The following is a 55,937-nucleotide window of genomic DNA, read 5'->3' as shown; positions in this document are numbered from 1 at the left end:
TGGCAGTGCAGATTAAGGGGCGGTAATATTATAAAAAGATCCTTTTTTGACATCACAAGGGGAGACAAATATCACCCTGACCTATTTTTTCACATGCTTGCAGAGAATGGTTTATTAACTAAGTTACTGGGTTGTTCTTTTTCACATTTTCTAGGTTGATAGAAGCACTGGGGACCCAAATTAAAGCAAAAATCTAAAGTTTTGATATTCTTCATCTTTGGACAAACTAAAGTGAACAGGTTAAACTGTAATATTAAAATATATTAAATATATTATTGTTACTGTATTAGTATTATATATATTTATTTAAATGTATACCTATACCACTTAGTAATGCACTGTAAGTCACTCTTTATCATGATTGTGTAAAATCATTCCTCACGAGTCCTGCAGTATCTGCTGTAAAACGCTAGATGTCGCTATCAGCGTCTGTACAGTGCGGCGGGTCGAGTAGTGCTCGTCCCCGCGCGCCTCTAATGTGTCAGCGCCAAACTGCAGGAAAAATCTTCAAAGATGGCGGAGGGTGCAACGTCTCTGAAAGAGTTGCGGGCGCAAATGGGTAAGAATCTACTCATTCCCAGGCTCTTTAGCCAGTTCTTGTCGGTTAAGTCTGTTATATGATGTCTGCTGATTAAAACCGCCCCGTTTAGAGTTTGTTTAGACGGTTGAGCGCGTGAATCGCTTACTTTCATTGAGGCGATGTGAGGGGGAGAGTTAGCGGGCTCTGATGGGCAGATAACGGCCAGCTAACTGCTAAACTTACTTCGGCCACTGTCAACAAGTTTGTTTGTTTTTTCTTTAATCATGTGAAGACCTGTGTTTACATGATGCACGGGGGACTGCGTTTATGGCTTAAAAGTTATGAAAGTTTTTGTTATGTTTTTTGGGACTTTGAGAAGAGGTCCGTGATGATGTCGGCTTTGACAGGGACACATCATCTCTTTGAATGGCGCCCTGTCTGAGCAGAGCACATATAACTGTTACATTACAAATGTAAAGTCTTCGTTAAGTTTTATGTTGAACAGTGCTTTATTATGGATGTTTTGGGTATATATTTGCTCTGTTATCTTAGGTCATCCTTTATATGCATATGTGTTTAGGAAAGAAAGTCAGAATTATGACCGCGTTTGTGTATAAACTGTTTAATCACATAGGCCGAAGTGCATGTTTACACGGTAACACAAAGAGGTGAATGGATATTTTGACCTCATTAAAGTTCATAATTTATCTATTTACTCAATGAAGAGTTTCCTGTCAAGTTCAACTATCATTAAAGTTTGCTTTTATTGTAGCATGTGGACGCAGAGAGCACAAAATTAACGTTTTATGTAATGAATGCATTGCAGGAGCTTCAGTCTGACTGATTCTGTTGGCCATCTTGGCCAGCAAAACAGGATATTTACACGTATGCCTCTCATTACACTTGGAAACTAACCCTTAGCTCATCTGTAGCTGGTCAATGTAGCAATCCCGGTGTTGAAAAGTGACTTTGTTGACTAGTTCCTCCTCTTATGACAACAAGCTTTGTTTGCTTGTTTTGCATGCTTTTCTCGCTTGCTAATGAAGAATGATCTGCAGCTTTGATACATTGCATGTATGCTGGTGGCATTTGTCTGTATCATAGCCTGTGGGTATTCCCATGAAATATTACGAAGTCCGTATGGCCTTGTGTACGGAAGACAACAACAATACTGTAAAACTTCTGCTTTCTGTGTACCCCTTTAGCTTTTTTATACTTAAAGGCACATGGGTGTTGAATTCAATTGGTTCAATTGCTGTAGTGGGTCACAGTGTGGTTAGAAGTATGTAGGTTTCCTGCCAGTGGTTAACCTGGCCGAACTGCAGACGTAATACTGGGCGGAGACAAGTTTTCTTAAAGTGCACATATTTGGTTATGACTTCAATATTTGAGGTCTCATCAGATCTGAAACGAATTCTTTTCCTGCTTCTTTTAAAGGCATTATTGATGAGGGAGAACAATAACAGGCCATTAAGTGTCATGTGATATAATAATAATAGTGAGTTGTTTTGTTAGCAATCCATCTGGCTGGATATAAGCAAATATCAAACAGGTAGCACCTTTATTTATCAGAAGTACTTATCGTTCTTGACTGACAGGCTTAGAGTTATACTTCTTATACAGTCAACAACTATTTTTCTGAATGGTCTCAGGAGTATAAGTCATTAGCATTTAGAGACATCAGCAGATGAGGCAAATTTGGGAGGCAAATTACTTGTGTTTTGGTTTCAGCTCTACCAGTGCTTGGACACGGGTAGCATGTACATTAATAAATCCAGGTAACTTATATTTCCTAGTGAAGGCATTTAATTAGGTTCTGCATGTAGATGCTATGATGCACGATATGTCCCATAGTGAGATCATCCTATCGTCAGTCTGTGAGATCGCCGATACATTGTAGTATCGGGGGGTGGGGCAATAGTTTACCTATTTATCTATTTGTTCATTTTTATTTTGGCAACACTGTCAAAACCGCAACTTTCTTAAACTTGATGCTATTCATTCGAGCATGTCACTGATGCCCAGGCGCTCTAACTTCTTGTGTGCCAGGGCGCAGGAACAACTCACTTGCTGGTTTAAACCACCTGGTTGCACACCTAACAGCCTCTTTAGTTAGAGGAAGTGTCATAGCTGTTACAAGCTCAGGTGCGCAAAGAGAAGCTCACAAGCCCTCTCATGCAAGGAAAAGCTTTAAATGCACACATTAGTGTGAAACTATGATGATAATTATAATAATTTAAAACTATAATGGGCAAACATGCCAACTAGGGGTGCACAGATAAAAGTATATACACTATACACTAATAATACGTTAATAATAAAATGATAACTCTTCTGAATCGCAAAGCCGATATTTTTTCACAGCTATATCATGTACTACGGCTTTTGATCAGTAGTCCCTATTGATCTGAAATCACTATTAGTTTGACTTGTTTATAACATGCATTTAAAAAAGCAATACTCGTCAAACATAATCATTATACATATTCTTTATTATCATGAAAATACCCGAAAAGGTTTGAAAAACAGCAATATAAATATATCCTTACGCCATTTTCTGGAGCTGCATGTCATAGCTGCATTCGTATGCAGCGCATATTGAGTTTCTGCACGAGAGCACCCTTTCTTTTGGATGTAATGGCATTTTACCGTAATCCATTGAGAAGCATAGCAAGCATCATCGGCCAATATATCGGTTCACCCCTTATGCCAACTATCGTCATGAAGACTTGCTATCGGTCATCGGCACAACCCTAATTGTTGCACTGGTAATTTTCAGAATTTGGTTAATGCAGGTTAAAATTAGGGATGCACCGATACCACTTTTTCCATCTCCGATCCGATTCCGATACCCGAATTCTGATTATCGGCCGATTCCGATACCTGCCGATCCGATACTACTGTATTTTTCTTAAGCAATTTAGATTACACACAGACACACACACACACACACACTATATAAATGTGTATAGTGCTTTCTGCTAAATCTAGCATAATATAATTATATTATATATAATTATAATTTTAAAGTAAAAACCAATAATTTAAAATGATTTACAAGTTACAAGAACATTAGTAATTATATTAACCATGGCAGTGTTTAGGAGAAAATAAAATAGGCACGTTTGATCAAATAAGTTTTCCTTAATTGCGCAAAACGTCACAGTAAAAAAGCTTTAGTGTGCAGATGGTTATTTTGGGAATTATGCACTTAACCGGACCTTTTATGCACATTTCGGGTGCAGAAGTGATGCGCCTAAATCATATTGAGTGCGCAACACTGTGCTTCCTGGGTGCAGCATTGATGCTCTAGAAGCGTCCTGACATTCACATGGGAATCCTCGCACCGCAATGGAAAGTTACGTTCATAACTATTAAAACAAAGAGATTAGAGGCATCGTGTGCTCAGCACATACTGAATTGCATCCATCTAACAGCTTACTGAGACTTTATCAAATCAGATCTTTAAAACAGACTACAGTTATTGAGTGTTCGTGTGTTGAATGACGCGTTTCATCCGTCCGCTTCACCTGTGCATTAACTCAGCACATAGTGAATTGCATCCATCCAACAGCTTACTGAGACTTTATAAAATCAGATCTTTAATAAAGCCTAACGTTACAGTTATCTTGTGTGTGTGCGTGTGTTGAATGGCGCGTTTTCATCCATCCGCTTCTCATCAGTGGATTAACTCAGTTTGCATGTAAGTTACAGTGTTTCTGTGAACATATCTTTAAATGTGCGTTTGTTCCTTCACATGAAGCTATTGAGTGTAAGATGACTTTGATTATAGTACATAAAAACGTTTATGGTGCTTTTATAATACTTTGTCATTTTAATCGCTTGTCAGTGACAACCATGCGTAAAGCCGAAAGTATACTAGGGACGTCCGCGTATGCGCGCCGTCCGCATGACGTCATTTTCGTCATCAAGAGGGTCCGCGGCCGGCCGCGCGGACCGTCCGCGTGCAGCCCAAAATTTGAGACCGCGCGGACAGTGCGCGTACAGTCCGCGTACAACAGCGCATGCGCGTGAATATATTTAGACAGGGCACTCCACTATAAACAATTATACAAAGGAAATAGACAGCATTTGCACACACACTATCGTTTTTCTTCTTTAACTTTTACTTCTTCCAAGAACAGAAAGCTGTGGAGCATGTTTGTTACCATAATGTTTGATTCCTGTTCTTTGTTGTCTTGTTGCTTGTTCTAAACTGTGTTTGCAATGGTGGATCAGTTACTTTTCTTCATCTATCCTAATGTTTTAATGTACTGTAAATGTCGCCAAATCAGTGCTGCCCTGACAGCCTGTTAGACTAATAATTTGAATAAGAAATCATTTGTATTGCGTATAGTGTCGAACGCGGCCATCCGCGTGTAGCCGCGGGGAGTATACTCGAAAAGCTGCGCGGACGCGTTCGCGCGCGAGCCGGACGCGGACGCGGAAAAAAAGTATACCCCGGCCTTAACGCGCAGTATCGGAACTGGATCGGTCCTGTTAGTCCGATATCCGATCCAGCAAAAAAGGCCGGATCGGCCCAGATACCGATCCAGAATATCGGATCTGTGCATCCCGAGTTAAAATAACTGGCAAATAGGGATAGACCAATATCGACTGGCCGATATATCGGGGGCGATTTTTGCACGTTTTATGTGTATCGGCATCTGCTAATTTAACTGTTTTTTTTTTTGTGAAAATAAGGAAACAAAAACAAAGAAATTAAGAATATAATGAACACTTCTTATTGTATGAAATGTAAAATGGTCTTTAGCTTTATTTAAATAATTGTATTCATTATAGCTGCAACTTTAACAACAGTGTTTCCTCTAGGATTTTTTTCAGCTGTGGCGGCAGGGGGCGCCCATGATGATTATAAATGTACATTATTTTTTTTAAAGTAGAATATAGGCTACAGTAAACTAACATGTATTTTTTATCATTTTCATGCTGTCATTTACTTTCCTTATATTTATAGCATATTGCTTTTCTATGTTTGATCTAAAATGTATTTTCTTAAAAAACGTTACATAGCTACGTACGTAGTTCGGATATTTCATTGTAGTTTTTCTGTTGTGCAGCCCTACTTTACCTTTACCTGTACTGCCCAAGACAAATTTCCCTTAACAGGGACAAATAAAGTAATAAGTAAGTAAGTAAGTTTAATGTAGTGTGGATTGCAAGTTGTGCTCGTGTTTAGCGTTACAGAGCTGTTGCAAACTCACGCACAGTCCTGTTTGATAATCCGCACCGCTGTGATTGACCGAACATCCATCAGCAGCAATTTTATTTCACACCCGTACCATTTGACATAAAGACCCCAAGCCGGTCACACCGCAAATCGCGCAGTTGAATAGAAACCTTTAACGGTCTTCAGACAGATCTTAAACACAAAGCACGGGGCCATTTAAAAACGAGTCGAATTTTGGTCTTGGATGTTAGACCCGCATTTTACTCTAGTCTATTGAGCCCCGACCTGCATCTACAACGCAAATGACGCGCGAAAAGCCTATTATTACATCAAATATTACCCGTTACATCAAATCATATGCGGTTCACCCGCGGTTCCCCCGACCCTGCTGTTTCGTCTGAAAACAGATAAAACAGTCTCACCGTCTGCCTCAAGTTTCTATTACCAACGTTCTTCTCTTCCACGGGAATAATGTAAGTTTCCTTACAAACAGATTCGACTATTAATGTCTTGCAGTCGCATATAAGTAGTATTCAGTATTTAGCCTTTTGTTTTTGGGACAAATATCATATAATTTAATGTGAAACTTTGTGAGTGTCGATCTAAAGCACAGAAGATTGATTGACAGCTGAGCGGTCAGCAGCGCGCTACTGCGCTTATAGCCTATATTCTGAATAACTAATGACCAGATAAGTTGATAATATGAGTACAGTGATTCCAAATGAATCTCCAAAAACTCGTAATATGTTAAATCGAAAGTTTAATAATGTCTTTTCTCGCAGCCCTGCGCTGCGTCCGTGTATATGCGCCGGTGAACATCAAATGCGTGATGACCTTGCACCTTAAATTACCCTAAATTTATAGTCATAAAGATAAAAGTAAAACAATATTCGAAACTTCAAATTATGTATTTTTATTTTTGTAAACTCACAATAAGGAGAAAACTTTGTGCTTATTTAAAATCATTAAAAACATGACGTGCTTTCTGCTGCTTTGGTCAGCGCGTCACAAAAAAAAAACAGAAACTCAAATACTTTTTTATTCGTTTTGTCAATTTAATTATTATTTAAGTGTAACATATTTCGTATAGGCTTATTTATTTTATTATTATTTCTCAAAACAGAGACGTAGCCTAATCATCCTCTGTTGATTTAAATCTATTTGTTAATTAAACTATACCCATGGAAGAAATTATGATACTTTAGGAGATTTATTTATAAATGAGTTAACGCGAATCCAGAAAGGAATTTATTTCTAAGACAGCCAGTCTGGCAGGGCGGACATTTCTGTAGCTTTTTTGCGAGCTGCCGCCGTGGGTTTTGTCTAGAAGGGATACAGCAAATGCCGAAAAGTTAAGGATTAGATTTGGAGGTAGGATTATTAGGATGAAAACAGCGGCTCTGGTTAAATGAGATACAAATACATCCTACAATCGTGTGAAATTTTGTGTTTAGAGTTGGGTTTGGTTGAAGGATTAGTATAAAACAGTGGTCATCCAGCGAGATTTCGTTTGCTGTATCCCTTCTATCCACAACCGCAGGCGTGGCGGGGATGTTTTAGGCATGGCGGGCCGCCACGGTAGACTGTATATAGCGGAAACACTGAACAACAAGTTAAAATATTTAAATGGGTGACTGAGTTTTACTGGAAAGATTTGTATGCATGTTTGTTTTTTGTAAACAAAGAACTAATACTCAACTTCATAACTATCAAAATATTAAATAGCTACTTTTGGGAATTTTAAAATGAATATAAAATCCAAATGCGTTCAATGTCATGTCATTTCATTCAAGTGACATTAGCAACCCAGTATAATGGTATTTTAGTTTGTTTTAAATAAGGAGCCGGGCTTGAAAGCATTGTTGGGCGTGTGTGTGTAAAGTTTTAACGCATCATCCGTTTTGGGAGACGCGGGCGTGAAGTCTTGCGATGCGGACTTGCGGAGACAGGCGGGAGTATTTAATAAGCATAGAGATACAGGCTGTGCGTGTGCTTCAAGTTTAAACACCTTGTCTGTTGTGGAAGACCCGCGCGAAAAGTCTTGCGATGCGGAACCAGGCGCGAGTATTTAACAAGCATTGAGAGACACAGGCTGCGCGCGTGCTTTAAATTGAAACCCCTTGTCAGTTTAGGAGAAGCGCTGTTTTGGCTGACGTACCTCTCATGCAGAAAGCACAGCCATACTTGCGCTCGCTCAATTGGTTAGACTGTCACAAAGCCTCTCCGCATAGCTATTTCTCAAATCGCATCATATCGCGTCCTTTCGCGATTTGCTAATCGCAACGTTTCACATCGCGATTGCGGTTCGATTTCGATTAATCGCCCAGCCCTAGACAGAGTGCTGGAAGCTGCAAGCTTGCAGGTCATGTGACTAAAAAAAACCAACCTTTCCATGACAATATCGAAAGCTCAGGGTTTTTATTTCTCATCTTTATATTTGTAGTAATAAAGTGCTAGAAATCAATATCCTTTGCTGATAGTTCCTCGTCATTGTGGAGATTGCAGTTCATGGTTCCATTGCACCCTTACCTGTTTTTACTATTTGTTAAATATAGTTTTTTCAAAAGTTCAATAAATGTTACTTTTTAAAATTGAGACTTGTAACATTTGGCATCATTGTGTCATTTTTATGATGTAAATTGAGTGAGCAAAAGCAGTATCGGCTCCAAATATCAGCTCAAGAAAATCTGCAGCCTGTATCGGTCATCGGCTAAGGCTGATGAAACAAAAATCAGCATTGACGCTAAAAAAATCCATATCGGTCAATCCCTACTGCCAAACTATTGGTATTGGCAGATTTCAGTCTTAAAAATCGGTATCGGTGGGAAAAGTGTCATATCTGTGCTCTAGGAATCAAATTTATTGGCACACTCTTACTAATTAACCAGGATCTTATGATGACACAATCATTAGCCTCAAGGAAGTAAACATGATACTGTCCACAATCATCATCATTCTGGCTCTTGATACAGCTCAGGCTAACATTGCCCAGGTGTCCTTACTAATCCTTTACATAAACTGCATAGTCAGTGTCAGTCTAACTACACAAGGAGAGAGGGCAGAAGTAATGACAGCTGTGCCTTCTGGTGAGGCCTAAATAATTGGACAGTGCAGACACGTTTGTCTCCAGGCATCTGACCCAGAATACTTCCTGTTGTCTCAATAACAGGCTGCCACTTCAGCAAAGTCAGAAAGATGCAAACAGTGAACAGTAACGGGACCCCACTGAGGACTGACTCTCCCTGACTCCTGGCTCTTCTTAGATGTGCATAGTAGGCCATAGAGAGCGTAGTGTTTTGGTGTATGTATAACCATTCTTTGTGTTTTGTCAGACTGCGTGAATGAGGTTTTGTTAAATGCTTGATTTTGTCAGCTGACAGTTTGGGTCAGATATTGCAATAAATGATGCAATCTTCGTATGTGTCTTTTTTATATTAGATTATATTTTCAGGCTAATCGAGAAACAATCAGTTGTTTACATATTTAAGATGATTGGCTTTTAATTGTGTCTGTGAAAGTGATGGATGACATTATTAAAGGTGATATGATAACTGGGAAGAAGTTTAAGTGCATCATTTTATTTGGCACATTGCAGGGCTCGAAATTGCGACCATTTTGGTCGCATATGCGACCGAAATTTAATCTGTGCGACCTTAAAATATATTTGGGAGCATTTGTGTGACTGCCCATTTTGTTGTGACGCGAGTTGATTGTGATCCTGCGTGCTGGCGGCGCTGTCCCAGGTTCAGTGTTCTCTCCAACGATACATAACCAATCAAATTTCACCATTAAGTTCTTGCGTTTAATGAAGACCGCAGATTGGCTACTATGAGCGTCAGTCAGTTCAGTGAAGCGCGGAAATGTGAAAAGACGAACGCGTCGCGAGCATGACGAGAGCGAGACGATTACAGCCAAGGTTATTACTGTTTCTTTGACGACGATCGGGATTCAAATGTAACTCCACCACCGGAAAATACGAGTTGACGTTAAACCTTTCAGAGAGAGTGGCTTAAAGATTTCGAGTGTCTATGAAAATGTAACTGTTTACTGTAAATCCTGTAAAACGGCGTTAATGGCGGAATCAAAACATTTTAAGCGCCAGACGTACCTTGCGTAAACATGGCGAAAGTGCCAAAAACACAAGACGTGTCATGACAAATGTGTTTATTATTGATGGAGACACCCATAGATACATATCTATGGAGACACCGACCTGTCTGTCAGTGTGTTTAATGGTGTAGTTGCGCATGCGCTGGTGAATGGACATTCGACAAACATCCTTGTGGTCCATGTTGGTGTGGAATACGACAATGTGATGGTATGTTTTTGTTGTATTTTTTAAAACATTGCCTATTTAGTAGTAATAGCATCCTGGTAATGCAGTTATCAATACCAATATATATTAGCCTTCTATATTAGGGTCACTTTTGTAATGTCACAATTAATCAGTGTTTTACGTGTTTGCTAGATTTTCTATGTAATCTTAATCATGTTACCTGTAATTGTTAAATTATTATTGCTGCTATACTATTTCAACAGCATTTGGGTATTAATTTAGGAATTTATGCAGCAAAAAATAAAATAAAATAAAATAAAATAAAATAGAAGATCAACTTTTAAATGCTGGCCATAGGACGTGTAAAGCCCGGTGGTGGTGTTTTATTTTTAATAAAATAAATCTATTAACATTTACATTGTAGTTGTGGTACTTTTTAATTTTTGGATGGATGCGCCTAAATTTTTGCTGGTGCTCCTAACTCTTTAAAGTTGGGAGCACCAGTGCTACCAAATAAAAAAGTTAATTTTGAGCCCTGCATTGCATTGTTTTATTGTAGGAAGCTCTGACCTAATACATGTTTACGAGTGTTACCACATTTCCTAAGATGCTGAAACTAGGACTGGGAGGTATATCAAGTTTTGGTAGTATATCAGTAATGTTTTCAAGCCAGATATGTGGTGAGACAATACCATCTATATCGATATGACCTGATATGACCCTCCTTTTTTGCAGCAGAAGCTGTACCAGAAAAGTTCACTGAGGTCAGACGTAAGCTTTCTAACCAGAATGCATGTTGTGCAGCTGTATATTTGTAAAGCGCGGGAAACCCCTGCCTTTAAATTTTATTTTCATGCTGTTTCAATTTTCATGTGCTGTTTAAATTAAGGTTTTTGTGACATCTCACATTCATATCCGTGCCTCTTTAGGAATCAAATTTATTGGCACACTCTTACTAATGACGAGTGTACAGAGGCCGTTTCTCAATCCGAAGGCTGCATCCTCCGGAGGTCGCATTTCTCTTCTGCATACGTCATCAAGACGTATTATTTCAGAGTATTTACAATTATAAAGCTGACTATTATTTATAAACCAGGCTTGGTATTTATTGAATAAACCAGGCTGGGTGACGTATGCAGCCTGTATGCGACCTCCGGAGGCTGCAGCCTTCCGATTGTGAAACGTCCAGAGGTATAATATTGTTGCATTGTCAATATCTCCGTCGCAACCAGGATTTTCTCTCTTTTGTGTGAAAATTGCCGCTTCGAATCCACAAAGTAAACAGACTATGTGTTTAGGTCTGCGCCTTGTTACACGTCATGCAAGTGACAGCGGAATGCCGCAAATGAGGAAGAGCGAGGAGAGAAACGATCAGGTCTGATTGGTGAATCAATAGGGTTTGGTTTTACACTGTTTAAGTGTAAGCAAGTTTGACTGATATAGCATCTTGGATTGTTGTAAAGTAAATATGTGAACATGTGCATGCAGCATCTGAATACAGGGCAAATCAATATGCAAAAACTCAATGTGCATGTCATCGCCTTTGCAATTCAGACAGGTATTGTTTGTATGAATCCCTATTAATCGTACACCACCACTGATTTTAAAATTACAGAGATATGAATTTTAGGCAGTATTGGCCAACCCTAGCAGAAACATACAACAATATTTCTATTCACATTTATTTGTATGGAACTTTTTACAATACTTACTTCTTGCTGCATCCAAAATCTCCTACTTCCATACTGTATAGTGGGTGAAAATTAGTGAGGTGAGTAGTATGTCGGAATTCATAGTTTTCGAAAAACAGTTGGCAAAAAGTAACTGGATGACTTACTACTTCTGGCATCGAATGCACACTTCATTATCCCGTGAGCCCCTGCAAGAGGAGTCACCCAAAGAAGAAGGAGGATAGACATATTCAGAAATTATGGAAAGTTGCAACTCTGTTCTATTAAAATGTAAATGCAAAAGAAAAAAAGCTTTAACTTGTGCTTAAATTGCACTTGTTTAACATCATCCAAGGTAGCTGCTAACTTGTTGTTATGATAATGTATATCACATGATCTTTGAGCATGGCAGATGTAGTACCTCCGAAATTCATTCACCACCTATATTCATCAGTGTTTCCCACAAACTTAAAGTTTATTTGTGGCAGCACATCCGCCAGGGGGATGGGTGAAAAATGGGTAACTAATATGCGTTCAGCCTATGATACCAGGTATTGTCTTATTTCCCCTGATAGTCAGTCTAAGTCTTACAGCTGTGTATAATCCATTTACATGCTATCATGTATATGCTTGTCTTTTTCATTTCAACATTAGTTTTTATTGTCCAATGAATGCATATCGTGAAGACTAATTTTGAGTTTGCTTTCATTGTCTTATATCATGAATGTATTTGCCTTGGTGACAAGGTCTTGGTCTAGATAATGTCCCCATTGTGTGCGTCCATTGTGGGCCCAGTGTTCATTTGCATGCCGTGTGTCACAGAGCCCATGGTGTGAGGTTCATGAGTATGACTCAGATGATGTTTGCATATTCAGTGGGTATAATGGACTATGGCCTGAGCGCTCTTCAGATCGATCTCTGTCCTCCTCATTGGTCAGACTCAACCCGAGCCTTTTCAGACGAGAAGAGAAGCTAAATTTGTTATAGAGCTTGCCTAAAGTGTAAACACATAGCCTATTGTAATGATTTGTCTGATGCAGGTGTGTACTGGGATGGTGCTTTCACTTCAACAGGAATTACCCAGCCCACTCTTCAACTGCTATTTCGGCCCTGTCATTTGTTGAAGTAGAAAAACTCAAGCTTATTTAGGGATGTGCAAAACTACACACATTTAAAGGGGACATTTTATAAGATTTTTTTTAAAGATGTAAAATAAATCTTTGGTGTCCCCAGAGAACATATGCAAAGTTTTAGCTCAAAATACCCCACTGATAATTTATTATAGCATGTTAAAGCTGCCACTTTGTAGGTGTGAGCAAAAATGTGCCATTTTTGGGTATGTCCTTTTAAACGCAAATGAGCTGATTATTATAATAAGGTCCCCCTGCAGACATCACAAGGGGAGCCGAATTTCAATTAGCTATTTTTTCACCTGCTTGCAGAGAATGATTTACCAAAACAAAGTTACTGGATGTTCTTTATCACATTTTCTAGATTGATAGTAGCACTGGGGACCCAATTATAGCACTTAAACATGAAAAAGGCAGATTTTTATGGTATGTCCCCTTTAAAAAATACATCCCTGTATAAATGGGTATTTAGTGTCATGGCCCTACACTGATCAGAGTGGATGAATTTAGGGAAATAATTAGGGATGTGCACGACTAGTCGAATGTTCGATCTGCAATAATTATTCAAAGAAATGCTATTCAAATGTTTGTTTGTTTTTAATGCGCCACCGCAGGGTTAAGGCTACTGCTCCTTTAATGCTTTTCTCTTTATCTGTACTGTCGTTTACTGTAAAGTGAAAATTCATTTGTTTGTATTTCTCATGTGTTATTTATAGTGATGCACCGATGTATCGGCCGCCGATATTTATCGGACGATTTTTGATGAATTTGAAACCATCGGCATATCGGCAATAGCACGAGAAAGGCCGATACCAATTGTTTATTTATTAACTGCATCAAGAAATCCATTATATGTAAAAAAAAAAATAAGTTAATGTTGTTAATAAAATAAATGCTGAATAGCAAAACCCACCTTTGAAGGTTGTCATGCTGTCTTATTATATTTGTTTTAGCTTAAAGGTATTGCGGAGGATTTTCTTTTTCTGGGTGGATCATCAAGACTATTGGTCCTCCTAGTTGTCAATCAGGAGTGTTGCGCAATTGCTTTTTTAAAAAAAAAGTGGAGAAGGCGATTCTTTTCTAAAATTCAAGAAAATCCTCCGCTATACCTTTAATTTGTGCCTCTCTTATTATGTTGGTCAGTTGAATGTTAATTAGATCCAATCCAATTTCAGTAAAAATAATTTGAATCAGAAATAAACTATAGCTAATAGACCAGCTGTATAGTATTGTATACAAGTCTTTAATATCAGTATCGGCCAGAAGTTGTCTGTTTAAATTGGTATCGGTATCGGCCCCAAAAAATCTTATCGGTGCATCCCTAGTTATTTAGCTTCCTGTTATGTAGCCTACTTTATTTTGTTAATACAGAGCTAAACGAGAACAAAATGAAGCGGAGAACATTTATGTGCGGTGCTCTTCGGAAAATGAACCGGATAACTGCCAATGGCTGTTTAACAGCAAACAGTAAAGCAATATCTCCGTCTTTGCGAAGTGTTGTTAAATTAAGCTCGAAACTTTGCAAAGTCAACAATTAGGTATCAAGTCAGCTTATGTTATTTGTAAAATAATGTTAAATTCCGATATTCTTGTTCGATCCGTCTGTTGTTCTTACCGGATAACCATGGAGCGGAGTGCGTTCTCCGCAGCCAGAATTATTGTAGAATGAAGAACAGGCTTTCACCAGAGCAGGTAAGCTAAATTTGGTTGTCTTTCTTCACAAATACATGAAGCTGAAGTTACATCGTAACTTATTGTGGTTATGATGACTGCTATTATAGTCACTTGAAAATGTAGCAGATTTAAGGCGGCATTGATTTAAGTGCCCTGACTGTGGTGCAGTAATCATGAGCCAATGGTGAAGGTTATGTCCTGCTATCTGATGATTGTGCTTGAGTATCACTCAGCAACAGTTGCTATGCGACTTTCACATGGAAACCACAGGAGAGAAGAGCTCGAATGGTCTAAGACAGGCTCTTATGTTTTCAAGAAAGTGTTGAAACATGTTATGTAATCTTTTATTTAATGCATATTTTTCTTGCTTCTTACCAAGAGCGTTATGGAAAGCGGCAATTGTATATACAATCCTTACATAAACTTTTTATAGTTTTTTTTGTTTAGAAATAGGGATGCACTGAAACTGCTTTTTCCATTACCAATCCGATTTTAATACCTTAAATAAATCGGCCAATACCAGTCTGATACTAGTAGTGTTTTTATACACGCACGCACACATACACATGTTTACGCACTTGTAAAACTCAAGAGCATGTAAGCTTAGTTTGCTTGCAATTTAAAATTACAAAGTAAAGGTAACATTTTAAAGGGACCATTTAAAATGTCTGCCAAAAAAAAAAATCAATTCATACTCCACACTCCAAACAGACGGGGGCAGTATACCTCCAGAAAGTGAGTTGGTCTATTTTAATTTAGCAGCTGCACATTTAGCAGCATATATCAAGTTTGATTTACATTAGCAACTAAGTTATCATTAGTCACAAAAAAAACATTCGGTCTCATTAAAATTGCAATGTTTTCCGCTACGTTTCGTGCGTCCATTTGGTGTTCATTATCATCGAAGACATTTCAAGCTTCTTATGTTACATTTTAGCATCAGCTTGGTAATAGATAACGGGTGAAAACCGGATCGGATCCGTGGGTAGAGCTAACTATTAAACGCTAACAGCTAAGGATGCGCGATAATTTGCATGCGATAGTCATTGCGCTTCTCGTCAGTGAAGGCGGTTTCTTGATTAAAAGTGAATCGCCATCAGCTGCTTTCAGATGGAGCCACATTTACTGCACAAAGACGTAGTTCATGTACAAGCTGAGCATAGGTTATCGCAATGCCTATTATAAGTGAACTTCTAGCGAAATACTAACAGCATCTTACTTACCAATCGAAAAGAAATGTTGTCATTTCGGAGTCGAACCTCATTTCTTTCATGTCCATTAGTTGTCTCCAGCGATGAAAAGCATTGCCAGTATTTACTCTGGTTCGGTTCCTTTATTTATCATATTTTATTTGTGATTCCGAGCGCGTTGTTCCCTGCAGCAAATGGTTGTGGTAACGTTAGTGGTAAATGTCTCTTGCTTTAGCCATTCTTCCGCTCTCTTCCCTGAACTGAAATACGTCCGAAAACCCTATTGCAAGTCAGGAAGGCATCAAGGCATGTCCGAATCCATGGCTGTCCGAATTGCATTTCTCTGAGCTGCCTTTATGCCTCTTAAGTCAACAAATCAGCTGCCTTAGTTTTCGGACGCAGCGGTAGTAGTAGAGGGCTGTACTCCCACACATGCGACTCATTCGTGTATTGCAGTTTGCCTGGCGGTTATGTGCATGGCCCGCATACCGCCTCCCATGGTCGAAACTGGTATTACAACACCAGTCGGGCTGTAGCTAGTAATTTAGCATGCTAATTCAGATTGATATTTCTGCAGCACTATACCTTGTCATTTTTTTAATGACATCTTTGCCCTTATTTCTTCTCATTCTTTTGATGCGTGTAGCTAATTTTTAAAAATCTTTTACCTCAATTATTACAAATGGCACCTTTAAAGTCACCGGGATCCTGCTCCACAATCATGGAAGTTCATAAATGTTAAAACACAGCAAATAGATATTTTAAGTGATCAGCACAAAGTGCATTGCATCTATCCAACAGTTTACTGAGCCTTTTTTATCAAATGTTCAAAATCCAATTATTGTGTATGTGCGAATTACGTGTTTCATTCAGTAAACTAATCAAGTGCCAAAGGCTCCAGAAGCCTATATTACAACATTCCTTAAATATCTTGCATATGCAGATGTAGTCAGATGTATTAAGAAGTAATACATTGGAAAATGGTGTATAAAAATGCTGGTGCTATTATAATAATTTTCCCTAGCAAGATGGTATGCTTGAGAACAATCCACTTGTTAAGTTTGATGTCCTGAGTAACAAGAGCAAATCTCTGAACCGCTTCTGGGTCCAGCGAATCTTAAATGTCATAGGGAAATTACAAGAATCCATCCCTAGGAACATAAGCTTGGTATTACTTCTAGGTTTGCGTTGGACAAAAAAGACTGAATAAAAATATTCAGATTTTTAGCTAGCAACACAAGCCTGTCAACACTTTAGTGCTCCAGGGATTAACGCAAAGTAGTGGATAAACCAAAGCTATTCAGTTGACTTCAATCTTTGTAAAAGAGGAATCTTGAAAGAGTTTTCTACATTTACTTCAATACAGTTTGCATATGAATATATAATAAAGCAAGCTACTTGGCCGTTTGTTGCGATACACAGACAACCGTAGTTCAATTGCCGGTTGAATTTCTATCACTTAATTCCTGATCTTGGCATTCATTGGAACAGAGCTTTTGTTCTGTTTCATAGCTTGTGGCCAATCAGCCCATAAAAAACATATCCATTAATGCTTTATTTTAAGGATGCACCGATATGGAAATTTTGGCCGATAACTCTTTATATTTATATATAGGCCGATAAATATTCATATTATTTTCACAATGAAAAACTCCCAGACCGCGGACATCTTGTCTTTGTGCTAGACTAGCATACTCTTCTTAAGCCCGCAACACGTGTCATCTTTGTGCTATGTCACAGAAAGCACCAATCAAAACTTCGCATGGCCAGCAATGAGCAAGTGAAGTGGTTCAACAAACCAAAATAATCCATCATTTATCGGCTTTCATTTATCGGCCTAATTTTGCTATCAGACCGATAACCGATAAAAAAGAAGCAGTTATCGGCCGATAACGATATGTCGGCCGATATATCGTGCATCCCTACTTTATTTATTCAGTCTTTTCACAGTTTTAATACTTTTGTAGCTTATTCAGTGCTGACTAGATATGATTTTTAAGCTCGGTCAGCTTTTGAGCTCTTTATGTTAGTGATGTAAGTTTCCACCAACAGATAACCTCCACGGTTTTACTGCTGTCAGATTTCCGGTGGATCCTTTTTCCATCATAATTTTGTGCTGTGTTTCAGTTTTTATGGGCATTTACAATAAAGTACTAGCAGGGGCATGGGCTTGCAATCCTATAGTGGGTCACAAAATTACAAGGAGAAATTGTTACTTTTTTTCCAATGGGCATCAGCGGGTTTAAGCTAAAGCTACAGCTAGAGAGGTTTGTTTTCTCAGCCAAATACAATGTTTGGCACAGTGTTGCCCTCTTATCAGCTAATGATCCCTCAGCAGGATTTTGGTTTTCAGACATCACATGCTTCCTTAGCAAACAGCCTCTCTGATCCTCCTACATAGACACTTTGTGGAGGGAAAATCTTTTACAAAGGCACATAAACTTGTTGATCTCTTTTTTTCCATATCCTTCCTTTACCCTTCCGCTACTCTCCTAAAGGCTTCAGAACTGATGAAGAGCATTTTAAAGTTTTTTATTAAATGGTATGAGTACAACAGGATTATTATTTTGTTGCTCTTTCTCAATAATATGTATATAATGAAATCTTAGTGTGCCCAGGCAGGAGGTCAGCAATGTGCTGAACATACTAACATTGTGCTGGAAGTTAAATCCAAAGGATCAAGCAATCCTGCATTGGGGCGTCTTTGAAATGAAACTATGCTTTATACTGGTTTTGTGCATGTTTCTTACAGTCATAGTACTACTTGTTATTGATCCGTGTGCATTTTTGTGGCATTTCCAGCTGCGGCTGCACAGGCGCAGGCAGAGGAGCGGCGCAGCCAGGCAGGGAACAGCCCAACCCCTACAGCTCCAGCCAACGTGAAGAGCCAGGCCAGACCAGGTAACATATAGTCTTTCTGTCTTTTAACCTTCTCTATTTTTTTAATTTGGTAATACACATTAAATCAAAATAAAAGTTTAAGTCGTCTATTTGATGAGACACACCAAATAGTATTTAAACTAAAAAAGTTGGAAATCAGCTTTATTACTGATTTGAAAGGTTTAATAGCATGAAATCGTGTTTATCCTTCATTTTCTTAGATCCAAATTTCATTCTTTATTAACTCCTGTATTGTCAATTGACAAAGAAATTTCTGCAGTCTTACCATTGTTTGGTTATGTGGATAGTGTATTGTCACATGACCACCTCAGGCAGTAAGGCACTTCCTTTACTGTGTCCTCAAAAACATGACTCATTGTTACTATATCAGGTGTGCTGGGATCATAGCAAAATCTGTAACCTGAGCCTCATGCAATACCATGGAAGAGGATTATCAGTGTATCAGATGCTAGCGCAATCGGCCAAGAGCTTTTTTGAAACCCAGGAAGTGTTCAGATTTCACCTGATACGCTAGTGGTGTGACGCAATACTGTGTGTTTTTGTTGTCAGTCATTGATGGTGCAGCCCTGAAAATAGACGACAAAATCAGAGTGGCCAAAGAGAGAAGAGAAGAGCAGGACAAGAAACAAGCTGAAAAAGACTAAACAACAACACCACACACCGTTGTATTATTATACAATAACACATATGGTGGAAATGACCCTATGTGACCTCTTTAGCTGCCCAAAAGTCCCAGCTCCTTGAGCGAGAGCGCAAGTCTCGGCTGCAGGTGGAGCGACAGATGGAGGAGAAACTGAAGAAGCTGGAGGAGCAGCGAAGAAAGGAGGAACAGAGGAGATCTGCTGTGGAGGAGAAGAGGAAACAGAAATTAGAGGAGGAAAAGGTAACGCTGTGATCTACCGCAGATGAATGTACATGAACCTCCCACTGCATTATTAAAATGTCAAAGAGGCTTTTCCTAAAGGACTGTATGATCCCGTACACAATGAGTATAATAGTTTAAAGGCATGCTAAACAATTCAGTAGTCACATGTTTTGTGTTTATCCTAGACAGATCTTTTCTGGAAATGTTTTTAAGCATAAGAACCATTGTTTTACAATAAGTTTCAGCAAAAAGCTTATTCATCTAAACTTGAGCTGCTTTTCTAAATACATAAGCAGCTGTCGTCTAAGATAAAATAATATTATTAAACATAAAATGTTAGCATTTTCATGAAGGATTATTAAAGAAAGTTTTTACAGTCTGTCGTGACCATAAAGAGAAGCATGACGGTGCGAATGTAAATCACATCAAAAGCATAAATAACACTGTGTTTTGGGAAACTTGATTCAAAGATTTTTTTTCTTTAGTAATGACACAGCAGGTGTCGTGTGATCTGTTCAGTATCTGCATGGAATCATGGACTGGGTTTTTGTTTACACCCACACCTTCACCACGCTCCACTGCCACACAGCTCAGACATGATGTAAAATGCTTTATTTGTCTAACAAAGCGTGCGTGTGTGTGTGTGTAGGAGCACTATGTGGCAGTGATGAGACGTACCCTGGAACGTAGCCAGCGAGTAGAGCAGAGACAGAAGAGATGGTCCTGGGGTGGACTCTCAGATTCTGACAACAAAAACGGTATGACTGCTTGTCCTAAAAGTACCTGTACTGTCATCTGTATAGAAACGTTATGATTGGCCCCGAAGCTGTCAGGGCACTCTGACATCATCCGTTCTAATGCCGGTAATCTTTATTCTGCGTTCACACATAGCGCTTATTAGTAAATTACTGGTAATCTTACAACCTTTCTTACTGGTAAATAGGCAGCACTGATTTACTAGAAAGGTTCTGTTCACACATGATCTGTTAAAGGATTAGTGCATTTTCTTAAAAAAATCCAGATAATTTACTCACCACCATGTCATCCAAAATGTTTGTCTTTCTTTGTTCAGTCAAGAAGAAATTATGTTGAGGAAAACCTGCCAGGATTTTTCTCACTTTAATGGACTTTAATTGACCCCAACACTTAACCGTTCTAATTCAGTTTAAAATTGCAGTTTCAACGCAGCTTCAAAGGACTCTAAACGATCCCAAAGAGACATAAGGGTCTTATCTAGTGAAAGATAGTCATTTTTGGCAAGAAAAATAAAAAATCTGAACTTTTAAACAACAACTTCTCGTCTTCCTCCCGCTGTGTGACGAGCCAGCGCGACCTCATGTAATTGCGTAATGCTGTGGAAAGGTTACGTGTTGCAAATATGAAACGCACATTTGCGGACCATTTTAAACAATAAACTGACACAAAGACATTAATTAGTATCAGTTGACATACAACAACGTTGGAACGGTCCTCTTTCTCCACACTTGTAAACACTGGGGGCATAGTTTTGATACGTCATCCATGACCTCATGACGTGATGACGTATTAAGTTAGGTCGCGCTGGCACGTCACAGGACCAGAGGAAGACGAGAAGTTGTTGTTTAAAAGTGCATATTTTTTATTTTTCTTGCCAGAAATGACAATCATTTCGCTAGATAAGACCCTCATGCATTGTTTGAGATCGTTTAGAGTCCTTTGAAACTGCAATTTTAAACTACATTAAACGGTAAAGTATTGGGGTCCATTAAAGTCCATTAAAATGAGAAAAATCCTGGAATGTTTTCCTCAAAAAACATAATTTGTTCTCTACTGAACAAAGAAAGACATCAACATTTTGGATGACATGGTGGTGAGTAAATTATCTGAATTTTTTTTTTAAGAAAATTGACTAATTCTTTACCAGTATAGACTGTATGTGTGAAAAGGACTTTTGTCAGCTGTGATTTTCCTACCTTTCCTACAATCTCTCTCTCATTGTATGGAGAGATGCAGAGTCAGTTTTCGACAGCGACCTGTTTTCCCTGCCCCTCCCACAGGACAGGCTGACAGTGGCTCCGCCTCTTCCCCGGTTGCTATAGTAATCTCCCCTGCCTCTCCAGTCTCCAAGCCGCCCAGGAGTCAGACGTCACAAGGTTTATACCGTTTGCCTGCCCACAGCGTGACTTGGCACAAACTGTCCACTCTTACATTCACCCATATAAGCACTAATCTGACTGGTGCTGTGACACAAACCTTCTGGGGCTTTACTGGCTGTTTCTTATCGACTTTCTCAGTCTTTGATAACGTAATAATTTTCCCCACTTGCACTTAAAGTTCCCACAGGGCACGGACTTTTGTAACACACACTGTTCTTTCCGAAGTGCCTACCCTGGAATGCATGTTGATTTGACTGATGGCTGACATTCACTAGTAGTCAATGTATTTGTTCACTTGCTGTACATTCAAATGTAGTGGATCTTTTTGAATGTTTACTAACTGTGTAATGTCTGCCTTTCTTGAATGGACTCACTACTGTTGTCTGCTGGTTAGAATAGTCAGTTACACAATGCTGATGATGCTGATGTCATTTTTATAAATAACATTTCAAAAGTTAACATTTGTTAGGTATTGTTTATATTGCTGTGATCAAAGGGTTGGATGTTGTTTTTCATTGCAATGATATTATTTTGCTTCATAATAAGTAAAAAAGTACTTCCATTAAATACTAAGCTGTTACCCTATCCCTAAAATATAGACAAACCAGCCTATATTGGAATTAACCACTGCTTAGCACCTACAAACCCTGTCTGCTCCAAATAACACTAATTCCACCCCCTGTCTGTTTGTGTGTGTGTATGTTGCCCTTCCCTATAGACAAGCGCTCTTCCTCCACTGTGAACTTGAAACAGACTGACTCAGTCATCAACAAGCGTCTCTCCTCGTCCTCTGCCACCCTCCTTAACTCTCCCGATAAAAGTAAGTGTCCATCCTTGCCCTCTCCCGCCTTTCCTTTATCCAGAATCTGTGACAATCAATTAAAAGTATTGTATAGCAGCCACTTATAAAGTTCAGCATATGATTGACTTTGACACATCCACACACTTTGTATTGTTGTTTACTCTTTACCCGCCATTGACGAGTTATCTCGTCAATTAAGAGAAAACGCTTCCCTGCTAAGGACGAGTTTTTACGGCAATCCATATTTCCGCTATTGTTCACTAGGTGGCATTCTTACCCACCTTATAAAATTATATAGCATTTACGGATCCAAAAGCAGTAAATACTCTGCAGGGTTTCCCGCAAAAAATTTTTTAGTTAAGGTGTTGGGGTTGGTGGGGCCGGGGGGGCAATCAAAGGGGCGGGGCGTACGCGTCATGATGAAAATTAAAATATTTTTATTTAAAACACTCAAATGAAACATAATTTTTAAGAAACTATGACAGAAAATGAACACATTCGAAATAATTAATTAATTAAATGTTGTTAACAGATACCTCTAACGGGAATAGCTGGGTGATGAGGTGAAACTAAAGGGTTAATAAGGTTTTTTTTTTTTTGGACAACCTAGTTAAGGCGGTAGGGTTTACCAGCTTAGGCGGGCCGCCCGAACTGCAAAGTGCTGCAGGAAACCCTGCTCTGTGTATGTTTTGATCATCGTTCTGAATCTGATCTCTAATAAAAGAACTTAACAAAATGGCATTATATCAGCTTTTTGTTCAAAATTTTGTATTTTTGATAAAAACCTCCCATATTTGAGAGGTGATACAAAGAGAACAAAGATTAAAAAGCATTAAACTTTTGTGAAAACTCATTAAAAAATGCTAGCTCTGGCTGGAATCCATTTTTTTAAATGCTGGCGGGGAAAGAGTTAATGACATCCAGTCACAAGTCATGTCAATAATGTTCATTCCTAATGTTATTCAAATGCAAACTCAGCATTGTGTTGATTTGAATCGGCTGTCAGTGTGCAGATTATTGCACATGTGCTGTTTTTCCCCACAGTTTCCTTTTCTGCTAACAGGAGCAGTCGGCCATGACTTGTTTCACACCGAACACTGTTTGTGTTGGAGTAACATTCGTTTCCTTCCCTGCAGTACACTGTGCTTATTTTACTTTGGTGCCACAAAAGATTTTAAATCATTTCTGGGCTCGATTAAAACTCATGTTCTTGATTCAGGTGTTGAGCTCTCTTTTGTCCCTTAGGTTCAAAGCGGAGAAGTTCATCTTTGAATCGGTTGCCTAGCAATGCCCCTCAGGCCTCTAAAGAAGCGCATAAGCAGCCTCAGGTGGAAAAGACAGGTGCCCAACTCCCAACCCTCCTCAATTGCTGTTCCTCTTTAATACATTCACTGAGCATTCATGTATAATATAGATTACATCATTCCTATAGCGGGTACGAGCCTCTCTATATGCCCAATTTAGCTCAGTCATTTATGCAAATACAAATTACACAGAGAGCTTATAGAGACTTTTCTGTTATAATTAAACAAACACCTAGCGTAAGTACACTATGTACATCAAGTACACTCTATGGCACTACATAGAGGCGGCCCTACTTCCATTTTTTTATAATGCTGCCCTGTACACTTTGTCTATAGGCCCAATCCTGAAGAAGCGAAGCTCCTCCCTCTCACGAGTGGGGGCTAAAACACAGCCCGCCACCAAAGCAGAGAAAACCACAGCCAACGAATCAGGTGCATACGTCCCAACTGGGACATTTCTCTCGTCTGCCGCGTTTACTAATAAGCGCAAAATGCGCACGCTTCACCGTCTCGCCCTGCTCATGTTTGTTTCGTTACTAGCCAAACTCTACCAGCAGAGCATGATGTTGTGTTAATAAGAGGGGAGGGGCATGGGGGTTAACAGGATTGGTTTGTGTCTAACCTGTGTTTATAAATGTGCAGAGTCTTTTTTCCTATGTTTGTGTCTGCCTTGAGGTTTTACTCACATTGCATCAAATTCACGCATTCAGAAATGTTACAGTCTGCCGAGATGCTGATTTAAAAAGGACAACCACTCCTTTCTGTCCATCGGTTGATGCCTGCCGCTGCTTGAGCTTCTGATTCAGCTTTCCTTGTTGACTCTTCGTTCTGTCACAGAGATAACTCTCACTGACCTGCTCTCCAGAAATGAGCTCTTTATCTTAATACAATGTGTTTTTGTTTCTGTTCAACGCTGTGTTGTTTACTCTGCCAAAAGGAGCTTGGCAGCCTGGTACCATGACAATTTTCTGTCTGTGTGTGTGTGTTTGTTGTGACTCTTGTATTACAGACTCACAGTGTTGCCTGGTTTAACAGTGACCTGAACTTAGCTCTTCCTTGTTCCTTGTATTCCTAACATCCATGTATGCAGGACATCTTTAGATAGAAACCATCATTTTCTTTCGGTTACACTGCTAAGTGCAGTTCTCCATCACCAGTAATGACTCTTAATAACAGCCTTAACCCACTTCACAAGTCAGAAAATGTGTAGTGCATCCATACAGTACCTAAGGGGAAAAGAAGATAAACAGATCATTCAGAAGAGACATTAAATATTTACTTCCTTGTTTTTCTGTTTTTCCCATGTGTGTTTGTAAATGGGTTACAAACATCACATCAATAGCTTTTAATACCTGTCATTTTAAACTTTGTCATGTGCTGCCACAGTTTTGCAGTATGCCAACTGTATTAATCTTGGCTGAGTTTAACCAAAAAACTGCATTCTGTAAAACTGTAGTAGGCACCAGACTTTAGTCAAATGCTTTATGTGATCTGTAATATTTGCCATAATTTATTTGATATAAATGGTAATTTTAAAAACCTTTGACTATTGTCTGGTGGATATTCTCAATAAAAGCCATTAGGGCAGTTTCCTGGACAGGGCTTAACCTAATCCCAGACTAAAATGGATGTTTGAGCTGCCTTAAAGGGATAGTTCACCCAAAAATGAAAATAATGTCATTGGTGACTCACCCCCTCATGTTGTTCCGGGCTCGTGGGACCTCCGTTCGTCTTTGGAACACGGTTTGGGATGTTTTGTATTTGGTCCGAGAGCTTGTTGACCTTTCATTGAGGATCTGCGTACGTTATGCTGTCTATGTCAAGAAAAGTAATAAAAACATCATCAAAGTAGTCCATGTGATATCGGTGGGTCAGTTGGAGTGTGTTAGAGCATCGAAAATACATTTTGGTCCGAATGTAGCGATAATTATGACTTTGTTCAGCATTGTTTTATCGTCATTGTTTCCGCTTCTGTTGTGGGGCGCATGCGCGGGACTGGAGTCGTGTGACTGCAGTGACGCGGATGACGTACGACGCGGCTGACGTGTTATCTGGTGCGCACAAGCTGGGTTTTTTTTGTGTGCCCGGGCTTCGTTTACAGTCTGAGGGAGACGCACGCTGTAAGTTTGAAAAAAACTTTGCAAACATGTCTGAGCATAACACGTCATCCGTGTCATTGCAGTCACGTGGCTTTGGTCTCGCGCATGCGCTTCACAACAGACGCGGAAGAGAAGACAATGCTGAATAAAGGTGTAGTTTTTGTTGTTTTTGGACCAGGGTTTGTTTTCGATGCTTCGGCATATTCTGGCTGGCCCACTGATGTCACATGGACTACTTTGATGATGTTTTGATTGCCTTTCTGAACGTGGACAGTGTGCCATACGTAGATTTTTAATGAGGGGTCAACAACCTCTCGGACTAAATATAAAACATCTTGGACTGTGTTCCAAAGATGAACGGAGGTCTTACGAGTTTGGAGCGACATGAGGGTGAGTCATTGATGACTTTATTTTTGGGTGAACTATTCCTTTTATTTTAAAAAAAAACACCTTGTACTAACATATCTGAAATTATCAGTGCCATTGTTTTGTCTTAAGATGCATACCAGTAATGTTTGTTTGTAAAAAAAAACCTACTTAAATGTCCTACTATAACTAAGGTCTAGCCCTGGATAATTAGCCCTGTCCATAAAACCGCCCCTTTAAGTTACTCCTTTAGGTCTTGGCTTTATGTCTCCCTGTTATATTCTGCCCTGTGGTCCCGTTCCCAATCACCTCCTCCCTATCTCACTAATTTTCTTTTTGTCTTTCCAGCATTAAGAGTCTCACCCTGATTACATCAGCCGTCCACTGTTTACTTTTGATGCACAATCACTTTTCTCTTCTGTTTTTGTGTTGATTCTTGCATTTTAAATCACATTGGTGTCATTCCCCTCCTCCTCCTTTGTTTTTTGATTTCTCAACCTCTCCATCTCTTTTCCTTTTTGTCTGCTCTGTTTCTGTGTCTGTACGGTCACTGTAGCTCGCCGTTCATTGGCTGCACCCATGGACACCGGTGTCCTCAGTCGCCTGCTCACACCCACCCAGGCCTCACTAGCTAGAAGCAAGAGTGCTGCGGCCTTGTCCGCCGATGGAGCCGACGCCCAAGGTAACCTTAGTAATATAAGTGGGCCACGCTCATGCCGAAACCCTCAACGTTTGTGTAGATATGGGACGCTCTGAAGGGGTGCGTGGTTGGCGTTTGGTATCGTGATGTCAATCAAGTTGTACTCACACAGTTGAGAGCAGTCTTTTCTAGAGATGCATCGTTATTTCTTGCACTTAAAAATTAGGATGCAAACAAATGCTATATATTACAAAAATGTAAAAGTATGGCCCAAAAATGAAAACTCTTTCATCTTTTAATCACCCTTATGTCATTTCAAACTTTTATGACTATTCTGTGTTACGTGCATGCAAAACCACTGAAACATTGTTCAAAATATCATCTTTTGTGTTCCACAGAAGAAATTCCCACATGTTTTAAACAACATAAGGGTGAATTACTGATGACTAAGATTTTATTTTTGCGTAAACCATACCTTTAAAGCCACAATATGTAGGATTTTCACCACTAGAGGTCGCTATTACACAACAACAAAGGCGAAGCTTAAAGAGCACCTATTGTCTGATTCACGATTTTACATTTCCTTTAGTGTATAAGTGTGCATTAGTACGTTAACTATATGCAAAATGTACATACCCCAGAGTAAACGATGACGCAAATTATCATCTGCAACATAAATCTCTTTTCTTGGACTACAACAAACACGTGGATTGTAGGCAACAGTTTACTTCCTGGGATTGGTGATGTGGACAAGACCGACATTATCATAATTCCTCTCACTTTGGACTCACAGCCTGTAAGTTAACTCCTGTTAGCATTGCGTTGTGACCGAATCTTTCAAACATGGTAAGGAGCGTCACATTTCCGGTTGATGTCAGAGGTATTCAGGCCAATCACAACGTACAGATTAGCTGGCCAATCAGGGACACAGAGCTTTTCAAATCTGTGCATTTGAGAAAGAGATTGAAATCTGGAGCTACAAAAATGTACGGTATGTGGAAAATAATGTGTTTTTTAACCATAAACCACATGAATACAATTGTATTATACCAAATACACAAAATAAAGTTTTAACAATGAAATAGGTGCACTTTAATGACATTATGAAAAAGAGGAGTATGTAATTGGCTATGTTCACAGATGTACCTGTACATTTGATGCCATCGTAATGTATTAGCTGCAAGGCAAAACAGCTGCGTATTAGATGCTGTATAACGTCACTTCCACATTTGTGCACTCGTGTTGCCTACAATTTCTATAACCGGTAACTGGTAAGGATAGCACGGATATTAAGTCACTAAAAAAATGACAATTATTTGCAAATCCTTGGGAACTTTTGGGATAATGTAAGTAGACAACTGCATTAAATATATCGCACAGTGTGTTTTTTGTGTATTTTATTACAAGTCTTACATATTGTGGCTTTAAGCTCAATTGCATGTTTGCATTGTGCACCGACATGGTGACATATTTAGGACAATAAATAATGTGGGTATAATTCACTACACTGTTTTATAAAATAGTTAAACTGAAAGTTTTTCTTTAAAATTCTAATGTGCATGTTTGCGTTTTGGCTCAGCGTTTTATTTCGATGCATTACTAGTCTTTTCTGTGCTCTTCTTTTCTTACACATGCACACATAAACATTTGCAAGGTGTTTCACTGCTTTGCTGAGGGATCTTTGTAATCTGATTATCAGATCGTGTTTGTGCATGAGGGAATGAATCTGCGTCCTGCTGTTTTCAGTCCTCAGCTTTCCACACAAAATAGCACATAGATCCCTGCAGACCACACCAGCAGCATACAAACCACTTTATATCAAGTCCCAGTTCTTTGATAACCAGTAATACCTTAAATTGATCCCTGTCTGTTGTTTGGTGGGGTTTAATGATAACACAGTTGCTTACTATTGTAGACTGTATCAGCATTACTTAATCTAAAGGCATCTGGACCCTTACAATTGAGAGTGGGATGAATCAGCATCTTATGGATCAATTACAATAATAGGTTTTCCATGATGATAACCGTCAGGGTTAATTATAATGGGTAAGGATTAGCACAGAAATCCCACTGTCATAGCTGACCTATTCCTAAGGACAGTCCTCCATACTCACCTCAGTTCACCTCCACCAACACACATTATACAGTACATCTCTTTTTTCAATGTCCATTACCATCATGTGCTGTAAATTGGTACAGTAATCATTCACTTTTTAATGGCTTTGGTTCTAGAAGTATTTTCTCATTCATTTTTAATGACATTTAAAAAAATCAATGTTCTAAGCAATGGAAAAAATCAGTATTGAAATGAATCACAACCACTACTTATTTGTCAATTTAAAAAAAATAAATGGGATTTTAACTTCTGGAACCTGATTGTTGTGCTCTGTTCTATCAGTGATTTTGCTTTTGTTGATGCTGGATATGGTGTTATAATCGTGTCTATCTTTAACATGTTCTCTGTGAATGGAAATGTAAGCATAAGTGAATGATATTCAGTGGAGTTGACATAAAATCCAGGCTAAGGTGCTTGCTTGGTGTTGGCGAATGTTTGCTATGGTAAAGTTGTTGTTGGTGACCAGTGTGTTGTCCGACCTGTGCAATGTCTCTCTTTCTCTGTCTGTCTCACAAGCACCCAACCACCCATCAAACTCAGTCTTCCAGAGGCAATCAGTGCTTATCAACAAGATCCAGACCAATCTAACATGCAACAATCTTTTTTGTGCTTTTATCATCCCCATTCCCTTCTTCTCTGTTTCTTTCTCTCTCTGCCTTTGCTTTGCTCACCCACTCGACTGCTTGTGATCTCCCTTCCCCGCTTTTCCCTGGCTGTGCACCACTGACTGTGTCCTTTACCAGAGTCTCACCTGTGTCCTCGTTCAGCGTCTGCCAGCCCACTGCAACCCCCGACCCACGGACCCTTGCGCAGCCGAAGCAGTGACCGAAAGAAAGGCCCGTCTACATCTGCGTCTTCGGATGCTATCGCCGGTATGACAGAGGTGAGAAGTTTTATGTTAACTTCCACTTTTAAAATTGAGTGAGTTTTTTTTTTAAAACCTTCTGGGATAATGTAAATACACAACTGCATTAAATAAATCACACAGTATAAGTGGTTTTTGGATACGGTAAAGTCTTACATACTGTTCCTACAACCCGAGCAATAACTAACCAGCTAGTCATTGTGATTTACTGTTTTCTACATAAAATGATACTACATAATGTAAATACCACCCTATGAAAATATAACCTTGATATCTTTAATATTGACTGAGCAAGGCCATGTCAAAGATTGAAATAAACGTGAATTGATATTAAACTTTGATGCTTGAAATCTTACTACATTGTTATGCTGCGTTTACACCATCCGCGGTAGAGGCGGCAAGCACAGGTGATTTACATGTTAAGTCAATGCAAAGACGCGATTAGGCATTAGTGTTGGGCGATATGCCCTATTTTCAGATCGTCCTATCGTCAGCCTGTGAGATTGGCGATAAACGATATTATCGGGGGGCGGGGCAGTAGTTTACTCATTTTTTTATTTGTTAATTTTTTACTCATTATAACAAGTCACTTGATGGGTGGACAAAAAAAACAAGAGCAACGCCGTCATGACCGCAACCTTCTTAAACCTGATGCCATTAATGCGAGCGCGTTATTAAAACCCTAACAATGATTAATAACTGTAAAAACATCCTTCTGCGCGCGCACGCACACAGGCATGCAAACACACACACGCGCGCGCGCGCGCGCGCACACATACAAACAATTCAATGCATCTGTTTAGTGCTGTTAGAGAGGGCTACACGTCAAGCAGTGGTGCTCACATGAGGTGCCTTTTTAAACGCATCAGTCCAGCGGAACGCGATCATATTTTAAACACAATCATATATTAAACACGAGGGACGTGTTGCTACAACTCCTTGAAATGCATATCATAAACAGGATTAATACCTAGTGATCTGACTTCGGACAGAGCGCAGCTCTCTGCACGTACGCGAGAGTGAGAGAGAGGCGCTAATACGCAGGGGGTCATATTTTAAACAAAAAGTAAAGTTTGCCTCAGCTCGCATGAAACGCATTAAACTGAACAAATACATAAGGATTACTACTTTAGTTTATGTTTAGACTTCGGACAGACGCGAGAGCGCGTGCACGTGAGGCAGCTGCTCATGACGCGGCGTGCTGGATTTAGTGGTAGAAGGAGACCAAGACGTGCGCATTAAGTGAAGCCCACAAACCCTCATGTGAGGAAAAGCATGCATTGTGGGTGTTAATATAAAACTATGATGATAATAATAATAATAATAACCATTCGCCAACTATCGTCATGACTATCGCCATGAAAGCCTGCCATTGGCGATATGTCTGAAGATCGTCGATACACGATACTATCGTCTATCGGCACAACCGTATTAGGCATCCTGCGGTGCGGTACGCGTGGTAGGCGCGGTGTGAATGGCGCGGAACACGCTGCGCGAATTGAGCATTGCCGCTGGAAACGCACGTGTTGAAAAATCTGAACTTTGGTGGATTTCCGCGCCGCGTTAACCAATCAGGACCTTGCTGTAGTAGTGACGTGATTACAGGAAGTGAGTGGAGTCTCAGCAGAGTCGCAGAAGCCCCTCCCATGACGTGAATTTCGAGTGAATGTCTCGAATGACTAGAATTTCATGCGCACATGAAGCGAGTAAACTCATGGATGTTCAAGCATCCAACTACGCGTGAATAGAGCGTTTTATTCGCCTCTACCCCGGCTGGTGTAAACGCAACATTAGACTGTATTTCACAGACAGGATGACGTTTATATTTGAAGTACACCTAAATTCAAAACTTCATTGCAAAATGGATTTTATGCCATTGATTAGTGTATATGTTCAATAAAGTGCATAGTTCATAATGATCTCAAACTAGGATAAGCATAACAGGATTACCTGTCTGTTATCTGTGTCTTCCTTTGTAGAAACATTATGTGTTTATTCAAACATCATTTATATAATCATGTAATATGGTTTGCTTTGCAAAACAGCTTGGATTTATCCCTGACGTTAATCAGTGAGCAGTCCGATCTGAATAACACTATCTGATCCCAGCTTAAGCAATCTGTACCGGAAAGATCAGTCACTTTCTGTTAAAGCCCTAAAAGCCAGAGAAACGAAAGGATGGTAAAAATCCCTTATGCAAACGTGTATACTTTGCAAGCGTGTGGCCTTGTTGTAAAAGTAGGCACAGTGAAACCTCACACAATGATTCACTTTGCTGTTTTGCAGACTTGGTGAAAGTTCAAACTTTTTAGACTAAAGTAATCTGATATGAATTACATGTTATAGTTTAATCGTGCATAAAGAGGTTTAGAAGTGGTCACTTCAGTTTAATATAAGCAGCACTGGATGAGCTCTCGGTGTGCGTGTGTCCCAGAAGGAATCTAAAGCTCTCTTTTAGTGGAGAAATGTAAATTCGAGCTGACATATTTCCTTTTGATTGTCGGGCTGTTCTCTTCCTTCTCCAGTGGCTTGGGCCCTTAAGCAGTCTTACAGTATATCTGATCTAGTTCATAATCGGTTAAAAGATCATGTGGAGTCAGGGCTGAAAACGTGGTGGACACATTTAAGTCTGTCCTACATACTTGTCCCATTGACACTCTGAGCATGTGGACAGCAGATTAAAAATAGATTATCTGATTGTTGATAGCAATATAAATGCAGCTGCAGTGAGTGATACAGACATTGTGTTCTGGTTTGGTCTAAATAGTGAACACTACATAGCGAGCACAAATCGGGGGGTTTTGTTCTTTATATCTGGCTTTTGCAGACATAAATAGACTACTTTCCTATTTTCTGAGCTAAATTTGCAGGATTATGTGGAATGAATTTTAAATTTTAAAAATCCAATTTTACAAGGTGTTTGGACATTAAAGGATTAGTCCATTTTCTTAAAAAAAATCCTGATAATTTACTCACCACCATGTCATCCAAAATGTTGATGTCTTTCTTTGTTCAGTGAAGAAGAAATTATGTTTTTTAAGGAAAACATTCCAGGATTTTTCTCATTTTAATGGACTTTAATGGACCCCAACACTTTACAGTTTTAATGCAGTTTCAAATTGCAGTTACAAAGGACTCTAAACGATCCCAAGCGAGGCATTAGGGTCTTATCTAGCGAAACGATTGTCATTTTTGACAAGAAAAATAAAAAATATGCACTTTTAAACCACAACTTCTCGTCTATCTCCAGTCCTGTGAGGCGCCAGCGCGACCTCACGTAATTGCGTAATGCCGCGGAAAGGTCAAATGTTACATGTATGAAACGCACATTTGCTCACCATTATAAACAATAAACTGACACAAAGACATTAATTAGTATCATTCAACAACGTCAGAACGGTCCTCTTTCTCCACACTTGTAAATACTGGGGCGTAGTTTTGCATACGTCCTCCATGACCTCTTGACGTGATGACGTATTGCGTGAGGTCGCGCTGGCACATCATATGATCGGAGATAGACGAGAAGTTGTGGTTTAAAAGTACATATTTTTTATTTTCCTTGTCAAAAATGACAATCGTTTGGCTAGATAAGACCCTTATGGTTTAGAGTCTTTTGAAACTGCAATTTTAAACTGCATTAAACTGTTAGGTGTTGGGGTCCACTAAAGTCCATTAAAATGAGAAAAATCCTGGAATGTTTTCCTCAAAAAACATAATTTCTTCTCGACTGAATAAAGAAAGATATCAACATTTTGGATGACATGGTGGTGAGTAAATTATCTGGATTTTATTTTTTAAGAAAATGGACTAATCCTTTAATGTGTGTTGGCAGTGTGTGAACACAGCAACCCTACAATGAAATAATCCACTCTATACTTCTTTTTTAAACCCCATTAAACCAAAGCAGTCTCATTAGACATGCTGTTTTCATTCTCTTGTTAATGTGACATCACAAAAACAAAGCCTCGCCCAGGGCCACTAACTGACTGGTTAATTTTGCCCAAAAGCTTTTCTAAACGGGACATTGTAGTGCTAATGTGGCTAAATATACTACTGTATTTACAGGAATCAGATCTATTTTAACCAAAAGCGCTCACTGTCTGTTGGTAAGGGAGTGAGGAGCTGTAGCTCATGTGCATTTATAGGTACAGACATGAAACAGCATTTTTTGCTCCCACCCAAATAGGGCCATTTTGGACATGCTACATATCACAAATGATTTGTGGTGTATTTTGAGCTAAAACTTCACAGACAAATTGTAGGCACACCTTAGACTTGTATTATATCTTGTAAAAATGGGTTAATATGTGCCCTTTAATATTGTAAGCGGCCATGCCAGTCACACTATTATAATCTTATTGGTAGTTAAAAGCATCAGAATAGTGAAATAATGGTGGACATCAGAAACGTTAAATGTCATGCATTTAAATAATCTCTGTGAGTACACATTTCACGTGGGCGTGGTCATTACTTCATCATTTGAATAAGGTTAGTCACACTGTTATTTTTTCCACCTGTCCTTATTTAACAGAAAGCTGAGAAGCGTTTTACATCACCAGTAGGAAAACGTCCTGCCTCACCTTCGACTCGTCATCGATCCCCCTCACCTGCCCCACCTGCTAACACCACCGCCCCAAGAGCGCCCTCACCTGGAGCAGCCAAGTAAGGCCCTCAGATTTACCCTGCAGTGGTTTCGCTCTAACCTGATCTCTTGATTTGAAACTTTTACGATCTGCTGCTCGAATTGCATCTCCCATTGTATATAGCACAATTATGTGAAAGGCCATCTCTTTAACCTCCTCTTTTATTTATGCATTTGCCTCCTTTAGGCAGAGTCCTCGACTTCGTCCTTCTTCCCCTAGTGGCCTGAAACAACGACCTCCGTCCCCTCAACCATCTACCACATCCAAACCTCCACCCATTCAGAAACCTGCTCTTACACCCACCGGCCCCCCCACCCTTCGCAAGAGGGACCCCAAGCCAAAGGATATGTCTCCTATGATGCCCGTCACTCCCCAGACTCCAGAAGCCATCACCACCCCCACACCTAGCCCAGCACCCATAGCCAAAACCAAAGAAGGTGAGTGTAGACAATTTTGATGAGCACAGTTGGTATAAAGACCTCCATTTAGATATTGTACTGACATGGACAAGTAATACTGGGGTTACAGAGTTTGTTCATACTTCTTAACAATTCATTACTGACCAACAGCACCCTCTGCTGGAAGTACACTTGTGCTTCCATTGTTCTTCAAAAAAAAAAAGTTGGTATATTGCTATAGCAGGTGCTTGTTGCACTTTAATTTGGCACTTAAGGAAGTGTTAATTTTCTTAATGCATGCGTGTGCTTTCAGAATCTAATTCCAAAGCCATGGCAGGTACCAGCTCTGCCGCAGAGGCTTCCAAGATCCTGGCAGAAAACCGACGTCTGGCACGTGAGCAGAAAGAGAAAGAGGAACAACTCCGTATACAAAGAGAAGAGGAGGAGAGGTACATTTATTGTATTATCTTCTTCATTGATGTGTTTCAGTTCGCTGTTCACGGCCAATTAAACTTTCTGGTGAAACTGGTTTCGGATATAACAATCAAAAACCTCATGCATTATTTTCTTTAGCCCTTAATGAATAACAAGCGCAAACACACAGGCTTTTTTTCTAAAGATGTTCATGTGACACAGAAGGCATGTGAAAGTTGGATGGTCATGCATTTGTTCAAGCTAAATTCAAATATTTACCAAAGAGCCTCACGTAAAGTATCTTGACAGGCTAAGGAAAGAGGAGGAGAAGCGACAAGCAGAGGAGGAGCGTTTGAGGCTCATAGAGGAGGAGAAGAGGCTGGCGGAGGAGCGGAAGAGAGAAGAGGAGGAGCAGGCTATTAAAGCAGAGGAGGAGAGGCAGCAAAACGAACTGGAGGAGCAGCAAAAGCAGGCCGAGCTACAGAGAGAGGTTAGTTGGAGCTGCACCAAACCCTCATAGAGCTGATGATTTGTTAGTTGGGTGATTGACATGTTGTTTGTCCAATGGCAGCGTGAGGAGGCTGAAGCAAAGGCGGCAGAGGAGGCAGAGAAGCAGCGCCTGGAGAGAGCACTCATTATGCAGAAAAACCAACAGGAACGCATGGAGAGAAGGAAGGTGAATGTTGACACTGACTGTTGCATTACATTATTGTATCGCATATATATTTAGAAAAGTAATATAAGTGTGCTGCAACAAGGCTGAATGTTGTTTTATCTCTCCATCACCAGAGAATTGAAGAAATTATGAAGAGAACCAGAAAAACAGACCAAACTGATTTTAAGGCAAGTTGTTATACAGCACAAGCACAGTTTATTGAGGCATTTGTACTATGTTAGATTTGCTTATGCTTTTTTCTTTGTGTTTTTTTGTTTCTCAGAGTTTTGAAGGCATGACTGATGACAATGGAGATGAGGTTGAGGACCAACTAAACTGTGAAAATAATAAGGGTTAGTGTATTGAATCGGCAGCATTTATTTAAGCCTTCAAGTATGAATTGTCAAAGGCTCAGTTTTTGTATATAGGATGAAATAACTAGTGTGTGTTTTAATCAACGTTTAGAGAATCAGGCAGTCGACTCGGAGAAGAGTGTGGAGTCTGTGGATGAGACACTTTCAGGTATGAATGGAGAAACAGATGAGGAGAGTAAGGAGAACAGCAATGGACCCAGCACAGAGAATCCATCAATGGACAGGTACAGAAATCAACTGTTTTTAGTCAAGATTTAAAGGAAATTAATTATTTCAATGATGGTGATAAATTATTGTGTGATATAAGTTAATATGAGGAGCTCAGATGCAAAAACCTCTGTCAGATGAGATAATGATATTAACTAGGGATGTTCATTTCAGTGAATTTTCAAAACCGACACCCACAGCTTGTTAACTGAATATTAATCGTTAACTGATAAGATTTTAATATTAAATTGTCATTAGCTGGGTTTCCAAAAATGGGGGGTTTTCATCAAGTTGTTTGAGCGAATGACGGTGGTATTGGTGACCTAGTAACCAACAGTAAACAAAACAAGGCATGCTTGACAAATGGAGACAGGACTGCATGTAGTGACGGTGGAGCAATTATTAGTTTATTAGCAGTGTAGCTTGTAAGTGCCAAACTAAATGCTGTGCACAGAAGAAGAAATGCAGCATTCTTGATGAAGGCACTAACAGCAAGGACATTGCAACAATGTCAAGCCCAATATATGGTGAAGACAACGGTAACAGCTAGAGGGGCAGTCACGTGGGTTTAATGTTCCCTACATCAGAATTAATTCGCCAAATGCGTTTTTTCTCCCATTATTCGCATTTACTCTTTTCCACATAATTTTTTGCGAATTAAGGGATTCTTAATCGAAATTTGGCATTTCCATCACCCGTTTTTAATGCAATACTTCAAAATGCACCTAAAATCATAGTGATGGAAACATGTAAAACTATAATTGATGGTTGTCTGTGACCCGGTAAAAACAATACATTCATTTTTTTTTATTTGAACATGTTAAAGCAACACTATGTTGTTTCCATGTAAAAATGACTTACAGCTCCCCCATGTGGTTGAAAAGCGCAACAGTGCCTGGTATCAGACACTCTTCTGCAGGCAGGGGGAGGGGCGGGGCTGTGTGCTCTACCCTCCACCGCCACTAGGAGGCTGCTCAGGTTGCAGCAACAGTACAATTTGTCCAGTTAAAAGTTGTTCTATCACTGAAATAATTTTAGAGACATTATTTAAAGGTAAAAAAACTACATAGTGTTGCTTTAACAGCAGCAACAGATCAACAACAGAACCAGGATTCATACATGATAAAATTTTTACATAACATTACATTATCAAAGAGCACTCGATCAGTCTAGAGCCGTGGTCTCAAACTCCCGGCCTGTTGGCCATTTTCGGCCCGTCCTCCCCCTCTCTGCGGCCCACGTCACCTCTTAACAATATAACATAATCTGGCTCGCAGAAAGATTTTTATTCACTTAGTTTCATATTTGGTTGATTTTTGATGTAAACATTTAAGGGTTCGTTTACATGTCGCGTCTAACAATTCGTTTTTTATTAATTAAAACTGTGAAATAACAAAGATGAAACATAATGAATTCAATACTATCCAAAATAAATTAAAACAGAAACACTTACTGGTGGTAAAAATGTAATAATAGTTTAATAGTTCATAAATGTATTTAGAAATTGAATTTGTTTTAATAGGCCTTAGTTATTTAAGATAAGGTTAAGAAAAGATTTATTTTTATAAAATAATTAAAAACCACTGCGTATATATTTTTAAGTATTATACATTAAATAATAGAATTTAAACAGTACATTTACAGAAATGTACTTTTTTTTAAACGTTAAAATAGCTCTGTGGCCCTCCAATGAAATGTCGATCTCAGAAATGGCCCCAAGCCAGTTTGAGTTTGAGACCCCTGTCTCATTTTCATCTACCAATGCCATTTCTAAAAAAGGTTTTCTCTGTTTTTTCAAAAAGAGAGATGTTTTATGGGCAGGGTCTAGGACAGAGGCGATCAGCGAAGGTCTCCGTGCAGCTTCCAATCCATACTCAAGCACGGACACATATGCATTAGAAATGATTTCTTGTACAAATTATTATTTTACCAGACCGTCAGGGCAGCAATAATTTGCGTCATTTACAGGCCATTCACAAATTAAGGATAGAAAAGTGGTGAAATGTCTGTAGGCACGTGTCGATACCCATCGTGCGTTAACACATTTTTTTTTTTAACTGATAAATTCTTACCTACGGTTAACCTTTTCAATATTAACATCCCTAATGCTAACCAAATTGTTTCTCCGTGTATTATTCATCAAATACCTTCACCTCAAATCCACTCTATCTGGCCTCAGGCTATTCAAAAATACAGCTTTTTGGCAGATTCCATTAAGAGTCTGGTTAAAAATGCAAATTTAGAAGAAAATATGTCAGACGTACTTTGAGGGTTTTGCATCTGAGCTCTTCATATGAGTTTATGTTGACACTGCCATAATGATATGGCTATGGTGGTACATGTGACACAAGCGGTTGATTTAGAGAAAGTTTATATATAGTTTTGTTGACACTAGTCCTGCACTGCTGCACACAATACACACCTGCGTTTAACATTTCTGCATAATCTCCTGCAGCCCTCCTCCTAAATCCTGCCTGATAGAAGGCTCTGAGTTTGTCAACGAGGACTCTAATGTGAGCCTGGTGGATGGACTAAATGGTAAAGGTGGACCCTGGAGCTTTGAGGAGCTGATCGACCTGGGCGTTCATGCAAAAAGCAAACCTCTGATGGACGACGGGGGCCCCGAAGGACCCAGAGTGGCCTTTGAAGATAAAACAAGCTCCTTACATCCAGCCCCGCCTATTGAAGCCCTGTCCGGTGAGGGCTTTCAAATGTTTGGCTGATGTATTACTTGTATTGTTTTTTATAGGGATTGTAGAACTGACGACTTGTTTCTCTTTTGCTCTCCGAGATGTGAATGGACTGGTCCGTTTAGGGCCCGCTGGGTATAACACTCCATGAGTCCATCGTCTGAGCACTGGGACTCATCTGAACAGCCAGGAAAGTACACAGTGCCTCTGCACATCAGATAATGGATGGATTTAGCAGGAGAAGTTGGAAGAAAATACAAATGAAGTGCTTCAGGGAAAATAATGGGTTCCTTTGTTGTGTTTGCGTTCGCTTAACTCTACACATATAATATTTGTGTATCATCAGCATATGTTTTTCCTTACATGCGTTTCACGTTGTCTTTTAAATGTGGGGACGACTTTAATTTATTCACATTTAAAATGGCTGCTGTCTCCTGTTGGGTTTTTTTGGAAAATACCATGTGCACGTTTTTTACACGGCATAGGCAAATTACACATTTTATAGAATGATGCTGTGGGTTATTATGCGTAAAGCGATTTGCTCATTGAGAAAGCTCACATTTTTGGGCCGACACAGAGGTTTGAAACTCGTACTCCTTAAAACCCCATGAGCAAAGCTCAGGAATGTGACCCAAGTTGGAATCTGTCATAAACACAGACGGGCTGCTGGTGTGGAGTTATGATGATGTACTTTTAATTTCACCTCAGGATATTTTCCTCTTAGCTTCTCTTTCTCGCGGCTCCAAAATAATAGCTTTGAAATAACTCCACCACTGACTTCAATGTGTGAAACCACAGCCAGTATAGTGTTTAACACTATATCCTCTCTAGATGTGTAGACCGCTCGAAGCATTCCTACTGCGTATCACTTGTAAATAGCAAATCTTCGTCTAGATATTTCATTGAAACCGCTTACCAGACTGATTATACTTAAAATTGAGCGTGAGACGGCCGTACTGCCTTGGGCTCTGAGGCACAGCTCAATTGCAGATAGGCATGATAATAACACTTGGTTTTTATGTTGTATGTTACTGTTCTGTAGTAAGTTACTGTATCGTTGACTGTCATGTTCTGTACATAAGTATGACTAGTAACAAATATCTAATTTAAGTAAAATAACATCCGATGTCTGCATGTATCTATGCTCTATTATATTACTGTAACCTCTTGCACACTTGATAAGGTTTCTGCATGGTTCTGGTGTCTGTTCCCCAGGGGTTTGAACAAATGTGTTTGTTGTTTCAACATCTAAACTTGAATGATTTAATATGTTCTCAAATGCCCAAAGTCCCCTCAGGGTTATACTGTGCTATTAGGTCCTTATGTATACAGTAACTCTATTCTCGGTATACACTTTTATATCTTAGTGCCCTCTTAGTTTTATATAATAAAAATAGTCCTAAATATGCATAAATACATACATATATTTAAAATTACATTTCCGCATATACAAGTGTTATGTAAATAATCAGTATTAGGCTGATATTGGCCATATTTGGGGGAAATACTGTATGTTTTGATAGGATTTCTGTTAGCGTACTTTACGGTGTGGTGGGATACGTCTACCACAGAATGAAATGCTGTTACTATACTCAAAGATCAGATTAATTACTGGTTCAGCACAACAGGTTATATAGCATCAGCCTGTTAGACATGTTGCAAGAAGGACAAAAGAAAGTAGGGTGAGGGTGCAAGTACGAAGCTGCTGTGAGGTTAACTAATAGATGGAAATTTTGGTAAACGTTTGCAGCCAGAAGATTCAAGGCAGGTAGTAATTGATGGATATGTGCAGGTGACCTCCGCACTAGTAGACTAGGTGTGAGGTTTTGGCGATTTGAAGTTGAGTGGATCTTGGTGGAAAAGGCTATGTGTACTATATTTGATGTATCTTTCGAGTGGGGAAAAATCTTTGAATAATCCAGTTCAAGTGTAACTGGGTTTAGAAAAAAACACCGGTTCAGTTTGTGTTTACTAATTTGTCATTATCATTCCAACTATATATATATATAAGAATTTATGTTACATTATTTTATATGCAAAAATGTGATTTTTACCTTATGTCGTATGATAAGGATTCTTTGACTCAGGAGCTTTAGTGGAAATTTTTGTTTGTGGAGGTTATAGAAGTGATCAGTGCTTGACGCCAGACGTAATACGTGTACGTTAAGTGCGATTTGGAAATAACTGTGATCTGTTTTGGCCTTTCGTATGTACTTATAATACTCTTAAAACACAAAACTTATTTCAAAACGTTGCTTCGAGTTGTGTGGCTGCTGCTGAAATGATAAAGCATGTGTGTATGTTAGTTGTGTTTGCTTCTTTTTTTAATGCACTAGCACAGCCAGTTTACACGTTAAATCCAAATGCAGATGTCATTTCCACTAACAGAGCCCTTTGTACTGTATACATCAGAACTAAAGCTGTTCTTTAATCTCCAATACAGGGATAAAATAGGACGGTGCCTTAGATGCAGAATAGGCTGTATTTTATTTTCATATATTAATACCTAACGAGTCACGTGAGCTTACCTCGGCCATGACAATCACTCTATTCGACCAGGGTCATGGATAGGATCTGCTTTTGTTAGAGCAGGGTCTTGTCTTGAATTTGCCTTGACCACAAATTATATTTGTAAATAGATCTAAGTGTACTGGGAAAATATAAATTGTTAAAATAAAGTTTCGAAAGATAAAAAGGATATGTTGTTGTTTGCAGTCATTTATTACTTTACTTAATAAGTGTACATGTTGCGGATTTATTGGCAGGATATTTTATTTTCAATCTATCACACTGCTTAAATGTAAGATTTAATATTGAGGATTTAAAACTAACATGTTAATGTCAACAATTCAAAGAACCTAACAAGTAGTGATAGACCGATATGTTGCAGTGCCCCGATGTATCGGCAGATATTTTAATTTTTAATTGCTGCAATTGACCGATAAATCATTGTTACAAAATTGTGTTATAGCAGCCAATTGGCCACATTGCTTCCTTAAAAAAAATCAGTCCTTAAAAAAAGAAAAACATCGGTTGATCACTACAAGCAAGGCACAAATTAAAAGATATACTTAACAAAGCATCATGAAGCTATACTAAAATATTTTTAAAAGCAATGCTCATTGTATTTCCATTACATCAGTTTACAATTTCACCAAAGCTTTGCAAAAACTGCTAATATGTTTATGATAGTTGTACTCATCAGTTTTTTACAAAATAGTTTCCTACAGTGATTAATTCACAACAATATCACTGATCTTCTGTTTAGTTAAACACTCAAAGCTATACTAAATTTTGATGCCTTTTTCGATCTTAATTTCGTTTGTTGCATTATTAATCTTTCATTTAGGCCATCACAGTTTTTTGGCGCAGTCAGTGCAGTAGATGTGCTCTTCTTTGATGACAAAGCGCTTGTTTGCCAGGGACAGAGAGCATTTTTTGCAGTTAAAGCAGTATTCATGCCAGGACTTGTCTTCGTAGTTCACCACGTTGGTCCCTTTCCCAAACCCTGGAACACAGTGGACATCAGATATACACTTAATTTGTTTCCCTTTTGTGCTATGTATATAAAGATTCCTCAAAGGTGTCATTAAAGAGGTGTGATACCAATTACATTACAACTAACAAAAATCATTTACTATAAATTAATTTAAAAAAAAAGCCAGACTCTTATGTTATTCACATGCATTAAAGGAACAGTATGTAAGAAATGTATATCAATTAATCATAAAATGGCCCTGATATGTCACTAGACATTAAGAAATCATTTTCATTTCAAATACTTATGTCCGGCCAGGATATTGTCATTTAAAAAGTGGAGTTGCAGCTCTCAACTGATGTTTATGTTGTCATTTTGTGTATTGGCCACCAGTTGTGTGATTGCAGTACCAGTTTTAGCCACAAGTTTTGTGATTGCAATACCAGTTTTGGCCACAATCCTACATACTGTTCCTTTAACATGTAATCAAATATGATAATAAAGCATATTTGGGGTGGTGTCTGATGGGAGGGATTGGAGCCTGGAATATTAGCCCAAACCCTCCTTAACTGGAAAAGATACAAGAGATCCACATACAGATTGTTGCAAATATGTTTATATGACACCATTTAATTTTGCAGAACATCCTCTACGCAAAGCATTTTCCTTTAGTTGTGTGTGAATGCCCATTTAATAATGCATATTTATTTTTACCTGTAATGGGATTCTGACATCCAGAGCACTTTTTGGCCACATCAGCCTTATAGCAGTTCACACAGTAGAAATCATCTTCATGGGCAGTGAAACGAGCTCCAGCCAGAGGCTTCTTGCATGTGTGGCACACAAAGCATTCAGAGTGCCAGGGCTTATCCTGATAGCTAATCCCGCCTGAGGTAATGGGCTAATTATTTGGAAAGTGAAGACAATTAATAAGCAAATTTTGCACCTATGATATAACCAACATTTAGTATTCTTTACAACTGACCTCTTTACAGCGGGCACAGTTCTTGGCAAACTTCTTCTCGTGGCAGGGACCGCAGTACATATCATCACCTTTAGTCAAAAAGGTCTTGCTGCGGATGGGCTGCTTGCATTCAAAGCAGATGAAACACTCTTCGTGCCAGACTTTATTCTTGTATTCCACATTCTTAGAACCTACAAAGAAGCACACAAGCTATAATTAACAAAAGTCAAATTTAGCCAGATATTCTCTGCTGAAAAACAACATAAACCATACTAGATATTCTAATGGATTTAAAGGAATAGTTCACCAAAAAATAAAAATGATGGATGGGCTTTAAAAAAAAATCACTACTCTAGATGTGTTCAGCTGACGGAAGTTACATTTGTACATCTAGGATGGCATTAAGGTGAGTACATTTTTGTGTCTGTGAACTTTTCCTTTAATGAAAATCGTATTTGTAAGGGTATTAACAAAATCTACAATGGTCTCCTTGGAACAAACAGAATCCTACTGGAGCAAGGCCCAAAAACACACTATATAAGTATGGTTTCTGTTGTAAATAACTGATGGTTCATTGTAGTATTTCAAATACTGTTTTTTCAGAGTTTGTTTATTTTGAATGAAAGGATGAATAGTTTATCCAGTAAACGAAAATTCTCAATTTACAATTATAACTTTAAATCTATTTGGTTTTCAGGCATCTCTCGTGACCAAGCTGTAATGTGTGTTTCGTCAGACACAAGGAAACCAATAGGCTTAAAAATAGGAAAAAATAAATAATTATTGAAGTATAATATCATCATAAGCTTTGATAAACTTGTTATTCTTAATATTATCAATGTGTTTAAGAGATTTAACAATAAGCAAAATCTCTACAAGGATAAACCAATAGGCTTGACAGGCGGATGACGCAAAAGTACTGCGAGAGCGAGTCGAAATTAGACGTCTCTCATTACTCGAATCGCTCTCGCTGTACTTTGACGTCATCGGGCGCCAATGAAGAGAATTTAGAATCGCTGTTATCTATGTGGCGCTGATCTGTATGTTACCATGGATACGCGACCTGTTTGTCTTTTTGAAGGTATGAGTCATTTGTGTTCAGCTGAAAGAAATGTAAATTATAACGAGAATTTTCATATTTGAGTGAACTTTACTTGAAATTGACTGTCGTGTACTACACTCTTAACTTACTTGGCAAAACCAATTTGTAGCAGGCCTGGCATCGCGCGGAGTCCTCGCGAGCTCCGCATCTATCACACATGACCTTTCCATCATCTCTGGCAGCAAACTGCTCGTTGGCCAGCGACTTGGAGCATTTGGCGCAACGGAAGCAGCCCTCGTGCCAGTGGCGGTTCTTGTGAGTCAGCTCCTGGACAGGGGAGACAGACAAAACTGTGAGTTTGGCGAAACGTAATTACCTTTTAAAGTATTTTATTTTGATCCCCACCTTTGAATCGACGCCTATAGGTCTGCGACATTCAGCGCAGGTGTTGGCGCAGAGTTTGTCAAAGCAGCGCACGCACACGTGCTTATCATCTTTGTTGATGTATTTTTTACCCTGCAGGTTATCTTTGCAGTAAAAGCAGTCAAAGCGATCTGTCATAGTGGAGCTCATATAGCTGCGGGGACCTGCAGGGACAATAGCAAAAATACAAATAAAGCAAAGAAAATTTACCCCAGTTATTCTTTTATAATGTAAAATACATTATAAACAATTAAAATACATTGAAAGCTAAATTAGAGGGTAGGCTATAATAATAAGTAAACGTAACCACTAAAGAAAAAATAGAAAATGTTTCTTGTGCAGGGCTCCAGACTGCCACCAATTATGCCACCAAAATTTGAGAGTGTGCCACTGAATTTTACATCCAGACTCGCACATGTGCGAGCAGTAAATTTGACCTTTTTTTCTGATGTGACAGTGAATTTGAAACAGCACATTGTACTTTCTCCATCTATCATCAAAGTATGTATTAGGAACACAGTGGAAATTTGTAGAAATGTGATTATTTGGTTAGCATGTTGATTTACGGTGTGTGCTCCTAAATTTTTTGGTTGCGGCCCTAAAATTTTCAGTTGGGGCCCACTGTGCTCCTAGTAAAAAAAAGTTAGTCTGGAGCCTTGTTGTGCTTTAACATTGTCCTGTCTGCTCATCATTCATTCTTATGCTTCTCTTTTATATATGTTTTATCCTATTATCTCTACTGTTTTTGGGGGGGAAATTGTTTTTTTGTAAAACTTATTGCTATAGATTTTTACATTATCTTCACTGTTTGTTGTAAACTACATTCTGCAAAGCTAAAATCCAACAAAATAACATTAAATTGTAAAAAATTTGGCTCCTCCCTCTTTCAAATAGCCAATCGAGTTTAGTGTACCTCCTATTCTGAAATCTGACAAGAGCTTAAGTGCAGAATGATGTCATAAAGAATTGGCAAAAGTGAAAGACGAATGCTTATATTTTTATTTTTGTTAAAGTTTATAGATTTTTTTAAAGCAAACATTTTTATGCTAAAAGCCTAAAAACTTCAATTTTGACTTTACGGGGACTGTAAAGAATCACTGGATAATCATTCATGTTTAAGATGCTATTTGTCAAATCACCACTAGAGGTCATAATTGAATATCACAGAGGAGAATAACAATCTCTAGATTCGAGGGTTTGATTTCTACCAGTCTTAATGGACTGATCCTCTGACATTTCCTGTTTCGTTTATAGATGATGTTTTGAGTGCATCTAAATAACATTAAAGCAATGACTGATATGCCTGTTTTATATGGTTTGGTTAGCTGGTTTTTGCTTTGGGGCCATTTGTAGGCTGGATGGCCATCTAAATCAGATACAAATCAGTTTGGCCAGGCAAGGTGAACAACAAACTAGTTTATTACGGTATGTTTGATACAGTTGCATCTTAAAATATCATTGGGATGTAGATTTTCCTCCTAAGCCGCTGTTCAGCATCTATTGCCAACACAGTCTATCATAGCAACCACATGCCAAACAACTTAGGAAAGTCTGCATGAAAAGACAGAGGTCAAATCGCCCCCACAGATGTGGGCGCTAACGTGTCTGATAGTGCCAAAGCTGCATTTTTTGGCCGTTGACAAGCTGTATTTTTAGAAGTAGAGACTCCTTCTTCTGTCAACATCCTATTGTTAACACTCGGTTGTAAACATCTCAGTTACATTCATTAACATTCCAGTGATTTTATCATAGCAACAATTTTACAATCTTACAAGCAGTACAGATCTAGATTTTCACAATCCTGAAAATTATTTTCCTCACCTAGTTATGTATAATGTGTACCCCCTTACGAAAATTAACCATGGTTTTACTACAGTTAAAACAAAAAAAAACATGGTTAGTGTAGTAAAATCATGGTTTTGCTGATAGTAATCAATACACCAAATAAAATGGCTACACTGTAAAAAGTAAAGCTCTACTTTAAAAAAAATACTTTAATTGGTAACACATAAAAAATTAAGTTTTATACACGTAAATTTTCTCACTTCAAGTTGAAAAAACTTCACATTTTTAAGCCTTACCAATTGAAGTATTTTTGACAGTGTACTAAATTGACGGTAGTCACCTCACATTTCCTACTGAATGATCTGACCTGTCAAAATCTCTTATCTAGATTCATTATATGTTTTGATATAGTTTTATTTATTTCTGTCCACAAATTTTTTAAAGTACACAGTAGCTGTACTGCGGCTTTTTTGAAGTCATCCATCCCTGTGACCTGAGCACTACATCCATCTCTAAGCCTTTTGGGATAGCGTCCATCAGCTGTTCATGGTTTGCTTGCTCTGTCAGAGCGGTTAAAAAAGGAATCAAAGAAGAGAGCAAACATTGCCTGAAAGGTCAAAAGGAGATCAAATTGAACCATGACGATTACAGTAATAAAACATCACCACCAGCTTAAAAAGCAAACTGGGGCACCTATTTGATACGCACAAATCATTTAGTAAAACACAATATGAGGCTCAGTGTTACGTTTGTTATCTGTCCTGTGTAATTCTTAAACATCATAAAAGTGGTCTTAACTAAACCACAATCGAAAGGATAATTCACACTGATTTAGATTTTATCCAAAGCAATTACAAACATGATGAAAGCCATGCAAACAAATTCAGCCAACTCAAAATGTCCGTGTTTGTTGGCTTTTGTTGGATCAGTGTGAATTACCCATAATAAGAGATCTAGATGTGGACCTTTCTTTTCAGTAACACATACTGCAAGCAAACAGCAAACATCCACTAGCTGCCCTACTGAACATAAGCTGGTTTTAGGTGGCAGTTGCTTGTTTAAGCTGGTCCTCCCAGTCTGGCAAAGCTGGTGGGTCAGCTGGTCGTCCAGCCTGACCAGCTAAGTCCAGCTAAAACTGCTTAAAAAGGAACCAAAACACAGCTAGACCAGCTTACATCAGCAATATCAGCCAAAACCAAACTGGGAGACCAGCTAAAACCAGCTCACCATCTTATGCTGGTCTTAGCTGGATTTTTCAGTAGGGTGGACTGACCATCCGAATTACACACATAATGAAATGTTTACCTGTCTGTGATAAATCCGAGTAGTTAGACAGTGATTAAAAATAACAAGAGATCCTTCATAACATCCATACTGTATTAATCCAAACAACCAATATCACCATAAACCAAATCTGGTCAAACTACAAAAAAAGCACCATTGCTCCAATACATTTAAAGATAAAAACACAATGTATAAAGTCAATGATCAAAATAATAATAAGTAAACCACTGAGAACACCAACAAAAGAGAATCTACAGGCCAATCCAGCAGATGTTTTTATGACGTCCTTTACCCCACACAGCGCATATTTACCTGAGTGTTTGTAGAAAGTCATAGCTGGTTTTGGGGACTAAAGTCTTGAACCAAAGAATGAGATGGATGGATAGATACAGCCAGTGAGTTACAGGGAAACTCCACTGATCTCTTTTGGGCATTTGACATATATACAACCTCAGCTGCCCCCTAAAACCAACAGCCTGCCCCCCAGTTGCCCACCACACCCATGACTTGTTCTTCCAAACCCAGTAATCCTAGGCAAAGCAACAGCCTTTTCCTTGTTAGGCCATGCTGCAAAAGATAACTGCCTGGGAGGGATCAGAGAGAGAGAGATTGAATTCCTTGCTTGTGACATCAGAATTGAGAATAAGAAAATTAGCCTTTAATCTGGATCTGATGTGTCAGAGAGTTTTGAAATTAGTCAGAAATATCCATCAATGCACAATAGTCTGATGTTTGGACTCAGAACGCTATTGTCTAAACTTTATGAGTTTACAAAATTTGTTTATCTGTGCTTACAAGACAAGTCAACTTTGTATTGACTCTGGCTTGTCCATTTAAACAATAGTTCAACTTATTTAATGTCATTGAGTTAACATAAATATCAGTAGTCAGTCATCAGATCAGATCTCACAGTGTCTCAGAGGTCTTAAGGGGCTACTAACATAAGAAACATTGTGGAGTGTTACGTAACTTCAGATGTCTTTTAAACTGAATCTGGACCTTTATCAGGAGACATCTGGGAATGTTGCCTAGGGATCTGTGATGGGAGACACTTAGATCTTCATGTGCTATATCTTATTCACTTGGCTCAAGGATGACTGGGTCTGCCCCCCAAAAATGTTGTTTCAGGCCATGCAAGTTTTAAAAACACCTCTGACGATGCAAGCTATTATTCACATTAGTCAAGTTACAGCTCTGTTCTACCTAAAAAGAGCATTGATCCTACATTTAAACTCTTTTTTTTCTTTTTGCTGGGTGTGATGCATGAAGAAAACTATGCTTCTTATGGAGTCAGCCAAGATTCAGCATGACACTGTACAAAACCAGACTAAGACAATTCATTCTCAAAGTTAAGCAATCCTTAAAACAAATGTTATGTAACATGAGATAAATGATTTCCTTGAAAGGACAAAAGCAATCGACACACTTACACAAACATCCTATGAGACTCTACTGCACAAATTATTCAGAAGTAAATATTGTATGCTTTCAGTTACACAGTCTACCTTGTTTTTAATAAACAGACAATGTTAGATTCAACCAACACATTCTTTTTTCTTCCTCTGCACATATATTTCTTCTTTTGTGTGCGATATTGACAGAGAAATATTTTCAACAGTGCTATCAGTCAATAAAAATACTATGGTGCATCAAAGGGCACTATAAACATATATTTATTTATAATCTGTGTTGGCATATACTGTATGTACAGCAAGTTTTTGTGTCTTGATTTAGTGTTGACATTTTAAAATGAGTCATTGTTTGTCTGTCCAAGTCTATGGAAACACTGTCAATTGCCTGTGCTTTTAGTAGGCTTAAAATAGCGCTGCTCCGTCAACCTGGCATCACACTGAAACAACCCCGCTTATCTCTTATCCAAACCCTGTTAAAGAGCATAACACATAAATCTGCATCCATAGGGATGGGGGTATTGCAATAATTTCATATTAATATTTTTTAAACTATTCAGAGCAAGTCTGTAGCACTAATAGCTTTAACACATTGTTGTTGTTTTTTTTCAATAAAGTTTAAACCCAGAATGATTCTACATATATAATATCTACAGATATAACAGCACAAAGCACCGAAGTCCAAATTAGAAAAAAAAACTTTACGATTTTGAATAACTATAAACTAAACGCAATGACTTTTAATATGATCATATTATTCATATTAGTTCAGGTCCTTCAACCCCTAATCTGAAGGGCCAATCATTCAACCATAGATTTTTGAACTCCTTTGAGATTAATTAAAAAAAAATTAAAGGGACACTCCATTTTTTTAAAAATATGCTCATTTTCCAGCTTCCCTAGAGTTAAACATTTGATTTTTACCGTTTTGGAATCCATTGAGCTGATCTTTAGTCTGGTGGTACCACTTTAATGCTGAGTTCAGCCCAGCCGTGGTAGAAGCGTCAAGCGCAAGTGATTTCAATGTTAAGTCAATGTAAAGAAGCATTGACGTGCATCTGGAGGTCTCACGACGCAAATGAGGCATTAAGCGTGGAATGCTAGACGCGATTGACCATATCCGCTCAATGGCGCGAATTGAGCAGTGCCGCGGGAAAGTGAGTTGAAAAATTTGCTGAAAAAACACATTAACCAATCAGGAGCTTGCTCTAGTAGTTACGTGATTACAGAAGCCCCTCCCATGAGGCACATTTTCGCATGAATGTCTCGATAACTAGAATTTCACGCGTGAATGAAGCAAGTAAACTCAAAATGTTCAAGCGGCAAACTAGACGCGGTAGACACGAAACGCGGCTGGTGTGAACTCACAGTTAGCATAGCTTAGCATAATCCATTGAATGTGATTAGTCCATTAGCATTGAGCTTAAAGTGACCAAAGAGTTTTTCTATTTAAAACTTGACTCTTCTGTAGTTACATAGCGTACTAAGACCGACGAAAAATTAGAATTTGCGACATTCTAGGCCGATATGGCTAGAAACTATACTCTTATTCTGGCGTAATAATCAAGGACTTTGCTGCCGTACCAAAGTGCCCGAAAATAGTTCCATGCTATTGAAAGTTATCAAGCGGACTATTTTTGGACGCTGCGTAACAACATCATGAGCGCGATGCTAATGGTCTAATCAGATTCAATGGATTATGCTAAGCTATGCTAAAAGTGGTACCGCCAGACCCGGAGATCAGCTGAATGGATTCCAAAATGGTAAAAATCAAATGTTTAACTCTAGGGGAGCTGGAAAATGAGCATGTTTTCAAAAAGTAGAGTGTTCCTTTAACATTAAAATGTCTTAAATCTTCTTTACTTAATAATGGATGATGTTCGTACACCCAGTTTTCTCTACCATACTGATCCAAGACTGTTTGCCCGGTGTACACATGATGTATTCATTCAATGAAGAATTCTCTGAATGAGGTTTAAAAGGAAAATGCAGGCATGGCTGGAAAGCAGCACTTTAAAGCAACACTATGTAGTTTTTTTACCTTTAAATAATGTCTCTAAAATTATTTCAGTGATAGAACAACTTTTAACTGGACACATTGTACTGTTGCTGCAACCTGAGCAGCCTCCTAGCTGCTACAAGCACACTCTGAAAGTGGCGATGGAGGGTAGAGCACACAGCCCCGCCCCTCCCCCTGCCTGCAGAAGAGTGTCTGATACCAGGCACTGTTGCACTTTTCAACCACATGGGGGAGCTGTAATTCATTTTACATGGAAACTACATAGTGTTGCTTTAATGGCTTGTAAAAATGAATAAACCTATTTTCCCAAACAAAGTTTATAATTCACCAGAGATCTTTATTATCAAGCCTATTATTGTTATTGACACTCAAGTAATCTATTAAATCTATTCTATAAAGCTACCAAAAGTAAGAGCTCTACATTTAGATTTTTCATTAATACACTGCAAAAAATTATGTGTTAATTTTTTACACATTGTGTGTGTCATGCCATTTAATGTGTTATTTCATGTTAAAATAAATGAAAGGGACTACACAAGTTGTGTTAAAAACAGTGATGGGAGTAACGCGTTACAATTAATTCTGTTACTGTAATTCCACTACTTTTAGCGGTAATAAACATGTAACGAAGTATTTTTTTAAAATCAAGTAACGTAGTTACAATTAGTGAAATTTAAATGAGTTGGTTACTCGCGTTACTCTATTTTGTGAAAAATGAACACTTGCAGACAAGACATTTCTGATCTTATGTCACAGGACCGTGGTGGACGGCACAATGAATAATAACACAGAAGGTGTGTTAGTTCAGTGACAACACATTTAACTCATTTAAATTTCACTAATTGTAGCTGCGTTGCTTGATTTAAAAAAAATACTTTGTTACATGCTAGTTACCGCTAAAAGTAGTGTAATTACATTAACGTAATTAACTGTAACGCGTTACTCCCATCACTGTTTTAACACAACTTGTGTTGTCCCTTTCATTTATTTCAACATGAAATAACGCCTTAAATGGCATGACACACACAATGTGTAAAAAATTAACACATCATTTTTTGCAGTGTACATAAAAGCCTCTATGTGTTGTACATTTAATATCACATTTGTTTCAGGACAGTGTGTATTGCAATATTCAATCCATCTCTTTTATCAGAATCCTATTAAAAGACTACTGACTCATCTGATGTTTGTGCAGTATACACAGTTAGGGACACAACAACATGTGTGGTCACAACCTGAAGGTCAGCATACCAATCTTTTCCATTTTATTGACTGAGAACATGCACATGGTGGCAAACCATTTACAGTGTTACAATCTAAAAAAAAACAGGTACAAAGGTTGTCACTGGGACGATACCTTTTAAAAAGGTACAGTGACAACTTTTGTAATCCTTGTACCTTTTTTCTGAAAGTTGACTTGATAAAGCCCAACAAAATATGTTCAACTACATACAGTATATATTTAGCCATAGTTCTTCTTAAATGCAGTCAAGATTGAGATTTTATTCTCCAAATCTCACACAAAAAAGTTTTTTCCAAATTTCTTAAATCAATTGAGTGAATGTCATAAAAACATTTATGATTGTTTTAGGGGTGTGAGTAGGCCCTGGCAACTGAACTATATATCTGAATATATCTGAAATCTTATTTTCACTAGTAAAATATGTAATATATGTTTTAATAATAAGTATGCATAGCTTCTTAATGCATACTTGTGAATTACTTGTTTCTTTGTTTTACTATTACTTTGTTTTTAGCAATACCCTACATTTTGTCAAACATGAAAGCATACTGTGAGCAAACTTCACAGGGCAAGAACCATGTTCATGTCAAACACCCGGTATATGTAGTAACCTACATGTTTATTTTTGTTTAAAGACTCAGCTGATGTTGTTACCAGGGTCTAGCCACGCCCCTTAATGGACTATAGAGAGAGAGAGAGATGCAGAGGCTTAACTGCGCCTCTACTGGAAACAATGAGGTCTCCACAACACCGCAATACCTAATTAGGATCCCAAAAACGGTTTCCTTTGACAGCTGCTGGGTTATAGGTGACATGCCACCTAGTGGATTATAAAACGGTGACTTATATTTTCCTTATATGGCAGGATGCTTTCTCTCCTTAAATGATATTTTATTTCTGAGATCTGAGCATCATCAGGTTTAAGGCTATAAGTGTGAATAGAGGATGTACAATAATGTGCAGGCAGTGGATAATGCACACAGGATGTGAGTCAGATGAAACTTGACACAAGCTGGCACAACTGGCACTTGAACGACTTCACAGAGATCAGAAAGCTGTTGTTACTCAAATTTACTACATAAAACTACAATATTATGGGACAATGCTTACTGTCATTTGGTTGGATATAAATAGGATATGACATTGGAATGTTGACTGGCTTTGGATAGCGGCCTTTGTCATTTATTATCGTTTTTGGTTACCTCACAATTAAGATGTTATGCATTTTATAAAATTTTGAGTTGTAATCAGATTTTTCACTTGAGCGTTTATATACCTGGCTGTTAGTTTATTGATGCAACTGTTGTTACTAAAAACACACAAAAGGATAAAATAATGACAAATAATAATAACAATAAATAATAATATCTACACAAAATACTGTACATTAGCATTTATTATAGTAAACTGTAGTAAAATGTAGTGTACTGTAGTATATTGTAATATTTGCTATGAATTGTTAATACATAATGCATTTTGTAGTATTAACTAAAGTAATGATAAAGTTGAGTAAATACTTAACTAATGTAAATTAATATTTACTACATGGTAATGTTACAAACAGTATAGTAGGCTATCTATGAATTGTACGACACTATTATACTTAGATATCACAGTATTTTTTGGGTAACAATAATAAAACCATTTGTACTGTCATAGTTAAGTCTACCCGTTACATAATTTTAGGACAAAATAAATTTTATCTTTAGAAAAATCTTTACACATTGTCATAACACAACTATTACATTAAATACAATGCATAGCGTAATATATATTACAGAATGTTTTTAAAAAAGAAAGGCATGCATACATTTATGTATAGTGTAATCTTACATGTACACTTACCAGTGAATGCGGATGAGAGATGATGAGTTCCTCTCCAGTGCCTCTGTGCTTATAAAGCCCAGCACACACACACGCACACATACACACACAAGGAGGAGTGAAAAACATCAGGATATCATCCAAATACTTTGACTTCATATCAACAATGACATCACACTGGAATTTACTTCGTCTGCTTCATTTATGGTGCATTAAAAGCCCACTGGAACGCAGAAATAGTAGTTAATATTTGAAATATAATGATTTTAATGCAAACCATTTTATAATCACTACAGATAAACTATTTAAAAGTTGTTAAATTGATATTCCATGCAAACTTAAATAGCTCAGATTTAAAACGAGAAATGTATATAATAATGCTTTATGTCAACAGAGACAACATTGACGCTGAAGACCTTACATACATTTACACATTCCATGAGACTTAAAGACACATTTCTTCTTTATGATAGTCGTGTATATATGCAGCCAAGGCAATATCAACAACACTTCTGAAATATCATCACCTTTCAGCCAGTCATCAGTTCTTGAGTCTTTGGAGAGCCTCCAAATGGTTCAATACATCAATGACCTGGTGAACAAATAGTATGAATGGTCTGTCGGCAGCAGACACATGGTATGGTTATTTGTGGTCCATGAACCTGTGAAAATATCTGAGCAAATCCATTTACATTTAGAAAATAAAATTATTCATTTTTAACGATTGCATTGTATTCATTAATTTAACAACCATTTCAATGGGTAAAATGAATGCTTTAAAGCAACTACAGTTCAGCTCACTTGAAATATATGTTAATATGCTAATATATGAGAAAACGTAGTACAGAAAGTGCTTCAGAAACAAATCTGTACTTTTGTTATTTATCAAAGAAGAGTAAATCACTTGAGCACATCTCTTTAACCCAAGGTTACAGTTTATTATTACATCGTGAAACGAAACAGAAGAATCATTTATATTATAGACAAACATTGCTGTGAACCGATGATGTAAATGTTGTTTTAAGGGCAGTAAAAATCCCTCTTCAGTGAAGATGTGCTATCATGGACAGTTCTGACCATGTAAGGGAGACGATACCTGATCCTTACATCACTCCTGACCTCTCTTCATCATAGGGCAAACACTTCCAAGGAAAAAGAGAGCTGTTCTGTGTCTACGCTGTATATCCACTTCAGTGATAAAGACATTAGTATGAGAAACAGCTTTTTTAGCAATCATGTCAAAGCATACTGAGAAATAAAAATGATCTTACAGTGTTTCTATTATCTATTATAATCTACACACAGCTAATTTGTGAAAATATCATTTCAAAATATGTGTT

General features: G+C 38.4%; 2 protein-coding genes across 15 annotated transcripts; one reads left to right on the top strand and one right to left on the bottom strand.

The window, feature by feature from the left end:
- The first annotated feature begins 421 nt into the window (after nt 1-421).
- Nucleotides 422-41,823, top strand: map7d3 (MAP7 domain containing 3). 13 transcript variants are annotated; one of them, XM_073854203.1, is made up of 21 exons: nt 422-559; nt 18,454-18,552; nt 19,102-19,185; nt 19,275-19,435; nt 20,067-20,175; nt 21,454-21,549; nt 22,271-22,372; nt 23,600-23,695; nt 23,995-24,090; nt 26,680-26,805; nt 29,647-29,762; nt 34,276-34,406; nt 34,574-34,824; nt 35,099-35,234; nt 35,509-35,689; nt 35,771-35,875; nt 35,989-36,042; nt 36,138-36,207; nt 36,320-36,452; nt 38,891-39,132; nt 39,225-41,823. In XM_073854203.1, the coding sequence occupies exons 1-21, from the start codon at nt 514-516 to the stop codon at nt 39,230-39,232; spliced, it is 2,442 nt and encodes an 813-aa protein (XP_073710304.1). In that variant the 5' UTR covers nt 422-513; the 3' UTR covers nt 39,233-41,823. The 13 variants fall into 13 exon arrangements, with proteins under 13 accessions (XP_073710304.1, XP_073710303.1, XP_073710305.1 ...); XM_073854202.1 differs by having other exon boundaries at nt 29,623-29,762; XM_073854204.1 differs by lacking the exon at nt 21,454-21,549 and having other exon boundaries at nt 29,623-29,762.
- Nucleotides 41,824-41,827: 4 nt separating this feature from the next.
- Nucleotides 41,828-54,633, bottom strand: fhl1a (four and a half LIM domains 1a). 2 transcript variants are annotated; one of them, XM_055178481.2, is made up of 6 exons: nt 54,619-54,633; nt 45,015-45,196; nt 44,759-44,936; nt 43,589-43,758; nt 43,318-43,504; nt 41,828-42,633 (listed from the first exon to the last, which is right to left on the bottom strand). In XM_055178481.2, exons 2-6 carry the CDS (start codon nt 45,180-45,182, stop codon nt 42,479-42,481), a joined length of 858 nt encoding a protein of 285 aa, XP_055034456.1. In that variant the 5' UTR covers nt 45,183-45,196; nt 54,619-54,633; the 3' UTR covers nt 41,828-42,478. The 2 variants fall into 2 exon arrangements, with proteins under 2 accessions (XP_055034456.1, XP_055034455.1); XM_055178480.2 differs by lacking the exon at nt 54,619-54,633 and adding an exon at nt 48,414-48,607.
- Between the last annotated feature and the right edge of the window lie 1,304 nt (nt 54,634-55,937).

Source organism: Misgurnus anguillicaudatus, chromosome 16 (assembly GCF_027580225.2).
Source record: "Misgurnus anguillicaudatus chromosome 16, ASM2758022v2, whole genome shotgun sequence".
NCBI classification, from domain to species: domain Eukaryota; kingdom Metazoa; phylum Chordata; class Actinopteri; order Cypriniformes; family Cobitidae; genus Misgurnus; species Misgurnus anguillicaudatus.
The sequence above is the reverse complement of the archived record's forward strand: the minus strand, read 5'-3'. Positions and strand labels throughout refer to the sequence as shown.

Excerpts from the sequence above, each read along its gene's own strand:
- map7d3 (XM_073854202.1), top strand. The coding sequence starts at position 514 with ATGGCGGAGGGTGCAACGTCTCTGAAAGAGTTGCGGGCGCAAATGG. Across the intron at positions 34,825-35,098 it reads CATAGCCAAAACCAAAGAAG|AATCTAATTCCAAAGCCATG; the intron begins GTGAGTGTAGAC and ends GTGTGCTTTCAG. Across the intron at positions 36,453-38,890 it reads GAGAATCCATCAATGGACAG|CCCTCCTCCTAAATCCTGCC; the intron begins GTACAGAAATCA and ends AATCTCCTGCAG.
- fhl1a (XM_055178480.2), bottom strand. The coding sequence starts at position 48,435 with ATGACTTTCTACAAACACTCAG. Across the intron at positions 45,197-48,413 it reads GACTTTCTACAAACACTCAG|GTCCCCGCAGCTATATGAGC; the intron begins GTAAATATGCGC and ends TTGTCCCTGCAG. Across the intron at positions 42,634-43,317 it reads ATGTCAGAATCCCATTACAG|GGTTTGGGAAAGGGACCAAC; the intron begins GTAAAAATAAAT and ends ACTGTGTTCCAG.